Source organism: Populus trichocarpa, chromosome 14 (assembly GCF_000002775.5).
Source record: "Populus trichocarpa isolate Nisqually-1 chromosome 14, P.trichocarpa_v4.1, whole genome shotgun sequence".
Lineage (NCBI taxonomy): Eukaryota > Viridiplantae > Streptophyta > Magnoliopsida > Malpighiales > Salicaceae > Populus > Populus trichocarpa.
This window is the reverse complement of record NC_037298.2, coordinates 5,694,333-5,749,154: the sequence shown is the minus strand read 5'-3', so window position 1 is coordinate 5,749,154 and position 54,822 is coordinate 5,694,333. Positions and strand designations below refer to the sequence as shown.

General features: G+C 33.7%; 5 protein-coding genes across 7 annotated transcripts; 3 read left to right on the top strand and 2 right to left on the bottom strand.

Annotated features, from left to right (window-relative positions):
* Positions 1-5,203: 5,203 nt before the first annotated feature.
* Positions 5,204-9,505, top strand: LOC7494104 (putative UDP-rhamnose:rhamnosyltransferase 1). Of its 2 annotated transcripts, none has more exons than XM_052446828.1 (2): positions 5,204-6,614; positions 9,057-9,505. In XM_052446828.1, the coding sequence occupies exons 1-2, from the start codon at positions 5,434-5,436 to the stop codon at positions 9,403-9,405; spliced, it is 1,530 nt and encodes a 509-aa protein (XP_052302788.1). In that variant the 5' UTR covers positions 5,204-5,433; the 3' UTR covers positions 9,406-9,505. The 2 variants fall into 2 exon arrangements, with proteins under 2 accessions (XP_052302788.1, XP_052302789.1); XM_052446829.1 differs by having other exon boundaries at positions 5,206-6,908; positions 9,350-9,449.
* A 2,562-nt stretch (positions 9,506-12,067) lies between these two features.
* Positions 12,068-17,895, bottom strand: LOC7494103 (mechanosensitive ion channel protein 1, mitochondrial). 2 transcript variants are annotated; one of them, XM_002320116.4, is made up of 7 exons: positions 17,683-17,895; positions 16,507-17,415; positions 16,130-16,398; positions 14,886-14,986; positions 14,240-14,347; positions 13,487-13,708; positions 12,068-12,734 (listed from the first exon to the last, which is right to left on the bottom strand). In XM_002320116.4, the coding sequence occupies exons 2-7, from the start codon at positions 17,298-17,300 to the stop codon at positions 12,630-12,632; spliced, it is 1,599 nt and encodes a 532-aa protein (XP_002320152.2). In that variant the 5' UTR covers positions 17,301-17,415; positions 17,683-17,895; the 3' UTR covers positions 12,068-12,629. The 2 variants fall into 2 exon arrangements, with proteins under 2 accessions (XP_002320152.2, XP_052302786.1); XM_052446826.1 differs by lacking the exon at positions 17,683-17,895 and adding an exon at positions 17,521-17,633.
* Positions 17,896-19,779: 1,884 nt separating this feature from the next.
* LOC7494102 (probable receptor-like protein kinase At5g24010) lies at positions 19,780-21,620 on the top strand. Its single transcript, XM_024585265.2, has one exon. The coding sequence runs from the start codon at positions 19,903-19,905 to the stop codon at positions 21,328-21,330; it is 1,428 nt and encodes a 475-aa protein (XP_024441033.1). The 5' UTR covers positions 19,780-19,902; the 3' UTR covers positions 21,331-21,620.
* A 4,642-nt stretch (positions 21,621-26,262) lies between these two features.
* On the top strand, positions 26,263-31,579 carry LOC7496989 (ferric reduction oxidase 2). The gene is made up of 8 exons (XM_002320778.4): positions 26,263-26,512; positions 26,667-26,769; positions 26,859-27,053; positions 27,168-27,402; positions 29,622-29,949; positions 30,052-30,295; positions 30,428-31,134; positions 31,230-31,579. Exons 1-8 carry the CDS (start codon positions 26,356-26,358, stop codon positions 31,367-31,369), a joined length of 2,109 nt encoding a protein of 702 aa, XP_002320814.1. The 5' UTR covers positions 26,263-26,355; the 3' UTR covers positions 31,370-31,579.
* A 494-nt stretch (positions 31,580-32,073) lies between these two features.
* Positions 32,074-43,146, bottom strand: LOC7496988 (uncharacterized). The gene is made up of 23 exons (XM_024585149.2): positions 42,780-43,146; positions 42,555-42,662; positions 41,890-42,038; positions 41,614-41,695; positions 41,074-41,489; positions 40,319-40,751; positions 39,998-40,221; positions 38,827-39,022; positions 38,521-38,663; positions 38,272-38,446; positions 38,088-38,141; positions 37,418-37,597; positions 36,554-36,666; positions 36,189-36,371; positions 35,385-35,442; positions 34,546-34,605; positions 34,406-34,447; positions 34,194-34,321; positions 33,962-34,097; positions 33,809-33,886; positions 33,242-33,358; positions 32,591-32,653; positions 32,074-32,501 (listed from the first exon to the last, which is right to left on the bottom strand). Exons 1-23 carry the CDS (start codon positions 42,927-42,929, stop codon positions 32,415-32,417), a joined length of 3,375 nt encoding a protein of 1,124 aa, XP_024440917.1. The 5' UTR covers positions 42,930-43,146; the 3' UTR covers positions 32,074-32,414.
* Positions 43,147-54,822: the final 11,676 nt, after the last annotated feature.

Genomic DNA, 54,822 nt, shown 5'->3' with positions numbered 1-54,822 from the left:
AGCAAACCCAGAACCTGATCAGTTAAGTTACATTCCTCGAGGTTTCCGCTACTTTTTTTTTTAAAAAAAAAAGCAAGTGCAGCTTGCTATTCAAAGTCAAGACGCATCTTGGAATTTACCCAAGCATGTCTAGCCAGTGACACTTAGAGTTGATTTTTTTTGTGTTTTTTTAATTGTTATATTCTTTATATTTTAAAATAAAAAAATTGCAATAATTTTAAAAATCATTTGAGATGCCATACTTTTCAAAAAATATTGGATTTTTTTTTATGATAATAGTATGATTTTTTTAATGATAACAAGTAAATTTCCTTAAAATATTTTTCATTAATATTCAACAAAAATAAAATATCTATTTTATTATTTTTTATCTGTAAACTTTTCATAGACTAATATTCAACACTTTTAGACTCAATAGCACCTGATCTTTTTTAAAAGGCCAGGCTCGCGGGTTCAAGCTTGATTCTTTTAGTTTTTCACATTTTTTTCTCTATCCAATTGTTTTATTTTTCATATATTTTATAATGAAATTCTTCTAAAATAATATTATTAAAATGATATTTAAAGAATTATCCAGTTATGCTATAATTTTCAAATAATTTTGTATCTTTTTATTGCAATATTAATATTTATTTTACAAATAATATTAATAATATTCTATATGAGCCTAATATACATAATTATTTTTTATATATTTTTTAATATTTAACTAGAGTAAAATATCAATTTTGTTATTTTTATTATAAATTTTTATATAGTTTTCTCAATTTTTTTTTTATATAGGCACATCAAAATTACAAGGCCATTTTTTTTGTTCTTTTTTTTATTAAAATTCTTTTTTCAGGATCATAATAATTTTTAAGTTTTTCAGATTTCTCTATAAATAATAAATAATGCCTTTTATTTTTAAGATGGTTGTCTGTTAGACAAAAACTACGCAAGTCATATAATAGAGAGTTGGGACTACAGGCATATTAATCTCTCTCTCCTAAATAGAATTTAGGAGATTTTTTAGTAGTGATTCATATAAATTACAGTTAGAACCTGAACAATTGGATGATTTGTGATTTGCGACAACCCAGCTTTTAAAGAATTATTTAAAGTTGAAAAAGATTAGATTTTCAGATAATAAATTCATAAACAATTCTAAATCTGTCTAAAGGTATCCTAGAGGATCCTAAATTATTTTTTGTTTCATTGTTTTTTCTGCGTGTATGATATTCAAAAAACCCAACAATACTAACACAATGCATTATTTATGTAGGGATGGAGCTAGGAATTTTAGTTTCAGAGGACCAAGCTAGGGAAAAGTTTTAGGAGTGGTTAGAATTAAAAAATTTATATTTTTAAAACTAAAATTCTAATTTATTAAAGGAGGTGAGTGGAAGAAAAAATTCCTTGCGTTGGCCGCTTTCCCTGCCAGCCCCCCTAATGCCACCTGTGATGCATGCATAATCAAGATCCCTATCACTCCCTGCTTGACTGAAAAAATATCACATGGGAAAAACAACACTATAGTAACTAAATAGTTTTTCAGTGCTCTAATCCAATGTTCTTTCTTTCATGGCTTTTGGCAAAAATTATTTTAATTATTTATAATTGAATGATGTAAATATAAATATTTTATTTGTTGCCACCCCCTGCTGATGCCTTTTATTTTATTTTTTTTCTTTTTAATTAATTTTTTTTGTTTAATTTAGTTTGTTAAAGTTAAAGTTTTTTATATTTAGTTATCAAACTTTCATGATACGGATCCTGGATTTGACGGGTTAGCCCAGTTAATTCTGGGTAACCCGTCAATTTTTTTTTTCTATTTAGTTATCAAACTTTCACGACACGAATCCAAGATTTGACAGGTTAACCTGGTTTGAAGGGTTAACCCAGTTAATTCAGAATTTTTTTCTTCATTAGTTTTTTTCTTCATGTTGGTTTTTTTTCTATGTTTTTTTTAATTAATCTATTTAATTATCACACTTTTATGATACGACCTTACAGCCAGACCCACATCCAAGGCTATTAGATCTGGTATTGCAGTCAGACCCACTTAAACTTGGGTCATCCAAATTTAATGTTATTATTATATTATAAATATTACTCTTGGGTTAGGCGTTGTAGTCAAATCCAAAACTCTCGAATATAACTTTGCAAAAAAACCTAAAACTTTTAGAATTTAATTTTTTTTATATTTTTTATAAAAAAAAAAAACCTGCAACAACACGCAGTTCATCTAACTAGTTAGATCTATATTCGGTCACCATAGGTGGATGAAAATTATTGCAGGAGAGAAGATGTCCTCCCCTGCTTTTGTTTTTTAAAGGCAGGTGCACTGGCTTGCTCTTCAAAGTCAAGACTCATCTTGGACTTTTTTTGAAGGACATGCATGTGGATTTCTAAACCCAAGGCTTGATTCTCTGTGTTTTTTTTTTCTTTTGTTTAATTGTTGTATTTTTTATATTTTAATTTATTAAAAAAGAAGAAAATTACAATAATTTTAAAAATCATTTGAGATGCCATACTTTTCAAATAATATTGGATTTCTTTATGATGATAGTATGATTAATTATATATGAACTTAACATGTAATTTTTTTAAAAAAATATTTTTCATGAATATTTAATAAGAATAAAATATCTATTTTTTTATTTTTTATCTATAAAATTTTCATAGAATTTTATCAAATTAATTATTATTAATTATATATGAACGTAACATGTATTTTTAAAAATAATAATTCTCATGAATATTTTATGCGATATTTTCCGACAAGTCTTTTTCATTTTTCATGTAGAAGGAGGCCCCTTTTGCTTTAGCACAGGGCTAGAAGGCTGTGATCTCGACTCAGATGGCTTTTCACTCACGCGATATTCCTCATATGTCAAGGGCTGGTAAGGTTTGATGGTGGGAAGAGACCTCTCGAGAAATGCAGCTGCGATTGCCACTGTCTGTGTCGATAGCAGAAAGTATGACCTGCTAACGTTTATAAGAATCCTTCCTTCCTATGTCGGAGACAGAACCCCTTCTCTTCAGTCGCTATCCCTGGGTGGTGCTGGGGCGGAGCTAGGTAAATTTTACAGGGAGGCTAAAATTAATATAATAATATATATTATTAAAAAGCTTATTTATTTAAATTAAAAATATTAAATAATAAACAAATTTAAAATATTTTGCAGGGGCAGGGGCCCGGGCCTCTGCTTGCCACCCCCTGACTCCGTCCCTGCCTGGGTGGTACGCAGAAGTCACGGGTCCGTCCCGCCTCTCGTACACATACAGAAAAGAAAGAGACGGTTTGGAACCGGTCCAGACCCAAAGAGAAATAATAAAATATTTATTTTATTATTTTTTATATTATTTTATTGAATTAATTATTATTTTATATGTACATACAATTTCTCAAAATTTATCGAGTCATGCTTTTTTTATATTTAAACTTGCTTTTTTTATATTTAAACTTGCCCTTAAACATGGAGGAGGGTTCGTCTTTTTGATGGAAATGATTTGAATCTTTAATTATATTGAAAAAAAATATCAGAATTCTCAAAATTTATAGGGTTTTAATTTAGTTTGATTTTTTGGGTTATGAAGGTTTAAAGTATGTTTTCAATGTGTTCTTAATAAAGAAATATGTTGAAATTTTGGGTTTAGGGGTCCGTAATATTCGAACCTTGATTTTTTTTATGGTGAAAATTTGTTCTGACTAGTTTCGTTCGTTCGTCAAAGTATATGACGTGTCATCTATTTTATATATGAAAGAAATTATCAAGTGAACGACTCTATTTGATTTTAAAAGAAAACCAGGTGCGCTGAGATTCTTCTAGTAGGCTAGACTAAAAGAGTGCTTGGCTTTTTCTAAAAAGTCATGCTTGCGGGTTCGAGCTTGATTCTTTTAGCTTTTCATTTTTTTTTATCTAGTTGTTTTATTTTTCATATATTTTATAATGAAATTCTTCTAAAATAAAATTATTAAAATGATATTTAAATAATTATCCATTTATGCTATAATTTTCAAATAAGTTTATAGCCTTTTATTGCAATATTAATATTTATTTTATGAATATTCTATATGAGCCTGATGTACATAATTGGTTTTTTTTAATATTTTTTAAATATTTAACTAGAGTAAAATATCAATTTGTTATTTTTATTATAAATTTTTATATAGTTTTCTCAAATTAATTTCTTTTATTTGTTATATAGGCACATCAAAATTATAAGGCCATGTTTTTTTTTATTTTTTATTAAAACTCTTTTTTCAAGATCATAATAATTTATATGGTTTTTCAGATTTCTCTATAAATAGTAAGCTGTGTTTTTTTATTTTTAAGGTGGTTGTCTGTTAGACAAAAAAAATTACATAAGTCACATAATAGAAAACTAGCACTTTAAGCATAACAATTTCTCTCTCCTAAATAAAAATTTAGGAGATTTATCAGTGGTGATTGCGTGGATTACCGTTAGAGGCTGGACAATTGAATAACTTGTGGTTTGCGACAACCCAATTTTTAAAAAACTATTCAAAGCCGAAAAGATCAAATTTTTATATAATAAATCCTTAAACAACTCTAAATTTATCTAATGAGATCTTAAAAATTTTCAAATTAATTTTTATTTTATTATTTTTACTTATATATATATATATATATATATATATATATATATATATATATATATATATATATATATAGAAACCAACACAATGCATTATGCATGCAGTGGCAGAGCTATGAATTTTAGTTTGGAAGGGCGAAGTTAGAGAAAAATTTTAGGAGGGGTCAGAAATAAAAATTTTCTATTTTTAAAGCTAAAATTCTAATTTATTAGAAGAGGTGACTGAAAACAAAATCCTTGCAATGGCCGCTTTCCCGGCCAGCGCCCCTAATTCCATCTGTGACATAATCAAGATCCCTACCACTCCCTACTTGACTGAAAACTTATCTCATGGGAAAAGGAACACTATAGTAACTACATATTTTTTCAGTGGTGTAACCAAATGTTCTTTCTCTCATGGCTTTTGGCTATATTTATTTTATGTTTCTTTTATAATTGAATGATGTAAATATAAATATTTTATTTATTTTTCTGTAAAAAAAAAAAGTAACCATTAATTGAAGTACTGTACAGTCAAAAAGAAGAAAAATCGGACATGAAGTTCACGTTCGAGACTTGGTTGGCCCCCTGGCTCGTTAAATATCGGAAGTGCTTTCCATTCGAAACTTAAAAATCATTGAAGTCCCTGAAAGATTCACTCGTTAATCTACAGACAAGCTGGTAAAGTTTTGCTTTTCTCATTGAAATCTGCTTACTGTCCGTCCTAATTGGCTCTTATATTCAGTCCATATATACTGATCTTAAACCTCCTTTCTCAATACTCTAAAATTTATACAGGTTTGCCTTTCCTAGCCTGGGAAATCTTCTTTTTCTCCATACCTTGAATTAATGGCAGAGAAACTTCACATAGTGATGCTTCCATGGATTGCCTTTGGCCATATGATACCTTTCTTTCAACTTTCCATAGATTTAGCCAAAGCTGGAATCAAAGTCTCCTTTGTTTCAACCCCAAGAAACATCAAAAGACTACCTAAAATTCCTCCAAGTCTAGCAGACTTGGTGAAATTTGTTGAGTTTCCACTACCAAGCTTAGACAATGATATCTTGCCAGAAGATGGAGAGGCCACGGTTGACATTCCTGCCGAGAAAATCGAGTACCTGAAGATTGCATATGATCTCCTGCAGCACCCCTTGAAGCAGTTCATCGCCGATCAACTTCCAGACTGGATAATCATTGACATGATTCCTTATTGGATGGTAGAGATTGCTAGAGATAAAAAAGTTCCACTTATTCATTTCTCTGTTTTCTCTGCTGTTGCATATGTGTTTCTTGGGCACCCAGAGTGCTTATTAGTTGGCGATGGTCAAAAAAGACTTAGGCCGTCATGGACGAGTATGACATCGAAACCAGAGTGGGTTGACTTTCCCTCCTCGGTAGCTTATCGAAACCATGAGGCTGTTGGAGTTTTTGAATGGATTTATAAAGGAAATGCTTCTGGGATCACGGATGGTGAAAGGGTCTCCAAGATACTCCATGGATGCCAAGCTTTGGCGGTACGCAGCTGTGCCGAGTTTGAAGGAGACTACTTGAATCTATTTGAAAGGGTGATAGGAAAACCCGTGATCCCAGTAGGTTTGTTGCCACAGGAGAAGCCAGAAAGAAAGGAATTCACTGATGGGAGGTGGGGTGAAATCTTTAAATGGCTTGATGACCAAAAGCCGAAGTCCGTTGTGTTTGTAGGCTTTGGTAGCGAGTATAAGCTAACCAGAGATCAAGTATATGAGATTGCTCATGGGCTAGAGTTGTCTGGATTGCCATTTCTGTGGGCATTACGAAAACCCGGTTGGGCCAACGATGATCTTGATGCTCTGCCTTCAGGATTCGGTGAAAGGACATCTGATAGAGGGATTGTTTGCATGGGATGGGCGCCACAGATGGAAATCTTGGGTCATCCATCAATTGGGGGATCATTATTTCACTCTGGGTGGGGTTCTATTATTGAAAGTTTGCAGTTTGGTCACACCCTTATTCTCCTACCATTCATCATCGACCAACCTTTGAATGCAAGGTATTTGGTTGAGAAGGGTTTAGGTGTTGAAGTACAGAGAGGGGAAGATGGGTCATTTACCCGGGATGGTGTAGCCAAGGCTCTGAATCTCGCTATGATATCCGCGGAAGGAAAAGGCTTGAGGGAGAAAGCAAGTGAAGCTGCTGCGATTTTCGGAAACCAGAAGTTGCATCAGGATTACTATATTGGTAAGTTTGTCGATTTTCTCAAAAAGAAGAAATGAAATGTTTGTAGGACATGGTCACAACTCGCAAGGCAGATTTGATCATCGCCCATGCTGGAGATTTTATTTAGGTGCTTGCATGTTCTCAAGTATTCAAATATGGAATAAAACAGTTTTTTTTTTTTTTTTTTGTCAAGAAACCTCTTCAAAATAGCTATTTGAATGGACATCATGCAGCATTTAGCTGCCTTTATAATGAATTCATGAGCACCTGCGCACTGTATTAATTTGCAAACCATGGTGTCCGATGAGAAACAGAGAGAAAATACGTGAAATAAAGACTTCATTTCTAGCTGAGCTAGATTAGACCGTCAGCGGTTCAGCCTGGAATGGGATTGTAGCCCTCAACGAAAAATCCGATTCCAATATCCTTAGTAATATATCTTCTTGGTATTTCAGAGTTCCATAAATCCATATATTTGTAATTAGGTCTCTGCTATGCCCTTCAATTCTACCCATGCTGAAATGGCTAAAGATCTTCACGCAGTCATCTTTCCGCGGACTGCCGGTCCGTTTCACTGGTTGAAACTTGAAATATAAAACATTCCTAGAATATAAAAACCAATTATTAGCTGCCGTGTCTGATCCGTCAACAACTGTTCATCAACAATTTAAAAATGTTATCTTTCCAAATAAACGACAAAGTAAATTATTAATACTCGATGGTCAAATGGGAATTTGGAATACAATCGCCAGCGTTGGAAATGGAGACCCTTGATGATGAGTAATGATATGCAATGGCGACAAAACAAATTAAATATCACAAGCTTCTGGTATTGGTTTAATTAAACAATCCTGGTACATACCATATAGGCCCGCGATATGCTGTGTATGGTTTTTGTTTTTTAATATAAAAAATATCTAAGCGTATTTTCTGACATAAAAAAAATTATAATCATTATTTAAAATTCAAAATTCTAATAATTTTAATGTAAATAAACTAAAAAAACATAAAAATAATACAATTCTTCCACATTATCACTAAAAACTTTCCGTGAGTACTATTAAATCCGGCTCTATTGATAATTTTTCAAATTTTTTTACCCGAACCCTCACTTAACTTGGATTTTAAATTAAATAGTGTTAGGAGCTTGATCTAATTTGATTTGATTGACAAATCAGAAGTAAAATGAAAGATTAGAATAAAACATGGTTTGTTATGTTTTGAAGACACATGCTATTTTTTTTAAAAAAATATTAAGACAACGATATATTAAATTGATTTAAGTTGACTCGTCAAATCCATAGCACGAGGCATAGACTCAACTAAATTTAACAAGTTCATTTAAAAAAATATATTTTTTATATAATCGTATGGCAATAAAGATAAACAATTGCAGCAAAGTAACCAAAGAAAATATAAAAAAAAATGGTTATAGAACAAAGTCAAGATTAAATGAGATTTTTAAAAAATAATATCTAAAAAACTCTCATTTAATCTAAGAATTAATAGTGTGTGTATTAACCGAGTAATCTAGTGTTTAGTACTAGATATGATCTTGTCTGTTCTTTTGGGACTTGTTTGGAAAAATCTATTAAAATGAGGATTTTGTAGTCACGTCACTGTATTGTTGTCGTCACTAATACCGTTCCCTTCTCTCCCATCATTGTGATTTACCTGTGTTTATTAATTAATTAATCAAGATTTTAAGATTATTATTAAGTTAAGAAGAAATTAAAAGGGGTGGAGAAAACATTGTTTGCGTAGTGAGATTTATCCATAAGGAATTTGTGGCGCAAACTCATTCCATTTTCAAGGATCATCAGGAGAAGACATGAGCAGAGGGATTTGGAGCAATCAATTCTCAAGCCTTCCGTCCCATGTGCCTTTAAATTTTCATGGCCCAAGACCACAAAATCTCAGCCATAGACACCGATCCCCATTTATTTCATTTGGATGAACCGTTGGCTTTACATCTGTACTGGATTTCATGCACCTACACAATGCAATTTTCATGCATAATAAAAAAAGATCCCCGTCACTCTTTTTTTTTTTTTTTTTTTACAGATGATAAAATAGAGAGAGAAAGAGAGGAGAGCTTGGAGAGATGACGCGGGGCGCTGTGAAACCTGAAAGCGGACGAGGAGAAACAAAATTTATAAAGAATAATTGGGGGATCATTATTTCACTCTGGGTGGGGTTCTATTATTGAAAGCTTGCAGTTTGGTCGTACCCTTATTATCTTACCATTCATCATCGACCAACCTTTGAATGTAAGGTATTTGGTTGAGAAGGGTTCAGGTGTGGAAATAAAGAGAGGGGAAGATGGGTCATTTACCCGGGATGGTGTAGCCAAGGCTCTGAAACTCGCTATGGTATCCGCGGAAGGAAAGAGTTTGAGGGAGAAAGCAGGTGAAGCTGCTGCGATTTTCGGAAACCAGAAGTTGCATCAGGATTACTATATTGGTCAGTTTGTTGATTTTCTCAAAAAGAAGAGATGGATGTTTGAAGGACATGGCCACAGCTCGCAAGGCAGATTTGATCATCACCCATGCTGGAGATTTTATTTAGGTGCTTTCATATTCTCAAGTATTGAAATATGGAATAAAAACCTTCATTTTTGGTAATGAAACCTCTTCAAAATAGCTTTTGGAACGGACATTATGCTGCATTTAGTTGTTTTTATAATGAATCCATGGGCTCCTGCGCTCTGTATTAATTTGTAAACCACTATACAAAACTTAATTGGTGTACGATGAGAAACAAAGAAATGATTTGAAGTAAGACTCTAACTGAGCTAGATGAGTCCTTCAGCGGATCAGCCTAGAATGAGATAGCAGCCCTCATCGAAAAATCAGATTCCAATATTCTTAGCAATATCTTCTTGGTATTTCAGTGTTCCATAAATCCATATATTTGTAATTAGGTCTCTGCTATGTCCATGAATTCTATCCAAACAGAAATGGCCAAAGATCATCATGTAGTCGTGCTTCCACGGACTGCGCCTTGGCCAAATGATGCCATTTTTTTCAGCTTATTATATAGCCTTGGCCACATGATGCCATTTTTTCAGCTCCCTGTAGACTTAGCCAAAGCTCTCCTTTATGTCAACTCCAAGAAACATCCGAAGACACCCTAAATATCCTCCAAGTCTGGAGATTTTGATCAGCTTAGTGGTGTTTCCAATGCCATCTTTAGACAATGAACTCTTGTCCAGTAGTGATGAAACTGCTTAGACATTCCGTTTGAGAAAATTCGGAACTTGAACGTTGCCTATGATCTCCTGAAACACACCTTCGGGCAATTAATAGCTGATCAAGCACCTGATTGGATACTTATCAATTGCATTCCCCATTGGGCCATTGACATCGCCGTGAATTCCACATTCCCTGCATGTTTCTCTGCTTTTGTACTTACTTTTTAGGTGAAATCGCAAGAAAGAGAAATCACCGATGGTTCATGGATTGAAATTTTTAGGTTGCTCGGTGAACAGAAGGCCAAATCAGGGGTGTTTGAGAAGAAAACTGTAGATGTGAGTGGAGACTTTCTTTGTTTTTCTGTTTTTATTTATGAAGAACGTGAGCACACAATGCTTCATAGATTTTACAGCAATAAATCTCTTAATATATTTACAGTGATGGTAGGAGGGTATTTAAAGAGTACTGAAGATGACATTTACAAGGATTCTAAGAGCTAATGAATAGGGATTATCTTCTATACAGATTGATAGCAGTTATCTTGTTCTGCATGGACAAGGGTATGGAGTGGCATCCGGATTTATCATCATAAAATCCTTTTAGTTTCAGGAGAATCACAGCAGTTTCTTTATCTTGTTAGAATACCATTCTGACTTGACTTGAATTTGTTGTCATTGAAGCATCTTTATCCCTAATTTTTCTCCAGCAAAAGGTGCCAATTTTGTAGGCATTCACTGGCAGCATCGTAGGAGAGTTCTGCCTTATTACTCCAGTAGCTTTTTCAATCTTATCTCTCCATTGAATTCTCACAATGCTTGCTGTCAGATTGTGTTGTGCTAACAGTTTGTAGGGTTTGGTAGGGAGTGGGTAGGGAGTGCAAGCTGAGTAAAGACAAGTCTTTGAGATTGCTCATGGGATAGTGCTATTTGAATTGCCATTTTTATGGGCCCTTAGAAAACCCAGTTGTGCTGTTCATGATCTTGATGCTATGCCAGTAGGTTTTCATGACAAGATATCAAAGCAGGGGCTTGTGTTCCCCAGTTTGAAATTTTAGCACATTCATCCAGGAGCGGAACTAGAAATTTAAGATTGGTGGGGCGAAAAAGAATATACTTGATTTTTGGGGTGCCGAACATGTAAAATTAAAGGGTATAATTAAAAACTATAAATATTTTAGGACTGAAATACGCAGTTCCGCCCCTGCATTCATCCATTGGAGGGCCATTGTTTCACTCTGCATGGGCTTCTGTGATTGAAACTTAGCAATTCGGACAGTCTCTTTCTCTTACCTTTCATCATTGATCAGCCTTTGAATGCAACGGCTTTGGTGGAGAAGGGTCTGGCTGTGGAAATAGAGAGGAGTGAAGATGGATCATTTAGCAGGGACAGACCAAGACAGGCCTTGGTGTCGAAGGAGGAAGAGAAACCGAGAGTTCGAACTAAAGAAGCTGATGCAATATTTGGAGATCACAAGCTGCATCAGGACTCCTACAATGGCATCAAGTGATTTTGGTTCGAAGAAGTTTGTTGGCTGCTTGAGTGATTTGCCATCAATATCATACGACTTTCAAATAATACAGTTAACAGACTGGAATGGATGCAATGGTTTCTAATGAAATTTAATTTACCCCCACTATTTTAATCTTGCCCAATAGATTTCAGTTTTATGACCCTTTTCGAGAACTGAAAGTTCATCTCCTTAACAACAATGATTTACATTGTAGCTGAAGTGGATCCAATGATGATTTTCTGATTGTTTTGTTGCTTGAATTGTAAATAAGCACGAGATTTCTTAATTTACTAGATAGAGTAGGTGCCCGCGTTACTCTGCAAGTTAGATGAGAAGTCGATTCAATTGTAAGGAAAAAAAAGAGAGAATACATGGACGGTGTTAAATTTTGAGTTGACAATATAAAAATCTGAATTACACATCAAAAGCTTTATCAATGTGTTCATAAAAACTAATAGAAAACTATATGCATTAAAAAAATACAAAAAAGAGTTGTCGATGGCAAATAAAAATTCAAATAAGTGATAGATCTATTTAAAAATGCAATGTAATTATCAATTTTTAATTCAATAATATCCCATATTAGTTACCAATCCAAATCCAATTCAATTTATTGGGCGTGTTACACATGCTACAGTATAGAAATGCATAATTAATGTCTTTGTTAAGCACTAATATGTTGTATTCAGAGCATGCTACACCATCTGCATGCGTTATTTCGGTTCAAGAAGGCTGTATTTGAATTCGACGCTCTTTACGACTGCTGTAATAGTCTATCGCTACACAAAGCTAGAATAATCCTCATGAAGCATGTTTTGACTTTTTGGTTTTTTCTTTACAAAAAAGAAAGAAAGAAAGAAAGAAATGATACCTTTTCAGCTGAACAAATGGATTCAAAACTTTCAACTACTGTTGGTCAAGAAAGTTGAAAACCTGTTCTTCAGTCGACTGGAGTTTGCATCTTGTCAGCCGTTACACCACAACAGTTTTTTTTTTTTCTTTTCAGATGCACCAAAACAACTCGAACACAAGAATCAACATTATGATACAGGTTTCTGCACAGTATGATATTCAAGTTGAGTGCGTGTAGAGAAGGGTCCAAGCTTCACCATGCGGAATCTCGTTTACCAGCATTGTCACTGTATCACTGACTGGTAGTAGTGATGCCTAATCTAGCACCATGCTCCTTTATTATCCTGACTGACTGCAGAAGAATGTCTTGCTCCGTGGAGTATAATTCATTTTTGCTCTGCACTCAGAGCAGTACAACATCTATTAGTAAAAACAGTGATGACAACAACAATAAAGCCTTAGTCCATACCACATGATTATAAACATATACTAGCATAACAGAAAAGGATGGTAAAAAATGTGCTGACATGTGATGGACTCTTTGAGAGGACGACGCATCCAAGTATTGAGATTCAAAACAGAGCTTCATGAGAAGAAAACCAGATCAATGACTACAATCTTCTTTTATTCAACGGTGAGCATCAAGAGATGAATAAGCAGTTCATTTGGTCCTTGCAAACAAACAAAAAAAGGGAATGGCTTCTCTGCAATTGCCTTGGTTATATTTGTATGGCAATATTTTGGAAATGTCATCAACAATATGAACCCTCAAGCTCGCGTGTTTGGACATGTTATAAATACAATTCTGCCCTACAAAGCTTAACTGAATTTGATGCCAGAATCCTTATGTGATATCATTGAAGGTTATAAAGGACTAGGGTCGCATTTATTAGCCAACAGAGCAGTGACAGCTATTAAAAAAAAATGTCTTTATTCCTTGGTCAACATGTCTTTTAAACTAGAGAGACAAGCACAGAAGACAGTTCCAATTAACAGCAAACTAGATAAATGATGTTCAAATTTCAAAGAATCAGAGCCAGGTACAGATGAAAATCAGCAAGTGAACACAGCTCATTTGCAAGCATAATGGTCGATTTTCTGTCCTGCATCAAAAGTAGAAAGAATCGATGGGGGAAGATTCGAGCTTACCATTTGTTTGAGATTGCACCCAAGAGTCAATTCTGCAAATGAACTTTCTATTCTAGACAAGTAACAGTAAGGAGCCTCCTTTCCCAAGAAAATGTTTGCGTTAGATTTTAGCATGTTCTTGATGTCATTTGATATCTGGGGTATCTTCTCCACATCATCAACTGTCACAGGAATTTTGGAGACCATCGCACGCCATTGGGCACGAGACTTGTTCACAATTACCTATAACTTTATATGTCAGTCCTCAAAGATTATTCAGGCAACAGTATTAGTATAAACATGGCAAAGAAGGTGCTCCTGAATAAGCATTCAAGATGCCAGCTCGTTATTAGATACCACTATAATGTGTGTGCACATGTGCAATGCACTGTGGAAGACACATATATGTGGGAGAAAGATAGAGATGATACGCTTCTTTAGATAATGTAAGGTATCTGAGTGGATGCATATCAAAAAATAAAAAAAAAACACACACACCCACAGTTTCAGTCAGAGAACCGAATCAATGATGGATATTCATATGGCCACTTAAATCAATCAAAAATTAAGGATGAGCCATCAACCACTGAAAACTTCAACATCCAAATCAAAGCATAAGAAAAAGGAAATATAAGGCTTGAATATGATGACATCAGCAACTAGGTGTGTGATGTAAATATCCTTGGCAGAAACAGAGATAGAGTCCATGATCACACAGCTTTAGACCATGGTTTCCCAAAAAATACAATATGACTTGTAAGGAAAATGGCCTACCTGACTAGAAAACAATGCATTTGGAACTAAGACGGGGAATTTCTCAGCATTCAATAATGAAGTGGTGGTAAGTCCCATTTCGACCACTTGACCTTCTACAGCTCCAGCCTGCAATCAAAGAATTTCAGTGACTCTTTAAAGAGAAAAGGGACAAGACAAATGGGCTTGCCTAAAATTGCTGAGATTATTACAAATGCATAGGAAGAATAGCCTCTCTTCCATTTTTCACAAGTATTGACGAATAAAGAATCAGAATGGATAGATACCCTTTTTCTGGTAACAAAATATATATCTGCACGTAAAAATAAAAATGATAGAGATAATTGGTAGGGATACTATCTACACAACTATCATGCTCATTCCTAACATGCTCTACCACAAGTAATGAGGGGCTGGATGAAAGGTGCTTGGCAGTATAATTCATTACAAGATCAACAGCGGGAAAGTAACAACAAATAAAAACATAAATTAAGTTATGGATGTCTGGTGAAACAATGCTCTTGGACATTGTGAAAAGAAACTTCAGAGAACTTTTCACAGAAAGCCATAATTTTGATCTTTACTCATGGACTATTTCTTTATAAAGACTTTTCACTATCCAAAGACAAAAACTTCAATCAACAAAGGACCAATGACATGTTCTCACCTTTATTGTATCTCCAAGTGAAAAGGGCTTTGAAAATTGCATAGACAACCCGCTGAGCACATTCCCAAGGACGTCTTTGGCAGCAAAAGCAGTAGCAACTCCTACATAATTTTATAATAATAAGAGAATCAGGTTTTTTTATATGATTACAAAAACACAAAACTACGATACAACATAGGATTGACCCTAAGAGAAAAGTGAATGGGTGGTCTAGATTGAGATATCATCAATAAGATGCATTTAGTTTTGGGTAAAATGTATGAGGGACCCATGTACTATTGGTCAAAGCACAAAGAGTTCCTGAACAAACTATTCGGCTCAAACAGTCCTAGAACAAAACTGGAGGTAAAAATTAGTTCTTCTGCTAAATGACATTAGGTTTCCATCCAATTTGGGTTAAGTAAAATCACGTGTCACCATAGTCCACTTTATAGAAGGATCCGATTTCAGTTGAATAATTTGTTCAGGGATTATTTGCGCTTCGACCAATAGTATAAGGGAGCTTGACACTTTTTACCTTAAAAAAATTGGATGAAAACCTAACGTCATTTACCAGAAAGACTAATTTTTACCCCTAATTTTGTTTAGAGATTCTTTGTTCTTTGACCAATGGTACAGGGGCACTCTACATTTTACCCTTTAGTTTTCAATGAGAAATGTAAAACTATCAAGCAATAACTAGCATTCACGTGAAAAAAGAAGTGGTAAAAAGATGTTAAGGTGAACAAATAACATGACTTGAGTCTTTTTAGCCACCAGTGTAAAAAAAAAAAAAAAACTAACTAAAATAGCAGACCAAAGTCCCAACAACATAACTAAAGAGTATCCCTCCATTCATATGGAGGGCTTCTGAATAGAACAAACAGTGTTACAAATACATGAAGTTTTGGTAGGACAGTCTCCATAAGGTGTAAAGAAAAAATGGCAAAAACAATTCCGTATTGCTCGCCAAAACTAAGTGACAAGGGAAGTCAACAGATAGAGAGGGAATAGAGAAGTAACTTTGATTTAAGAACTTGTAGAGTTAACGTGTGCATTCAAGAAATCCATTAAGCGTTTCAAAAAAAAAATGTTAGAATGTTAAGATTGCACTACAATCACAAATAAATAGGAATTTGGAAGCATAAATCGAGCAGGAATAAAAAATCAGAAGATTAGTTAAATATCAGAATTTTCCATGCCAAATATTCCTATCATCACAATTACTGCATGTGTAAAAGCACAAGCCATTTACTAACACTGACCTCCAATGCCACCCACAGTCAGTATAGACTGCACTGCAACCCCACAAGCCTCAGCTAAAGCCATCACTCCAATAACAAAAAGACCAACAGAAGAAACTCTATCAAGAGTTAACAGCTTTTCCCGATCAACTGTTGCCGAAGCTATCACACGATTAAACACATTTGTCTTCCACCGATGCAGAAACCATACAAAAGAAAGAATAACAGCACCCCTCCATGCTTGTGCTATATACTGAGAAGCAATTGTAGTAGGTGCCACCATCACAGCACTGCAAATCAGAGTCCAAATATATTAGTCACCTAATGAAAAATATATATAAAAAATATGAACATTCACATATCATAAAGTGGAAAGGATTATAGTTGGAACTACTAACATTTGTGAAAATGCCATAAAGGTGATTACATATCTTAAAGGATCTTCCAAAGCACCCCAAATGCTCTTCTCATATGAAATTTGTTCACCAGATGTGCCTCCAGATAGTAAAGCAACAGGAGTTTGCAAAGAATACTTGTGAAATCGCCTCAAAAGTCTAGGCATAACCACCCAAGCCACAACAGTACCAGTCAAAGTCCAACCAACTGGAACAACCACATTTTTAAGATATGGATGCGAATCAAGCAACTGCTGAACATAAGGGGTCAGTTCAGCGGAGATCTCTTTAGCCTTTTGCTCAGAATAAGTTACTGCATGCACTGCACTTTGCCAAGCTTCTTTAACCTTATCAATCCAGTCACTTCCAATACCACCACTGTTACTAACGTCCACATCACTTCCACTGGAAGAAGCTGAAACTTCACTAGCCCCAGATTTATCAACTTTGCCACCAGAAGACCAAGAGAATGATCTACAGCTCAACCCGGGGTTCATTGAAAAGAAAGGAACAGCACTTCGAAGCAACACATTTGACGGAGTTGACAAAAATCCTCTCATGGGTTTATTCTTATAACATTGGCTATTGACACAAGCATCAGATCTCATAGCTATAATATTTGACAGATTTCCAGCCAATTTTGATTCATCTTTGTAATAATCTCGATTTATGATAGCAGATGCTGATCTTAGACTACTTCCATTAACATTATAAAATCGAAGCGATTGACGTTGTGAAGTGGGGTTGATGGAATTACAGAAAGACTTTTTTAGCATAGAAAACCTAAGTCCAGCCATGATAGCAACTTACAGCATGAGATGAATTCAACTAAACCATTTCATCAAAAAAATAAAATGTAACAAAAAATTTAGTACCAATTTGCAACCAAGAACTTGTCAAAAGGCTCTCAACCTGCAAAACACAGAGAAAAATAAAAAGATAGGAATCAGACAAACTTACTTGAAGAGATTAAAAGTAGTATAGATAAATTTGGGTCTAAAAACTAAAATAAACCACCTTAAACAGCACTTTTAAGTTTTAACTATCAAATAATAAAATGTAAAGTTTATAAAAAGAAGAAGAGGAAGAGGAAGAAGATTAAAAACAGAAGCATCCTTAAACCCTAAACCTGTGCTGCAATCAAAATTTTACAGGCGAGCAAAATGAGAATCAGCTTACCAAAATGAGAATTAGCCAGATCTATATTTTGGCTACACAAGGTTTTGTAACTTTTAGAGTAAAATCCTCGCTATTGATAATTAAAAAAAAAAAGGTTTAGTGGTGTGTTCTGCTATGAATTATTGGGACTGTGGTATATAAACTTGTAGTATTAACTAGATTAGTGTCCAGCTTCACCGCTGGTCATTAAATGTTTTTAACGTAGAAAAACATTTACAGATAATGATAAACTAGCTAATTCCGAGTTAACTAGATTAGATAACTCGAGGTAAGAAAACAAAAAAAAAAAAACACAAAACTGAAGGGCTCAATAATATAATGTTAAAGGATAAGTATAAAAAAAAAATTGTAATGTCCAAGAAAAAAACATGTGAACTCGAATCAATCTGACTATCCATCTCATATGATATAATATCAAGACAAAAATATTAGATTTTTAATTAAAAAACTTAGTAAAAAAAACTGAATTTAAATAAAAATACAGCAAAAAAAAACATGAGTTAAAGTTACTTGGATTAACTTGCACTCGAAATAACTTAAAAAAAAAAGCAAAAAAATCACAAAACCTAAAGACAATAATTCAATATCAAGAAATAAAATTTAAAAAATTAATAATTTCATAAAAAAAACAATAAAAAAATCAAATCAAATTAAGCTAACTCACCCTCTCAAATAATCTTACAAAAAAAAAAACAAATAACAAAGTCTTAGAAGTATTCATCCTTCTATCTTTCTTGGAGTTATTTGCATCCTCGAAGATCTTGTAATCTAACATTTTAGTCCGTTTCTCCATTTAAATTAAATACAGAGACTAGCTTCTATTTGGAAAGAAGAGAGAGAGGGTGGAGGGGGTGAAACCATAGTTTTGAAACCCGACTTGGCAGGGCGACCCGGGATCCGGGGTGGGAACCGGACCGGGTTTAAGAAAAAATAGAGAAAGAGAAAACTTGGGGTGATCCGGTTGACCTAGCAAGACCCGGTCAAAAACCCGGTTGCAACCCGTTGATTTTTTTTTTACTAAAATGACTTCATATTGATTTAAAAAAACGGAATTGACCTGGACAACCCGGTGACCCGGTCAAAACCAGGAACTCGGGCCTTGGACCTAGCTAGCTATCGGACCGAGTTCAAAAACTATGGATGAAACTACGAGAAGAGAAGATGATGGCTTCTTGTCCGCCATTTTCTCTCTCACTCCCGAGCTCAAGAGTGAACACTAACTCTCTTGTGATCGATCCAATTGCATGTATATATTTTTTTCAATTTCATTTAATAGATACCTGACTGCAATCACTTTTGTATGCGTTGTGGATTCGTTTGAAAACGCGGTTGAAATCAAATTTCTTTAAATTATAAAAAATTTTATTAATTTTTTTTATATTTATAGATCGTTTTGATATGCTGATCTCAAAAATAATTTTTTAAAAATAAAAAAAATATTATTTTAATATATTTTTAAGTGAAAAACACTTTAAACCGCAACCACTATTACAATCCTAAACATGGAAGCCTTATACTTTGCTTTGGTTTACCGCACTAGAAAGTAAATTAATTTGTTGTTTAGGACTATAAATCTGTAATGCCAATCACATAATATTCCATGTTTTTAATGTTAAATTTTACGATTCCGGGTTTGAATCTTTCCATCATTTGTAAAATAGACTTGACTGGAATAATTTTTGTGAAATCATAGGTTAAAACCAGATTTACTTAGACTTGTTTTGGATTTTTTTTATATATATAAAAATTTTGTTATTTCAAGAGTTTTTTTTTTAAAATAAAACATGAATTGATAAGAGTAAATTCCCAACCAGTAACCCAACTTAAAAAAAAATATCATTATAAAAAAAAAAAGATGGTATGAAAATACCCAGATGATTAAAACTAAAAATAGATTTATTGGGATATTGGCAGAAAAGAGGAAAAAAACAAAAAAAAGGAAAGGAAAGGAAAAGGCAGCCAAATTCCAATAGCTGGTTCAAGTTAAACCAGCCTGGTTGGGTCCCAACACTGTAAGAGCGACGCGCTGGCTCTACCTCAATACCAGGTTAGCACGTAAAGTGGGGCCATAACCAAAACGCGGACACCAAATGACGCGTTGACAATGTCCCGAAAACCCAATTCAACTCGTCCCTAACTCACGATCACAAAAATAGAAACAAAAGCTCTTTAATTTCCTCTTCACTGTCCGAAATCTCTATTCTTCAATTTCTCTCTCAAATGGAGGAGACTAACTCACACAGAATCCATACTTTCTCTCTCTTGATTCTCACCCTCTCTCTTTTCTCCACCCTCTCTCTTTCCAGCTTCTCTCCCACAGACAACCACCTCATTTCTTGTGGCTCCACCGTCGACACCACCGTCGACAACCGCCGTTTTATCTCCGATTCCAATCCGAACTCGCCACTTCTCTCCTCAGCAAAAACGATTCCGCTCACCAACCAAAGCCCATCTCCTTATTCTATCCAAATCTACAACTCCGCAAGAATTTTCAAAAAACCTTCAAAATATGCTTTTGAGATTAAGGAACCAGGGACTCATATGGTAAGGCTTCATTTTCACGCTTTTGTTTCTTCCAATTTGGACTTAAGCGATGCTCAATTTCACGTTTTGGTTAATGGATATGTTGCTTTGAGCAATTTCAGTGTAGGGAAAGTTAGGGACTTCGTAGTTAAGGAGTATTTTATATGGGCTGATTCTGATAAGATTGTGATTAATTTTGTGCCTGCAAAGAAGGGTAATTATGGTTTTGTTAATGCAATTGAAGTGATATCTGCACCTAAAGATTTGATTGCTGATGTGGGATTTCTTGTTAATGGTAATAAAGATGAGAAATTTGTGGGATTAACCAAGCAGGCACTCGAAACTGTGCATAGGATCAATGTTGGAGGTCCAAAGGTGACACCTTTTAATGATACTGTATGGAGAACATGGATTCCTGATTATGAGTTTTTGAAATCAAGCAATGATTTGTCGAAACGGATGTACTTTGGTGGTCGTATTCATTACCAAATTGGAGGGGCTAGCAGGGAAGTAGGTCCTGATTTTGTGTACAAGACTGCTCGAGTGATTACTAACACTAATGGCTCAGTACTTAATGTTAATATGACATGGGAGTTTCCAGTGGATGAGGGTTATAAGTATCTTGTTAGGATGCATTTCTGTGATATTGCTAGCATATCGCTTGGTTTGATACATTTTAATGTCTATGTTAATGGGTACCTGGCATATGAAGATTTAGATCTTTCGTCTATTACATATACGCTGGCTTCTCCGTTTTATGTGGATTTTGTTGTTGATGATGATAGCTCTGGGGTTTTGCGTGTTAGTGTTGGACCTACCAACAAGACCATGGCATATGGAGTTGATGGTATTTTGAATGGGGTGGAGATCATGAAGATGAATAATTCAATGGGGAGTCTTGGTGGAAAGATTTGTGCAGGCATGGTTTTGAAAAGTTGGCCTAGAGGAAACATTGGTGTTCTGGTTCCATTTGTTGCTGGTTTGTGTTTGTTGCTGAGTCTAGCTCTGGTTATGCATAGGAGAACAGTGGGAATGAGGAACCCTGTTTCCTGGTCCAAATTGCCTACAGAGGTCCCAGGAGTTGACTTAAATCATGGTAATCTACATTTTTCTGGTAAGGCGTGATTTCTGTTCTATAGCACAGGTTGTTGTATGATATAACTGGTGATGCAGATGCTATAGAATGATGGTGTATTCTCACCTTCTGCTATTTAAGGTCATGGTAAGTTCTTATTTGAAGTATCTAAAGCTTAATGTACCTGGCCAGTATTGTAATGCTAATTTGTAAGCAAGCTGTTTTTGTAGCATATAATATACTGTGCAACTTCTATATTTTGTAATGCAGGATGCAATATCTTCAATTATCTCTTGTACTTTGCGATCCTTAAATAAGATTCCAGCTATTTTTACTGAAAGCATACCCATTCAACAGTTTGCTCGAACTTTCAACCTTAAGTTGTACTGTTTGCAAGCTTGAACCGAGCCCGGCTTTATTCAATTGATTTTGAAAAGGCTGTTTCCGCTTTGGCATGCTGATACGACGAGAGGAAGTAAATGAAATATTCATGTTAGGAATGTTCATCTTCCTTCTTACATCTATAGGTATAAAAGCTCTACTAATAAAATATTATATTTTCATCTCATTAATGATGATGGATAAAAATAACTCTCTAATCTTTTACTTTATTATAATGACAGAGTTCATAGATTATAAATATTTCTGAACCATCTAGATAATTAAAAGGTTCACAATTTGTTTTCTTCAAGCATTTGTACTTATATTAAAATAAAAACAAACATTTTTATTTATAAAATTTAAAAGTATTTTTTTAATTTATTATAATTTTTTATTTAAAATCACTCACTTTATCACATAAAAATCCTTAATCCCACCAAAATGAATCATTTGAAATGTGTTAGGATTTCCACCGACAATTAGCTATTTTCTAAGCTCTGGAAAAGAGAATGATGATATAAACAAATAAAAAAAACCATCCATATCTATTAATTATGAAAAATGAATTTTTTTTATGAATAAACCAATTAAAATATGGATGATTCACTCAAAGATTCAAGGGTAAATACTTATTCAAAATACTTTAATTGTTAAACTAGTTTTTTTTTTTTAGAAAAATAAATATTTTTTTAATAATTTTTTCTATTCAATACTTTTATTAAGATTTTTTTAATGGTCTTTGAAGGTTTTACTTTCGTTATACCTCGTCATCATCCAACCAAAAAGGCATAATAATTCAAGAAAGCAAACTGGGGTACAAAACTAAGAGCTTGTGCCATTAATTACCATAAGAAAGTAGTTAGTCTTTAATTTATGGCCTGATCATAACCAACGACGTCCCAAGCCTTCCTTAATTTTGGTCTGAAATTAACTTCATCTTAGGAATCTTTTTGGAGCTGGTCTGGTTGCTAGATTTTCTTCCGTTTTGATATTTCTGATTTCTAGATAATGTTTCCATATTATCGCTCAAGTCATCAACATTTACTTAATTTTTTTCGTGGTTTTATTTCTTGTTTGGATTTTTCTAACATATATCCCAGGGGCACAAGTTAATTAATATAAATGAATTATCTTACCTTCATAATTAGTGGTGTCGTTTTTATAATGGTATAAAATTCTAGAGCATAATTTAATTTAATATTATCGAGTAGGAAAATTAAACCCTCGTTTTGAAGTGTGGTCCAAATAGAGATCAGTTTAAATTTATTTATTTATTTATTTAAAATTAATTTTTTAATATTTTTAAATTGTTTTGATATGTTGATAAAAAATTAAAATTTTAAAAATAAAATAAAAATATTGTTTTTATACTTTTAAGAATAAAAAACTATTTATTTATATTTCCTGTAACAAGTTTGATGTCATTAGGGAGGGAGGCATGCGTCAGCCATACTATTTCCACGCATTACAGAAGGCACACGAGAGCCACGAGTCTAGCACACAGCAACGAGTGCAAAGATTGCTCTATGCACGAGGCCAGTCATTCAAGATCAGATCCAGCTGCTTCGAAATATATGCAGATCACAGTAGCACCCCTCAAATAATTCCCAAGAGTTTCGAGAGGATGAAAATTCTTGGCTGATCATCCATTTATAAGATTTCAATGCGAACCATCCTATTTTTTACTTTATATTTTCTGAATTTACTTTCTAAAAATTTGGCATTTGTCCCCATCTATCTCTTGCAGCTGCAATTGCAATTGAAATGACCAAATAAAGACAATCTGTTTCAAGCACGATGCGTGAGAGGCCAGTCTTTTTTTTTTTTTTTAGTTTAACGTGGGTGTCCGGGCCAGCTTGCGCGCATCCAGGGGCGGAGCTAGAATTATTTGTTAGGGGGGGCCATAATTAATATAATAAAATATAATATTTATTTTATTTTATTGCACATGAGTTGTAAAAAAAACCTGTATAATTTAGTTTTATTCAAATAACTTACTATAAACATATAATGATCTTTGTATAAGATAAAAGGTTCGAAGAAATACCAAATTGAGTCAAAGCAACGAAGTTAATTTCATCTTCATAATATATTCATCACTTTAATGTTGTTGGTTTTTATATCTATCAAATATAAATATACAAAGTATATAAGAAACATTAGCTAAAACGAAGTATTATTTATGTTATATAAACTTTGAAATAAAGCAAAAAATAATAAAGAACTATTCTCACTAATCAATGCGGGTTCTTTGTAAACTGAGGCGCGTTGGAGTTGCTTAACCATAACTTTAACATTACACATTGGAGTTGGTTCACTAGGCTGTGAGTTATCAATATTTTTTTTGAAAAAAAAATCAAATTCTTCTTATTTTGTTCATGGTTCAACCTAAAATCAAAACATATATCGTGAGAAAAAATTGATAATTTTGGTGATTCTGCTAAAAACAAAACATAAAAAAATCAAAGTATAATCAAAACAAACCAATAAAATATATCTAATTAATTCAAAAAAAAAGCACTATAATAAGAATTCAAAAAACAATTGGTAAAATTAGAAGATCTGAGAAAAAAATAAAGCAAAAATGGTAGAATTATATAAAAAAACCTCATCAAATTATTAACAAACATTTCAAAACAAAACAAAAATAGATTTTAAATTTAAGTTACCTTGTTTTGTTTGATGAAAAATAAATTAATTGATGGCTCTGCTTCAATCTTTCCGTTGAAAAATTCTACTTATAATTTATATTTATATTTTTGTTTTTGACCGGCTGCAGAATTTATTGTGCAAAGTAATGATTTTATATTTACAGGATTTATATTAGGGCTACGTAAATTAATTTTAAAAAAATTAAATTGAAAAATCACACTTAATTACAATAAAAAAACTCACCTTTATAGAATAAAAAACCCCCTCCACACTTAATTACCTAATAATATATATATATATATATACACACACATTACAGGGGCGGAATATTTTAGGGGGGGCCCGGGCCCCTGCTTGCCCCCCTTCCTTCCGCCCCTGCGCGCACCTCGATTAATCACACGGGCCCTGAAGTTAACGACCATGTAAGCCTCCAGTGACCATCATATGAGCAACCACAGGGCTCGAACCTGAGACCATAGAGGGAGCAAACCACTTGGTCTCAAGTTCTTACCACTGGGTCACCACCTAAATGGTTAGAGGCCAGTATCTTGGCAAGATTAAAGATGGTTTAATTAAAAACTAAGGTTTTTTTTAAAAAGTATTTTTTATTTAAAGATATATCAAGATAATATTTATTTAAATTTTTAAAATTTATTTTTGACATCAGCATCAAAACAAAAATCACTAAAAAAAACAATTTAAAGTTTTATAAAAACACTACTTGAAATAACAGTAATCACAAATGTTAAATTTCAAATTGGAAAAGCATATATTTCACGAAAACATGAAGACAAATTTATGGTTTCGGTAAATAAAAATAAAAAAAAATAACTATGACACTTAGTTCTATACAATTAAATGAATTGTACTGAAAAATATTATGATCATAAATGGCATTCAATACAATGATTTTGTAAGTTATATCAGTATGATTTTTCTTGTTGCATGGAATATATAAATATTTCTCTTTTTTTTTTTTGAATTATAGTATAAGATATAATTAATTAATGTTACTTCTTAAAAAAATAAATAGGTGTAATTCGGAGACTTACTATACATCTTGTAAAAACATTACATTTCTTACATCCATGCATCTTTCTACAATATTTATATTTAATTATATCAAGATCGATCAAAACTTAAAATGCTTCTACCAATACAATCAATTAAAAATAAATATACTGCCTCTTAAAAAAAATGGTCGCACTAGAAATTAAAGCATCAGCTAAATGGATCTTTACCTTTGGAGGCAATAAATAATTTTACCGAACAAAACCATACCAGCCTACAAGCAAAAAATTAAGCAGTCATTTAATTAAGAAAAGATATGGTTCATGAATATCTATCGTAAGATTTGTTGCAAACACAATAATTAAAATATATATATATATATATATATATATATAAGCAACTGGGAGAGTCATATATTCCCTTAATTCCCTGGGGATATAATTAAAAATACTAAGTAAGTTTTCACTAAATATATATATAGCTCGATCGTCGAGAAGTTTTTGCTGAGCTTATTATCATTCCCATCATCAATCGTGTAGTGTGGCATGAGACTTGCCATTGTAGTGAAAGTAAACGCATCAACTTGTGCCATACAGAAAGCCTGGATGGAATGAAAATGGAGGGAGAGAAATTAAAAAAAAGGTCTAGCTAGCACTCAAAATTAACATTTTTCTTTTCTTTTTTCGATAATTAAAGGTCAGCACAATCGTTGACTCCTGAACAATGACACATGCCAAGTGTCGGGCATGCCCCACGGCCCCGCCGATTGTCAACCACGTAGGATAATGAACCCTGGAAACTTTGTTCTGCTTGCAGGAGGGAGGAGACGTGAGACATGCTTCATTTTCATGTACTGCCAAAGCCTACATTATCTATATGCATAAAAAACCATTATATCAATTCTTCACTATAAATAGGGCTAATTCCATACATTCTCTGTGTCTACAAGCTCTTAATTAACTCAAGTCTTTCTCTCTTTTCCTTCCCCGTGTCTGATATTCAGTGAGAGAAAGAGAGCATAGATTCAAGAAATGAATATGATCTGGGCAGGTATTAGGCTACTACTGATGATAGTGTTGCTGGGATATGCTATGGTGTGGATTATGAGGCCCACCAAAACATTCAAGGAAATATGGCTCCCTAATATCCGAAAGAAGCTTAATTCGTCTACTTATTTTGGAACGCAAGGTTTGCATTGATTAATCTTTCCTGTACACTCAACAAAACATTAATTCTATAGCGTTAATTATTGTATTTCTTTCACACTCGGCAAATTAAAAAAAGTTCTTGAAATATATATATCAAGTATATATATATATGTTTGATGCATATTTTGTTACAGGCACGGGATTTTTGGTTTTCTCGTTTCCCATCCTCTTTGTTGCTGTTGTGGGCTGTGTTTATCTCCATTTCAGGAAGAGGTCTAAGGACAGAAAGCTAGAAAGGTAATTATTAACGAGAGTTTCAAGCACCCATTAATTTTATTTTATTCGTATTAATTTATTAGTAGTTTTGATTTCTACTAATTTTACAGCAATGGCAAAAAGAATCGTCTGGTCACGTTGAAAAAGCCGATGCTGGTAAAAGGCCCTCTAGGCATTGTTTCTGGCACAGAGCTAGCCTTCTTGATCATGTTCGTGGCCCTATTAATTTGGTCATTCTCAGTTTATTTACTTAATGGCTTTGCTACGATCACCCCACAATCAGCAGCAAAAAAGGGATTGAAAGAGTAAGAACTTTTTTTTTAAATCACAAATTACCACGATATAAATACTAAGGATGACCTTCTCATTGACTTGAACGAAAGATAAATTAAAAATATTGGCGGTGAACTTTTTGGCAGATGGCAAGCTAAATTGGCCAGTGCATCTCTGAGTCTAGGGCTTCTGGGAAATATATGCCTTGCGCTTCTTTTCTTACCGGTGGCTCGAGGATCATCACTGCTGCCATTGTTCGGTCTTCCTTCTGAGGCTAGCATCAAGTACCACATATGGCTAGGTCACACGGTTCTGGTCTTCTTCACTGCTCATGGACTTGGTTACATCACATTATGGGCTGTCAAAAATCAAATTTCAGCGGTAAGAAGATTATTTTATCTTTTTAATTAATTACACTCACAAATGTAATATTAAATATTCATCTCATTAATTTTCCTTTTATTTTTTCTAACAAGAATGGCAAATAATATCTAACCAAAAGCGCCAAATAATCTATACATACATGAGTTAAATATAAGTTCGGTAACATTATTTGTTTTTTTCAAATTGGTTTTCTTGGTGCCAGGCTGCCTTGCACATGTATTATATAGTTTTCTTTAATCAGAAAAGTTATTATATAGTTTGTATTCAAAAATTTACTTTATAGTTTTTCTTTTCTGATCTCTAATAGATTATCTGTATTATTAATTTATAAATAAATAAGTTTGAATAGTTATTATATCCAAATCAGAATAATCTTTTATAAAAAAAATTTAGAATAATTTTATATAAAGTTTGATAAGTTATAGAATTATATATCTTTGTCCATCGCACCAGTACTAAATATTATAAGTACCCCCCTACATTTTTTTTAATGAATGTCTAGATAACTAAAGCTGAAATTAATAAAACTAGTTTGAAATTATGATTAAAATAAATATAATGATGTATTAAATAATTAAAAAATTAAAGATGATGATAATTAAACATTCTAATATTTCTAATAATTCTGATTTTCATATAAATATTCAGTAAGTATATGTAATTGAAAGCTCTTGTGAAAGCTCAAGAAAAAATAGAATTTGATGAATTATTGTATATCAAAAGCTAATATTTATATTTTATAAGTGTTACAACATTGCAATGTATTTGCTAAACAATTTCTATCATTATTACAGTATTTTTAAATCCTTTTGTTTCAAGTTGTCCTATGTTTAGCTTGGATTATGACTCTACTAATTTTAATGAATAATAGTAGCATTGATATTATATTAATTATTTATGAATCATTTTATTTTAAAGAGTTTAATTATATGTGACGTGATTTGAAATTATATGGTGGTGGGATCGAGATCATATTCATGTCCTTTTTGCTAATGAAATCCCACACTATTTTACGAGGAAACAATTTCCCAGTGAAGGTAGAATATTCCGAGAGTTTGTGTCTTAATGTCAACCAAAAAAAGGAAAACTCAATCGTGAGTATCCACCATCCACGTGAATAGGAAACTTTCAAAACTATAACACCTCTTGCATTTCTTGAAGAAAAACAAAACGTAAAAAGGAAAATCGAAAAGGCAAATCTCACGAGTTTGGACGCTCAAAGTAAGCAATACAGTTACGAAAGAAAGCAGCAGCAGCACGATGCAGCAGCAGCAGCACGATGACGAGCACTAGCACTAGCACTAAGCACTAGCACTAGGGCTCATTCTCAACAATATGCCTTTGATTAACAGATTACATAATATTGTTCTTGTTCTTCTTGCTTCTTTTTGGAGATCAGACCCCACAAGTCAATTTCTACGGTGGTCTGCTCTGCTTGCCGTAGGAAAGTAGTTTCTTTGTTTTGTTTTGTTTTTTATGTTTTTGGCATTTTCTATATTAGGGATATTGCTTTCTGATCACCTGTTTTATCATGCATAAAGTGGTCACTTCATTCATAAATTGGATGGTGAGGATCATCTTATGGGTTGACTTTAGGGCAGGGAATCTACTGGGTAGGGCCCAGACTGGAATGTGCCTCTGAAATTTGATTGTCCTAGTGTTTCTTTCCCTTCCGTTTGGAAGTGAACTGGGCCTAAGATTTCCATCATGATCTTGGGTTTAGCAGGCATCCACTGAAATTCAGTGATAACTCTGCTAAAACTGGCCCCACCAAAAACTTTATTCGCAGACCAAGTGAGAGTCCTTTCACGCTGTACTTGAAAAAATCCGTATGTTGCGGAAAGGGCTTTACGTAAGTGGCTCAAAAACTCACCATCGAGTGGACGGTATTTTCCGGGAAAAGAAAACTCTTCTTTCACAGTTCGTTTTGTCTTAGTTGCCAAACAACACTAGCTGTGTTGACCAATTTGTGATAAATTAACTGTGACACAGCACGTACGTTTATATGATTTATCTACCATTGATTAATACGATACTCTAAGGAGTATTCTAATCCTAGTTAACCTGTTGTTTCAGCCCTAGGGTAATATGTGCTTCCATCTTCTTTCTTTTGAGAAAATAATTACACTGTCTGTTTGATGTTCTGCCATTCGAAACAAGAAACTTGTTGTTTTTGTTAAATTTATGGCCTTTATAATGTTTTACATGTAATGCAGATGCTAGAATGGGCTAGAGATGATGTATCCAATGTGGCTGGAGAGCTATCTTTGTTGTCTGGACTTGTCATGTGGGCAACAACCTACCCTGGCATCAGGCGGAAAATGTTCGAGCTCTTCTTTTACACCCATTACCTCTACATCCTCTTCATGGTTTTCTTTATATTCCATGTTGGTATCTCTTTTGCCTGCCTTATGCTACCTGGATTTTACCTCTTCTTGGTTGATCGTTTCTTGAGATTCTTACAATCACGACAAAGAGTTCGCCTAGTTTCAGCCCGGATTCTGCCGTGTGATACTGTAGAACTCAACTTCTCTAAGAATCCAAGTGAGATTAATTACCAGAATTTATACTTCTTTGTTTTAGTTAATCGGGTCGAGCTCTTCTTCTTCTTCTTCTTTTAACTCGTTTTCTGATTTATATTGCTAGGGTTGAGTTATAATCCCACGAGCATTTTGTTTATCAATGTGCCTAGCATTTCTGGCCTGCAGTGGCATCCTTTTACCATCACTTCTAATAGCAACCTGGAGCCTGAAAAGTTGAGTGTTGTCATTAAGAGTGATGGAAGTTGGACCCGGAAGCTACACCAGATGCTTTCTTCACCTTCTTCAATTGATCGTCTTGAGGTCTCAGTTGAAGGACCATATGGACCTGCTTCAACACATTTTATAAGGTTTGGGCCATAAAATAAACATTATCTTGTGGATTCTATATATGTTTCAGCAACCTTCGATTTAGCTCTTGGCCAATATATCTTTTGACTTTTGTGTCTGAAATTTAGTATTAACTAAACCTTTCTATTTAGGCATGACCAACTAGTGATGGTAAGTGGAGGCAGTGGCATTGCCCCTTTCATTTCTATAATCCGAGAACTCATCTTTGCGAGCACAACATACAAATGCAAGACACCTGAAGTACTCCTAGTTTGCGCATTCAAGAAATCTTCAGAACTCACCATGCTAGACCTCCTGCTTCCAATATCTGGCAGCCCATCAGATATTTCCAAGCTGCAGTTAAAAATTGAGGCTTTTGTAACAAGAGAGAAAGGGCCGACAACGGATAGCTCGAAGACCCCTCGAGCCATATGGTTCAATCCCCACGCAACTGATGCACCTATATCTGCCATTTTAGGCCCCAAAAGCTGGCTCTGGCTCGGCGCTATCATATCATCTTCTTTCATCATTTTCCTCATTATAATTGGCCTTATTACTGGCTACTACATCTACCCAATCGATCAAAACACCGAGGGGGGTTTCCCATTGGCCTTTAGATCTTTTCTCAACATGTTAGTTATTTGCATATGCATAGCCATGACAGCAAGTGCAGCTGTTCTTTGGAACAAGAAACAAAATGCGAGGGATGTTAAGCAGATTCAGAACGTGGAAGGGCCAACACCAGCCGGATCACCTCAGTCATGGGTGTACAGAGCTGACAGAGAATTGGAAAGTGTCCCTCATCAGTCTCTTTTCCAGGCTATTAATGTGCACTATGGTGAAAGGCCTGACCTAAAGAGTATGCTAGCTCTAATCAGGATTATAATGATTTTGTGCCTGTTTTATGACTACAATTTTCTCATTAAGCTTTAACCAACCCTTCTTTTGATGCAGAAATCCTGTTTGAATGCAAAGGATCAAGTGTGGGGGTTCTTGCCAGTGGTCCAAAGATGATGAGACATGGGATTGCAAACATCTGTTCATCTGGTTTAGCAGATAATCTGCACTTCGAATCCATTAGCTTTACCTGGTGATTTTGCTCACCCTTGCCGAAGGTGTCTGTTCTACTTTACAATCGCTTTCCGCTTCCTTTTTTCTTTTCTTTTTTACAGCCGGTGTTCTTCTCCCTGTATTATCAAGATGTGTAATATTATCCTTTTCTCTTTTTTTTCCTGAACAAATCATATGTAATATCTGATGTAGATTTTCTGATCGAAAAGAATAAAATCGATGTGTTAGTAGCCGATGATCTTCAATTATCTAGCGTGCGGAGTTCCATCTCATTGCCTAAAAAATACATGTGGAGATGTTTAGGAAAGTAATGTCTTCGGTAATGGTAGGAGGATTCTACTACTTTCTTTTTAGGGCATGTGGATGGGGCACAGGTTGGTGCAAAAACCATTCCATTAATAATATTTTTAACTAATTTTGAGGAGTGCAAATTTGCTCCTCAAACATTAAAACCACTAAAAAACATTAAAACCACTAAAAACTTATCTAATCGTTAATTTTAAAATCTCAAAAAATTAATCAAGATATATATAAATTGAGTCAGACACACACCGACAGTTATCAAAAAAATAAAAAATTAGCCTGGTCGTAAATTGCTATTATTCTTTTCCCTCTTCCTAAAAGGCCTCTCGGGGGGGGGGGGGGGGGGATCCAGTCACGATAGGTGCAAGTGGCAGGCAAAACCATAGCTCAGACCACATTAGTTAGAACATGGAAAACCTAGCAGTAACCAAATGCAGCGGGAAAAGCATTCATTTTATTTAGATGTTATACAGCAGTAAAAATGATTATACACAGGTGAAAAAATGAAGAGGAACTAACTCCCTTAGTAGTTCTAACCTCTCATATCTACAATAAAGATTTTGTGATTTCAACGAGATGCGTGATCAATAATACGATGAAACGGCCATCCTTAACATCATGTGCACATATTCTCATCTCTTGGTCAAATAACTATACAAGTGCTCATCTACTGCAACATGGTATGACTGGAAAGTGAGGCTCAATAACCTATCAGCCATGCTTCTTTTTTTTATGAGACACCTGGTTAGAGACCCACACCCGTCCTCATTTCTCTTGCGAGTCTGCGACAGATGAAAGTCTCTCTTCTAAGCCTTCAAGCAGATCATGGTATTCGGAAAATGCAGGGTGCGACTGGAGAACAAATCAACAAGGCAGGGTGAGACTCCATAAAAACAACATTATTGTTTTCATTAATCAGCAATGCTCTAAAAGATAGTTACCTGAAGGGTGACGCTATATGCTTTCCACAACCTCATATCACGCTGGAAAAGATCAAAAAGAACCTATTGAAAAGCATCACACAATGAATTAGCTTGGACGGCAAGCCACGTGCCAAACTTGGCATCAGACCGCATGGGTATCTGTGCACCTGCTTATTTAATGAAATTACAAGTGGCAGCTATGCCTCTCTACATGTGCAGTTATTGGTGGTGGGGAGGGAGGGAGGTTGAGGAAAGGGCAATCAAGTTACAAGAACAAGGCCTAGATGAAACAATCTTAACAGATATCATGAGCATGTGCATAAAGAGCAAATAATTGGCAGCAGCTTAACCCGGTCAATCGAACGGAAAAATGCCCTGCTAGTGCAGTAATGCGTCTCATCAGTTCCCTAATTAATTATAAGTACCACATCACAAGAAAGGAAGTTCAAAACTTCTAACGCACAACTAGGATTACAAAGATATTGTACCCCAGAAAGAGAAGTTATAAGCTTCAAGCATAAACCACACAAATCAGACCTCAAAGAAGTTTGCAGAGTTAAAGGATTCGCCTAAAGATGGAAGGAAAGACAAACAATACAGAGCAAGCTGGCATACTTATGAGACTACAATAAATGCCAAAGTACTATACATAAATAAAGCTGATTATACCTCAGTCCGTCTTAGGAGTGTGGCAAGAACAACTATCCATTCCTTGAACTTGACGGAACACATATGAGCCAATAGAAACTCCGCATCCAACCGGCTTTGCAATGTACCCATTTGAAGCTGGAAACATACAATATAGGTTCTGAGGATTAAATAAAACGCAAAGAAAATTTTCAAGTAATAATGATCAAAATATTGACTATGGCTTGGTATTGCTTCAGGCAATATAGAAAATATGATAATGATATCACTACTGGAGTAAGATATGTGATGTCTCCTTAGTACATGTACAAGAATTTTGATTTCAAATATTTTGTTACAAGCTAAGAATATTGTGATTAAAACAAAGAATACCACTGGTATACCACAAAATGGCTCTAAAAAGTTATTTAAACTTACACATAAAATGAGCAACAAGGCAAGAGGTTATATAGGAGTCCCAGTATGCCATTTCTAATTTTTTCCCCCAGAAAGAAGAGATGAAAGAAAGAGAAAGTCATGCTATGCAGTCTATATGCAGCTTGTCTAAAAGAAAGAAAGTTGAGCAGTGAAGAATTTTAAATTGTTCACCTTCTGCCCAATTAGTTCCAGTCCTGATGCAAAATTCTCTAAGCGAGCACTACCGTATCTTTCTCGTTGAAGGTATTCCTGCAATTAATTCACCATCTCAAATACTGTACAAAAAGCAGATCATCCTTCAAGAAAACTGTAGGTTTTGCTTACCACTAAATCAAACTGGGTGCCTTTTACAAAAGCCACAAGCTTCGAAAGCTCTTTCCCTGACATCAAATAACTAGCATGGCTTTCTAAAATGTTCTTCACAGAAGCAACATGAGCACTTTGCTCTTTGAAGGAAGTACTGCTCCAAAGAAAAGGCACCTGATTAATTAGTAACTTTTGGAAACTATTGCAAGGGTCTGAGAAATGCAAACGAGAACAAGGTGAATATATCAACCTCTTGTCCAATGATGGCTTCTTGTAACTGGAACGGAAAAGAAAATAACCCAAAAATCTGGGAGATAGTCTATCTGAATCAGGTGGTGTCTGGTCATATTCCTTTCCAGACCTGAGCAGGAAGCGCACCTGATAATGACAGCAAAACAAAAGGAAATAAATGTACTAGTTTAGGTAACATATGTTGAAGAATAATCATGCCCAGAGTAATACCAGTTCTCCAGCAAGCTCATATAAAGATTCATCGAGTGTTGCCTGCATAAGGTTGGAAAACCTTGTCAAAGATGTAACATAGAGAAAACCAAAAAGAAAGAGGAAAAAGCAGCTACTGTAAACTACTAGCATTTGCCTACCTGCAATAACCGTAAAGCACAGTATTGGCTGACTGCGGGACCTTCAAGTTTCGCAATCACCTGTAACATTTGCAAAAAGAAATGACTTAATCAAACACAATTTTGACTACAATGCATTTGTTACTAATTTGCATGCATAAAAAGCAGAATGCAGCTCTTGAATCTCATTCATAAATTATGGCCTCTTGAGAATGGATAAGCTTCTTTTTTTCCTTTTTAATATCATGGTGACTCTCGTGAAAAGATTAGAATACCTGTCTTCCCAACCATCACAATCCCTCAGTAAATAAACACATGATATTTTAAGAATACAACCATTCAGTTAAAACAATTTAAAGCATTGAGCATTACCACTGAGTAATGCTAGGGATACTAACACTTTTTACAAACACACATGGCATCCATGATACAGGAAAGGATTTAAATCACAGTGGTGTGACTTTAAGCATTTAATGATATACTTGCTATTACAGAATTAATCAAATTAATATAACACGGTTAGAACCTACCATCAACCACCACATTATTTAGTAAAAAGAATATGTTTGCAAAAGTTCTAGTATCTCTAGTATTATTCATCACCATAAAAAAAACCATATCTAATCAAAAAATACAACTGTATGTGTTGTTTAAAAGTGACAGCATAGAACTATACTTAAGTTTACAGTCAGTTGATCAGAATTTGTCTTTCTTGGCTAAAACTTGAAATGAGAAGAGGAAAGAAAATTAAATAAAAAATTCTTATATTCAAGAGCTATGCATAAAAAAAATTAAATAATACTAGCAAAAAAAGGACTTAACAACAATAAATGTTCAAAAGAGAAAACAGCAATTCTTACAAGTATATAGCAAGCTGCAGTGCGGTACCATCTCTGTTGGAAGCATTCTTCAAACAACCTTAAACATACAAACAATGAAAAAAGTACTAATATAAAAAAGTACCAGTATTGTCTACCCCAAAGCAAAATAGGGTAAAATAAGAGAGAGAAACCCATCATTTTAACTTTCAAACTCATGAATGAAACTAAAAAAGCTATCAAGATTGCAATTTCTCCCAGGCTGATGGGGTAAAATGGAAGGAATCCTTATTTCTACACTTACCATGCACTAACATCAAAAGTCAAAACATTTAGCTCCCCTATTTTCATAACTTTATAATGTGTAGAAATAATAATGTGTGATAGTAACCCAATGAATAGCCTGATTGGTAGCGGAAGGGCTAAACCTTTCCCTGAATGAGAACGTTGCTCTTCCCTAATCATATCAAATAATCAACAAAGAATAATGTGTAGCAAATGAAGAATAAAAGGATGCGGTAAACATGAAGGCATGATGGTGTTAGAACAATATTAGGAAATAAATTATCTTCTCTTGCCAAGGCCAAACTATGCGCTAAAAAGGGCAGAGACCTTGCATGCAAATACCTAACCATGTCTATCTAGTACCTACAAAACTGTCCAAAATCTAGAAGAAAGCAACAACAGAAAAAAAGGACTTCAAAGCCACACTTCAAATACTGGTGAATGTGTAAATACCAGCCTTCTTCAATGCACAATGTTCCTGTCTAAATATCTTTGAGAATTACCATACAAAAGTAAGGTAAAACTCAAAAAAGGTATCTCTTTAAGGAGCAGAAGTATTACTCTGTTGATCTTCCAGCAGCAGAAAATAAATCTGCCCAGTGTCGACCATCAGTTTTTCTTGCAACACTCACAACTACATCAAAATACTCGGAGAAATTTCTGATCAAATCACAAGTCTTCTCCAAAAGAGAGCGGTTGCCAGCATGTAGAGGGACTGATATCTGGTTCTTGTTTGCATTTTGCCTGCAAGGAAGTAATTTAAATTAGAAAGTCAATAACAGAGTTCATACTGATTGTTTAAATCAAAACATATAGACATATTGCATATTTCAGTAATATCTGCCTTCCAGATAACAATTCTAAGTATTGATCTTCTAATTATCATACATGACATGATTCAATCTCTCTTCACGAAATACACATACCTTGAAATCTCTGCATCAAATACAGTAAAAAGAAGCCACTCCAGGCAATGGGAAAAGTGAGGCTTTTCTGCAGATAATTGTGCTAACCGTAAAGCCTCCTCTTTTTTGTCCCTCTGGCAGACAGAGAAACAGAAGGAATTAGTAAAGTAAGCCTTAAAGCTAGCAAGGAACATGAGCATTCAGCTTCAGCAACTGATTTGTTTCAAAACAGGACCAGCATTTTTTTAGATTGGAAAAAGCATTTTATTTGCTCACATTATCAGTGAGCAGTGAATCTGTGATATCTAAAACTTTTCACATGAAAAAAATACACTTTCATCCTCAGGGCCAATTTATTTCTATCTCCAAAGTGAAAGTAACACTGCAGAAGTAAAGTACTGACAGCCAAAACCAGAGAAGTATCCAGATGCTGGCTTGACAATTGCCCACCTCACAGCCTAACTGCTTAGTTGATTGACAAAAGCTCGTCATATAAATTGATGATTCATACACAGAAATTATGTTTCACATGAACCGAAGCAAACTTCTTATTTCTAGGGGGTAATGTAATGATTACCCCCCAAATTGGTGTTTTTGGAGGGTAAAATTTAACCTCAAAGCAATATTTTCTGTGTCTCCTTTTTGTCTCAAAATACACACCAAATAATTTTTTATCTCTCTCACCAACCATTACTGATAATTTAACTATGTTCTCTCTCTTTCTAACACGCTAAACATCCTGCAAAACTAACTTTTACGTCCTTAAAAATTACTCTTTTAATAATTCACCCCCTTTTTTTAACCTAGTACTAAACACCACCCAAGTAAAAATCATAAGGTAAAGAAAAGAGAAGTAGCAATAAAAGAGTAAAAATGTAGTGATACCTGAAGAAGGTGTCTGAGTAAGCAATGCAATATAGTTTGAGCTTGAGAAGATGGCTCAAAACATGGAAATTCAGTGCAAGCTGAAAAGGACATTCTCTGGGAGACACAAACAACAACCCCGGCATTTGGAAGAAGCCCTAAAGGATACGCTTCACGATCAAATTCCAGCTCTGGATCCAACTAAAAAATATATCATAAAATGTCAATTTAGGCCTATTCAGGATACAGCAATCAAGAACCAGAGTCGAATCACTGAAAACCAAAAGGACTGTTAATATATATACATACACACAAACACAACTGATATAGATGGATGGAATACAAAATAAGCTAAATCAAATACATGTAGCATCAAATAATGAAAGACAGAAAAGGATATAGATTCCTTATAAATAAAGACAAATAACCATAATGATAATATTGCAGTCAAACCAGAATTTGAAGAAAGCCAAGTCCATTATACTGACTAACTCAATCAAAGCTAATCTACAGTGATTAAAATTTAACTTGAGGATTACACCAGCAAGTTCCTTTTTCTATCTATTCAACTTAGAAATTTTGCAACAAAAAAGAAATGAATTTGCATCTAGTAAACAAAATTCACAGGTCCCGTTCCATTTGCCAAATACCACAGTATAGAGAGCCTTGATGTTACTGATTACATACATACCTGCGAAAAGTCTTCCTGCATAAAAGGATCAGCACCTGCAGATGGATACCAAACCTGTAAAAGAAAGCTTCCAATAAGATCTACAGGTGAGTACAGTAGACAAACACTAGAGGTGGCCAATAATAGAAGCTAATTATAGCTAGTAGTACATGAAAATAGATTATAGAGTTTAGCACTAAATTACTTGCATGCCTCGATGGCCATAATCCAGCCAAGAGACTTCCTCAATTAGACTTGTCTTCTCCTCTGATTGACCACATGTAACCCAAAATAATTCAACAGAGTCGGTGAGCTCTCTCTCACGTCCATCATCCAAATCCAAAAGCGAAAGTTCCCCATTTGTTCTCAATATCAAACATCTAGTAAAGCAGGCAGCCATTCAGAGACAATTGGTACACAAAAAAATTTCATCAATATTTGCAAAGATGAATACCTTGCAGGCTCTCTGTCCATCAAATCTGAAGATGAAATATGATTGTTTGAGGCCAACTCTCTTTGAAGCTGTTCAGGGATGAAACGCATAGCTGCGGGATGGCTCTTTGCAGTCATGATAGAAAGTTCTCGTACTGTAGAAAGCTGTTTGTCATTTTATCACTTAAATGTATGAAGGATAAGGTTTCATTAAGAAACTCTCATTCAGAGAGCAAAATTAAACTTCAAGAGCACACGGATATCAAAATATTCATATATATAACAATTACGATGTCTAATAAAAAGAAGCTGGAAAATATTCATTTACCTGCAAATCTGGAGTGCTAGAAGGAGTCAGTTCACCTAACAGTCTCACATGGAATATGTGGACATCAAATGGGCGATAGGTGACAAGTATATGGTCTTGATAGACATCCATCACCATTGGTTTAGCAAGCAATGGCTTTCGACAAAGCAAGGAGCTCTGGTCAAGATGGTATCTTGGATAAAAAAGTAATTCATACCTGCAGAAAAAACCAATTATTTGAATAATAAACTATAATACTGCAGGGCCAAATAAGATAAAAAATTGTAAATATACCCAAGACACAAACCAAGAATGAGAAGTGCCATAGAGAAATGGACTAAGAAAAGAGCAAGGCCAGTACCAAGCATCGCCTAGGAACTTTGTTGGACAAATAGGAAAAAACATTTTGAAGGCTTTCTCCAGTGGCATCTCAATTGTGGAATCCAGGGGCTTTGTTATGGCAAACCTCACAGCAACTTCGACTTCTCAACAACTATTCTTCAGTTTGACTTTACTCTATATATCTTTTTTCAGTGTAGTATCAAGTCCGAGTCCTTATATGACAAGGAAGAATCTGGTGTCCATGAACATCTATATAATCTCTATATTTTTTTCTGTGTAGTATCAAGTCCAAGTCCCTATATGACAAGGACGAATCTAGAGTCCATAAACACCTAATAATCTAGTAGTTTCCTAAGGTTTTTTGTAATGGACTTGCAGATAGTTATTATTTCCAAAGGCAATGTCTCAAGCACTGTGTCTATATACCTACCACATAAATCCTAATTCTTCTGATATCAAAGAAACGAAACGAAAATCAGAATTTCCAGATTCACCAGCTTCCCTGCCCCAGATCAGTATTTGCAATCCCCAGATTTTGTTCTTTTCTTGTTTAAATCAGCCCCAATTCTCACCCAAAGAATCAGAAGGGTTCAGCTATCTACCTAATCATAATTCAGGGGCTAATTATAAAACATAAAAACTGTTAGAATTGAACAATTCATGAATCAATAGATACGCAGTGGGCACCATCTGATGCAAATTAGTCAAATAACTGAAAAATTTCCTACATCAAATTGTTCCCACTGCAGATCTATAGATACATGAAATACAGATTTTGTTTCTACAAAAAAATACCAACTTATAAGTTAGAATAACCAAGCATATATGTAAACAGACATTGATAACTCACGTGTTAGAAGAATCAATGTAGTTGCAAACAACAACAATCTTCCCCAGCCATAACAACCCTTTGCACTGAATCTTTTGTTCCTGAGTAATATCTCCAAACACTCGCCACTTTTTCAACCGTATATCATATAAGATCAATCCATGGAGGCCAGCAACAGCTAAGTGCATTCCATCCTTGCTAGCTGCAACATGTTGAACTGGCCAGTTTTGGGAGATATAGGAAACCTGAGCCAAAGCAAGTGCATATCAGCCTCAATAAAGTACAGAGACAACTAACTGGTGATAACAATCAACAGCTAAGTTTGCTATCTGAACACATAACTGGAAGGTTTAGATGTAAAAATTTGAGTTCATCAGTATCTTCGGACTGAACAACAAGCAACCGATCTTCGCCATAAATAACTTGACAAACATATGTCATTCCTGAAACTCCTCTGGAAAGGCAGCATTTTCCAAATGAAAATGCAATAACTCTTTCCAGAGATCCTTCTTCAATCACATAAAGCCTGTAACCATATTCATCCCACTGCATCAATGAGGTGCCATTCATCAATGGTTCATATTTACGATCTTGGTTTGGCTTAACCTTTGGAGAAGATACAGAACTTAAACCAATTTGACGAATTGTTGACATCAAACGACAGCCAGATACAGACCAGACTGTAAGACCTCTTAGCTTCCACCCAACAGCAAAAGCAGAATAATCAGGTGTCCATGCGATACAACTGACAGGACCAGTATCATCCACTGAATAGCTGCAAAATAATTAAACCATGACAGAGAAGCTTTCAAACTTCGTGATCTAAAAGTCAAAACAAAAGAGGCACGTGACATAGCTTCAAGTCACAAACCAGAAGCAGCTGATCATGTAAAAGTGAGGAGGTTAGTCTGAAAACCCTTGGATAAGGTAAATAAGTTTTTAAGGAACATCCTCATTTTATATCGTTTACATGTGGAAGCAAATGATCATTTCAGAGATCCAGAAATTTTGAGTTCAGTGTCTACAGAACAAACATCTGACCTATTGAATTACCTTACCCCTACAGTGACTCAAATGATAGGATGCAAAAAACTTACCCCCAGTCACACAAAGACACAGTACGAATGAGAGATGCAGATTCTGCTAGGTCATATAACTTAACAACCCCTCTTCTGGTACCAACAGCAAGGATTTGTTGATCTGAAGCTACTGAAATGCATACAGCGTCACCAGAACCCAACTTTTTTTCAGCTTTGATATATTCAACTTGCTTTAAACCTTTCTTGCTTATAGAGCATGATACTAGTTGTCCATCAGAATACAAGACAAACAGCAACCTCGTCAGCAAGCAAAGCTCCAGCTGCACAATAGCGGTCTTCCTGGTGATATTATGATTAGATTCCGAATCTGTTGGAGCCCTTCCAGAAGCAACACCGTTACCTAAAGAATGAGGTGAAACAGAGGCATCGCTGCTGTCACGTGAACAGGGATCAAGTTCGAAAGCTCCATAGAACTGTTATGAGATTAAGATAGAATCAAAAAAGAATTCACTCAACAGCCTCTGTTAATGGACTTGTAACATTAAATAAAACAAGCATCGCGAGTAATAATAATCAATGCCTATTCTATCTGATTACCTCCCCCTTCCAGGAGATACTGTATAAAGATCCATCGGAAAGTCCTAGTAGCAAATGTTTGTTATCACTTACAAAATTGCTCCTGGACAAAAAAAAACAATATCAGAGGAAAACTATCAAGACCGAGTAAAAGCTTGTGAGAAAAAAGAGAGAGAGAGAGGGAAGACCATATGAAAATAAACAAGAGCTATATAAATTTTCTTTAAAAAAATCTCAAAAACACTAGCATTATATACAACGGTACCGAAATAAAAATGGGCAGGCAAGGTTGCTTACACTGTCAAGTCCTTATCTGCAAAAGGCACTTGCTCACTAAGAAGAAGAGATACATTAGCAAGAAACAAACCAGAAGGTTGCTTCCCTCCTATTTGTATTCTTTTATCAGAGTACTGAACCTTGAATATATGTAGAAAGAAAGATGATGTCTGCAAACAATAAAAAACATATATATGAGCAACACTATCAGAATTCACTTTCCATAAATTCAATGCAGGCTTTATTTTCAGACCAGGAGTCGAGAAAAAAAAATTATTTAAGAACCGCTCTATGTGCCATTTTGTCTATATCATTATCCCAGTAAAAAATAAAATAAAATAAAACAAGAAAGAAGATTGTTCCCCATAAAACTAAGTAGTAGTACAATAATTTGGTCGATAGCACCAGGTTCTGGTTTCAATTGTGCATCCAGTGAAGCTAACTAGCTAAACTCACCCTTGACACCTGCCGATCTTCCAATTTCAATAGAATCTTAACAAATGTGGATACGTGAACCACGTTATTTCTAAAATGTGATTCGACCAGAACCATGTACATGCATTTGCAAATCGTGTAATAGGTGTAAATGTATGTGAATATATTACACGAGAATAATCAAAATTTGCCATAAATAATGCAATAGTATACATAAAAGAAATCAAGATGTAAAAAAAAAAAATACTGACAAGAATGGCGATCAATTTGGTATCAGGTCTCCACACCGCTAGTAAATTCTCGCCTTCTCTCTCCAACGACTCTGCATTCCTCTTGTACTTGCCTAACCTCACTTTATGCTGCAGATAATCACAAAAACGAACAAAAATTCACAAATCTAAAACCCTAGTTTTCCACAATCAAAGAAAAACAAGCACATGAATGTGATCATAAACTCCGTGTAAATGTGAAAATACCTGAGAGGAGCTCCAGAGCTCAAGGTGAGAAGGAGAGACAACGAGGAAGAGACGATTGATGACTTTGAAATAAATGATATGCTTCTGTGAAGAAGGACAGAGTCCTTGTTCTAGAGGTATAACCTGCGGCCATCCATATGCCATATACATCTTTGATTCGGTCTTGATGCGTTGGTTTAGATATCAATCTAGTAGTGATATATGGAATTTGATGGAGAGGTTATTAGGGTTTGAGAGACTGAGGGAGATCTGTTGCATTTGCAGGGAGAGTGATGCAGCAGCGTAGCAAATTTTTTTTTTTCTCTCAATTCCATTCAGTTAGATCTCGCAGATCCATTTCAGTTATTAAGTGTTGGTTTTGTTTTTTCGGGTCTTTACCATATTTGAGTCTTGATGGAAAAACGACGTTGCACCAAACTAAAGGCATTGAAGAGGAATTTTACACGGTGCGTTTAATTTTATTTTATTTTTATATTAGGATAGTGGTTGGTTTTTAAGACTTTTTTATAAAAATATATTAAGAGAATATTTTTTGATTTTTAAAAAATTATTTTTACTATTATAAAAAAATACAAAAAAATTTAAAAAAATTAATTGAAAACAAAACAAATTTAAAATCTATGAAAAGCAAGGCCATGGAGACAAACAGTCTTTTAGTCTTTGTCACTCTTTGTCCATATGTTAAGAAACAAAAACCTTAAATTAAATTGTTTATGATTTTTTATCGTTTTAATAAGTTGATATTAAAAATAATATTTTTTTAAAAATATTACTTTAATGTATTTTTAAGAAAAAAATATTTTAAAAAACAACCGTTACTACAATTTAATAAATGAAAGTTTTATTTCATCTTCTAAAACACCTACTAGAAAATCTGGACATTAAAATATTTTTATATTTTTTATTTTTAATATTACCACATCAAGACTGTTAAGAAATAATATAAAAATATTAATTTAATATTTTTTTCAAACTTCAAATATTTTTGAAAGACAGCCAAATACAATTATAAATGCGATACCAAACATACCCGTTTTACTGATGTTGTTGTTGTTTGTTATATTGGGTAGGGGTGATCATTTTCGGTTTGGTTCGGTTTTTCAGGATAAAAACCGGTTCAAACCGGTTTGGTTTGGTTTTTTTTTGTTTGGCTTGGTTTTTCCCGGTTTGGCTTGGTTTTTTCGGTTTGGCTCGGTTTTTTTTGTTTCAAGCTTATAAAATCGAACCGAACCAGTCGGTTTTTTCAAAATTTTAATCGGTTTTTTTTCACTGCTTGGTTGTTTTTTTTTTAGTTTTTTCAATTTAATTGTTTTTTCAGTTTTTTTTATCACCACTAATATTAGATCTTCACATTCAAGAGGGGTTGAAAGAAAGAAATTTTTTGCAATGTATTGGTTTTAGTGATAAAGGTGTCCTACTTTGCTTGATATACGATCGTGAAAAAACTTGCGTAGTTGTATGAACATTGACCAAATAACGTCGCCCATTAAGATAATAAACAGATTTCTAAATCAAAGACTTGTATGTCATGCATCTTTTTTGTCGGTCAATGTTTGTTCAATTTTTTTATCTATTTCAAAAAAGTTTACAAGTGTTTTTTGGGTGATTTTTGAAATTAACAAAGATGGTATAATAATTTTTCTATTTTTATAGTTACGAAACTAAATTATATAGTGCTTGATGTAAACATGAAAAATAAAAAAATTTATTATAAATCAAAACTTTCAAATACTCAAAATATCATAATTATAAAAAAACATTTTAAAACTTTTAATTTTTATTCATTCATATTTTTTCTTGCCAAGAAAAACTTTTAAAATCCTTTATATAAAAATAATTAAAAAACCCTAGTCCTCCACCAATGTTTTTTTCTTATACAAAAAAATATGGATAGCATGGCAAAGTAACATTTTTTTAATTTAATGGATGATTATCTCCATAACCAAGATTAGCGTCAAATTCTTTACCAAAACTAGGCTAGACCATATAATTTTCAGGTTAACACATGTAGATCCACACTCCCTAATCTTCATCTTATTTTTTCTTTTTTTGTATATATATTTTTTTCTTTCATACATCTACCAACTTAAGAATTGATGTCTTTTTTGTTCTCATACGAGGCTGTTTTTTAAAGAACATGCAAGAAACAAAAGGTCAAAGCCCATCATTAATTAATCCACCACCCCAATAATAAAAAGTTTGATTTTTGGGTGAAGTTTTTTTCATAACCCCATCAATTATATATATCTTACTTGATAAGCTAAATAATTATATTTATGATACCATACATAAGTAAAAGAATTAGTGTGGCGATATTGTTAATTTAGCAAATAGACCTCACGATTTAAAAATATAAATGAAGCAATTAAGATTTAATTGACTTAGTCTTGCATTAATATTCTAATTTTTTCATAGTAAAAAGTAAGATGGAGTCTTAAATATTTCAACATCGTGATTTTTATGTGCATTTTTCCATGGATGTGATTCAAGTGGGGTAGATAATTTGCAGTATTTAATTAAATCATGGGCTTTATGTTTAGGGAAACTAAGTGTTATAGTTTGGTGCGAAGTAGACGTTTAAATGTAAACGAATAAAAATAAATTATAATGACAATATCATGGAAAGAGGTTATGAAGAAATTAGAACTTTGGCCGATATATTTTTTAGAAGGAAATTCTGAAAGATAATTTTCAAGTAACAAATTTAACAGGCAAAGGAGTTTTATTACCAAGCTAGAATGCTATATATTTAAAAAAATTAATTTTTTTTGTTTAAATTTTTTTTTATATATTTTTAAATTATTTTGATGTGCTAATAATAAAAATATTTTTTAAAAAATAAAAAAATATATTATTTTGATATATTTCTCAACAAAAAATATTTTTAAAAACAACCGATATCACATTTTTAGATACCCCTTTAATATCATGCGGCCTCAAAACAATTTAATATTTTTCTAGTCATGCAATAATCTTAAGCACAACATAGATAAAAAAAATATATATTTCGTAGAATCATAAATATTTTTGTAATTAAAACTTACACAATTCCAGGTTCATCCTAGCCTGATAGAGAATCGAATGGAAATATTGTAATTTCATAATTATTAATGTAGACTGTTGTTTAACGTAATCTCATAATATATATATATACACACACGCGCGCGCATACATATAATAATACATACTTAATATTGTTACACATGCTTGCATTGTAATTTACTGCTAGGTGACATTGATGAAACTCCCTTTTATTATCAAAAGGGGAAAAAGACAAATAATAAAAGGTAAACCACTGATTAAAAATTCGACATTAATTTTTTTTTTTTTTTGAAATAGGAGAGCGGTAAATGAAAGTGTTTAGGGATATTTGAAAATATGATAATAATTAATTTTTAAGTGTTTTTTACTTATAAATATATCAAAATATTTTTTTAATTTTTTAAAAATGATTTCTGATATAAACATACTAAAATTATTAAAAAATATATAAAAATAAATTTAAATAAAAATAAATTCAAATTTTGTTAACGCAACCCCAAACATACTCTCTCTGAATACACATATTAGCCCAACAAAGATTTATAAGATGGACCAAGAGATAAAATACAAACTAAATTTGAGACCACCAAGGCCCATAGGAAATCCACACATTTGGCTGTCTGGCTAGCAAACGTGCTTCACAACTTCAAGTCCTCTTCAGATTGTATCTCCTAAAAAATAATTATTTTATTTGATTAAAAAATACATGTGCTCCAATCGCCTCGAGTCGTCATTTTTCAACAACCCATAAATAACAATGGCCTCAAATACTCCGACAGAGTGCTTAACCCATAAAATATACTAGGTAAAATTATAAAAACTGTTCTGAAAGCTTATTAAAATCTAAAATACTTGTTTGTTTTTGTGGTGGAAATGTGTTTTTGAAGAAAAAATAATTTTTTTGTGTTTTTAAATTGTTTTGGTGTGTTGATATCGAAAATAAATTTTTTAAAAAGTAAAAAATATTACTTTAATGTATTTTCAAATAAAAAAATACTTTAAAAAACAGTCACTACCACAATTTAATAGAAACTCTAAAAATAGAAGATACAAAATAAAACTTTTGAATTTTTAAGTTTTATAAATTATAAAAACATTTTAACCGCACGTAATATTAAATACTTTTTTATAATCCACTGGAGGCTTACATGGTTGTTAACTTTAAAACCCGTGAAATTAGTCGAGGTACACGCAAGCTAACATGAACACCCACATTAAAAAAAAAATTTCTTATAATTATAACAACTAAAACCGCGTCACTTAGAACATGTTTGGGAACGCGGTGCAAACCGCGTTCCCAAAAATTTTTTTTTTTTTTTGCTAAAACATGTTTGGATCGTTTTGATGTGCTGATGTCAAAAATGATTTTTAAAAAATAAAAAAAATATCATTGGCATGAATTTCAGTACAAAAAATTATTTGAAAATCAACCACTACCATACTGCCAAGCACCCTCTTAATCTTAAACGGGCAAAAAATGTGAAAAGTTTCAAGCATGGGCAATATTGGTTGGGGATAGAATCGGGCAAGGGAAAAAAAATCTAGAGTTATTTTTTTCTGGAAACTATTTTTTTTTTTTTGAAGAAAAAGTCCAGGCAAATAATTATCCAGCCAGAAACAACTTTTTTCTTCACCCCATTTACTATCCCTAGGCCTCCGAGGAAGATCAAATTAATATCCAACAGCTAAGACAAATTGCCCACCCGCTTACATCGACCGCTGACATGCATATTGCCCCTCCTTTTTCAAGCAGTAGCCATCCATTGTAGATTTTTCCTTGATCTTATATCGCCGCACCTCCGGCTTGAAAAATGTTGTCGGGTCAATATACGATTTCATATATAAACAAGAAAGCAGAGGGTGGCCAATTTTTTATACAAATTATTTAATTGGTCAAGTTTTAAGATTGCTTTTCAATATTTATAAGTTCGAGTTCTCTCAAAATCATTAAAATTTTATATAATTATTAATTTTAGAATTTATGATATTAATAAAATAGATACAAATTAGTTGAAATACTCGTGCTAATAATTAAAAAAAAAAACAGAGGGCATTTTCTCAATTTAATGAAAAGGACAGGCTGAAAGCTTGTTTCCACAGTTTCTAATCAATTGTCTACTGCAACTGTACGCCTAGGATCATGGGATTCTCTGTGCATACGAGCACATCCCATTATCTTAGTGCCAATTCCTAATTAAACAATGGCTCCGGAGTCCGCGCGTTTCATGGCCCTGCAACCTGCGGTGCGGATTTTTTTGGTAGAGCAGTCGGCAGTGTGCGGTGTGGAAATTAATGCCGCCCCAAGTCACGACAGTTTGACATGGACAGAGGGAATGTGTAGAAATATCGAGACCCAAACAGAGAGGAGAGAGTTTGCTGCAAAGGGATCGTTCATGTCATAGCAATGCCCAAAATGTTAGATTGCATTAAAGAGTATTTATTTGTTTCCCTCTCCTACTCAACCATTTGGTCCTCTCCACTCGTGGACTGTATAAATGCTAAATTTGCTAATCTTTTTCTTTTTTTAAAAAAAATAATTACATTAATTACTCACTTACATCACATCATATTACATGGGAACATATTAAATAAGTTGATTCTGTTTCTACACATGAAACTTTTCCGGTTCAAAAAGAAACATGTTTGCACGAGACATGCACACGTACGACTCCCCGAAATCATGCTTGAGCAGAGCCTTCAACGTTCTAAACCCAATATCCTCACGACGTACAGGCGATGGTTTCGTGCCTGGGGACTAGCTAGGGCGTTGGGGGCGTTTTACAATGAGCACGAAATTTATTTTAAGAAAAATAATAAATATAATTAATGCTATTGATAAGATGATGATATTGATTGTTGTGATAATGAAAATGAAGATAATAATTGTAACATTGCTGGAAGATGATGGCAGCGGTTACGACAATATTGATAAAGATGAAGATTGGATGGCTGAGAAGAAAAATAGTGCTATGAATTGATTACTATCCCTAAACTATTTTAGATAATTTTATGGGTTGGGAATATCTTTTAACAAGTAAATTAAGTTTATAGATTGGATATATTAACCAAATCTTTGTAAATTATTTATACAAAACAAATCATTGTCACGTGTGATAAATAGCTAGGGGTGTTCACGGTCCGGTTCGGTCCGGTTTTAACTCAAAAATTTAACCGAACCGAAAAATAGCATTCCTTGTTAATATAAACCGGACCGGACCGGACCGAGAACTGGTTCAAACCGAACCGGTTTTGTTCGGTTCGGATCGGTTTTCTAACATTAAAAATCAGAAAACCGAAACCAAAGAGCAAGACAACTATGAAATAAACCAAAGAGCAGTAGTGATTATAGAAGAAGTGACCATAAAATAAACCAGAGTGATGAAATAAAATAAGATTTAATGTTAATATGTGAGAGAGAAAAGCATAAAGGAGAGGGAAGGAGGGATGGGTGGGGCGACTTGAAATGGAGGAAATGGGAAAGGGAAGGGGGAAAGGGAAAAGCCGATTAAGAGCTGTTTGAATGAAGTATGGGAATTTGAGAGGTGAAAGAGTGGGATCCAGAGCTGTGAAAGACAAGAAAGGAACCTGGAGCTCATTAGCAAGATATGAGAGTACATGAAGCGGGGGGGAAAGGAAGGGGGCGGCTGGAAAGAGAGAAAAGGTAAAGGGAGGGGGGGCTAGAAAGGTAGGGTTAGGGTATTTAGGTTTAGAATTTTCTTTTTATACCCCTCTTTTAGATTCAATTAAACCGGTTCGGTTTGGTCCGGTTCAATCGGTTTAAGCTTTTTTAAACCAGAACCGAACTGGACCGGGTGATTTTTTTTATTTTTTAATCGGTTTATTCGGTTTTTTTATCGGTTCGGTTTTTTCGGTTATTTTTTTTTCGGTTTTTTCAGTTTAATCGGTTGGTTGGTTTTTTTGAACACCCCTAGTGATAAAGAGAAAAAAAGTCTTGCTCGACCATTTAATTCTCGAAAACCCATGATGTCAAGTAATGTGTCTAAACCCAGCTTAGTGGGTTCTATTTTAGAAAAGAGTCCATAAGAGCTCTTATGGGTTCAAGTATATTTTTTTTGATTAATAATTTTTAATATGTGTGACTCATTAGATTTATAATATATCGGTCCAAATATAAATTATAATTATGAATAAATAGAATTAAATAAATCAAACAATTTAACTTATTATCAGTTTTAATTAATTTATATTTAAAGATCAAGTGCATCGTTTAACAACGTGTTATGATCCATCAAATATTAGAAAAATTATAAGTGGTTTGACTTAATTTTTTAATGACCGGTTTCTCTGTGTAGTTATTATCCCTTCATCTGTCTTTACAATTTGTCGCTGTTGGAAATACTTTTACTTAGACTATAACTTCAAAAATTATTTGGTTATAGAAAATATTTATGGAGTTCATCTTACATTGTAGTAAAAACTTGGGTTTAAAACAAGCATGAATTTTAATTTTTTTATTGAATATATTTTCTTCAAACCACAAAAACTAATTCAATTCCTAAGCATTTAATTTCATTTTATTTTTACCAAAACAATTTATTTCATTCTAATTTTATATCAAATTTAGTTTTAATTCTTTTAATTTCTTTTTCTATTGCTTTTTCTATTGATTATTTTCTTCAATTTCATCCCTCAATATTTGTTTGATTAAGAATTTTGCTTTTTTATTTTTCAAGGCCTACCTTTAATGGGGCCACCTCGGTCTCATAACCCAGGTAATATATCCGAAGATTAGTCCAGGTTGACTTTTGTCTTTTTTAAAGTATTTTTTTTATATTTTTTTGCCGGTTTTTTTTTTTTTGCTTTTTTATTTATAGGGTTATCTCAATTTCATGTTTTATAATATTTTAATTTAGATATTTTAGCATAAAGTGTGTATTTGTTCATAATATTATAACCATTAATCCTTTAAATAAGATTTGAATAGGATCACCAACTTCTTAAAATATGGAGTGCGGTTTTTTGTTTTTCAAAATTCAATTAAAATTTGTCAAAAACATTCAAAATCCTGGAAAAGTATTGGCTAGAACCAAGTGGTGAATTAATAAAATTGAATGGACGCAGAATAGAAGCATGTCCACATCAATATATATATAAAGAAGAAGGAGGAGGAGGAGGAGGAACGAAGATGTGAAATGCAGTTTAAGAAGGAGCCACGAAAAGCCACGTTAGGAAGGAAAATAAAACAAATCAGGAGTCAAGATCGAAGCCCACACTTGAGAGAAGATAAGATTATAATTGAGCTGCTGGCCTGAGGCCTGTGGGTGTGCATGCACTAGAGACAGTTGGATAGGAGACAGAGATCAGACATCTTGGTTTTGCATTAGGTCCCATGTCAGTAAATTTCAAAGACACACAGGAAAATCCAACTATCCTTCACATCAAATCATTGTATAAAAATTTAACTTTCAGCTTTATACATGGCCTGCACTTAACTTAAATAATGTGAAAATCCAACCAGATTCTGTTAGGTCTAACATGAGTACAATTTTGTGCATGCCCTATTTATGAGCATTGCCCGGGAAGTCTCTGCGTATGGAAGCTCTTTTTTTTCTGATTTGCTTTGGGATTCCATTTTCTCTTAGCTTGGGATCTTGTAGCATCTGATCATATACCAAAACCGTGGAGAGGGAAATTTGTTCACTCGCAAACTCCCTTGTCCTTTTACTTCTCTGTGTTTTGATCTTGAGATAATTCTTTTTTCTCCTTTGAGAACTCCATTGATGATTATAATTTGGTGAATTTCGGATTCATTGGAAGCTAATCCATGAATCAGTGAACCACGAGCCATCACGCGGGCATGATCCAAACACATTGATGTCCTTTGCATCTATAAAGATGTTGAGTCGAATCCTGGTTGTGCGTCCTAGCACAGGCCCTAGAGCTTACCCTTTCTCCATTCGAGCTAACTTCACACATGATTCGTTTTTTGAGCCAACCCCACCATGCTAAGAGTCAAATTTTTGTTCTGTCATTAGGAATAATACTAATAATTTCGCTGTTTTCTGTTTTCAGAAATAAAAGGTGTTGCCTTTTTTTTTTACAAAGATAGTACCGACACGCTGCCATAAATTTTTTGTTTGTTTGTTGAATTTAACTCTCCTTGTAAAGCAAGATCTAGATCCCTGAGTTCTTTCACCCTCATACTTTTCGTGATTCATGGATGTGAACGGTTTGAAATTTGAATAGATAGTGTGTGTGTGTGTAGTTTGCCATTTCCCTTCATCAAAACTACGCACCTATATATATATATATATATGAAGTTTCAACTCTTTGTTTATTTACTCGCTAGGTCTTAGTAGATTTTGGCGTGCCCTACAGGTTTGATGACAATTTAACTACTTGCCATGAATCAACAGCTAAATACTTGGACAGCGATGTTCGAGCATCTGGGACATGAGTGTCTTGTCCTAGCCAGGCACATGTAGGTTAGAGACCTGGCAATTGCAAACAGCTGCAAGTGTTAGATAGGATTTCATGGTCATGGTGCGCACTTTCATCAGCTGAATGTTCAGAAAAACTAGAGTCTCCTGATCCAACCATGAGGGCTTGTTGGTTGGCCAGGGTTCGCACCACCGACGATATTTGTCCTGCCTCTTTCCCTCTCGATCCCACTGGCCTGCCACTCTCGAGTATTAAAGGACCCCCGGATTCTTCTTGCCTTGCCCCCTTATCATGCTTGGACTTTTGAAATAGGCTTTGCCCCACCTCGTCTATTTCAATTTGGTCCCTCACTGCCATCACTTGGACTTGGCACTTTCTTTCAACAGTACCACCTTTTTCTTTTCCTTCTATTCTTTTTATTTATGGGAAATTAAATGACTTACTTTAGAAAAAAAGAGATTTTAAAAGGGTGATAAGAAATGTTTTTTAAAAAATTATCAATAGTTAACCCTATTTGTAATTTCCTCCTTCAATCTGTCCATAGTCGAGCAACATTGAATATGAATCATGATAATAAAGTCGATTACACACTGGATTGAATAAAATACTAACTATACTTTTCAATAAAAAAAAATAAAAAAAAATTAAATTAATTTTTTTCCTGTTTTTTTATTGTTTTGATATGCCAATATCAAAAATAAATTTTAAAAAATATAAAAATATTATTTTGATATATTTTTAATAAATAACACTTAAAAAACAACTCCTATAATACAATATCAAACGGAGATTAGAAGGCTACTTTACAAAGTCTTGGAAATAAAAACTAAAACTTGGACCTTTATCGATGGACGGGAATATTAATAATTCAGTTCTTATGATGATAGGTTTTGGTAGGGGAATGGAGTTTCGCAGTTGTCCTCTTCTTCCTCGATGATTCCTTGTATGAGAACATATATAATTGTCCACTAAAAGTATATTTTTAATTTTTCAGACGAGGGTTTAGTGAATAGAAAATGGTCAATCTTCTCCCTCAATCCTCCAACATTTCAAGCACTGAAAGAAGATTATTTTTGAATTTGCTTCGAAATTATGCCAAGCAACTTTACATACAAGCCATCTTACACTCAAAAAAGTGTTCGATGATAAACCCTTTTGCCACGGCTTTTCTAGCTCATATATATACTATAAGCAAGCCTCCTTGAAATGAAAGTTTTTTAATGTTAGAGAATAATATAAATTATATTCTGGGACCTTACCTAACAGCTTAAACTTTTAAGTTGAGATGGTTCTTTGATATGAGATATCAGAGTCTTGATGACCAAGCAATCACGGGTTCGAATCTCACCATCTCCCCATTTATTTGATAAAAATTAAGCACAAGGTAATGTAGGCGCGCATGTGCAAGTTTCAAACCCAAAAGGCTTTCACTTGAGGGGGTGTGTTAGAGAATAATATAAATTATATTATGTGACCTTACCTAACAGCTTAACTTTTTGGGTTGAGATGGTTCTTTGATACTTAAGATCCTATTTGTTTTTACATTTTAAAAATATTTTTGAAAAAAATTAAATTTTTTTTATTTTAAATTAATATTTTTTTAGTGTTTTCAGATTATTTTAATGTATTGATATAAAAAATAATTTTTAAAAATTATTATTTTAATATATTTTCAAATAAAAAACAATCACAAATACGCTCTTAAATAATATATAAATAAAACCATAAATAAGCAAATATTTAAGCGGCTAGGGGAGCCAAGTCAACAATGATTAGATGCGGGATGGAGAGATCCGCAATAATATTGTAATTAATGCCATTAATGGACCTCGAGGGAGCATATCGTTGATTGATTGCTTTGTTCTCTTAAGACGTACAGCCAAAGCAGACCACACATGAAAGTGCTCGAATCATTTAGCATTATGACAGAGAAAATAAAAATATGTGCATTAAATAGCTATTTAATGCAAGCAGCCATTAATGATCGTTAACATTCAGCTAGTGGTGGTAATAAATGATTTTAAAATTAAAATAATATATTTTTTATTTTTTAAAATTTATTTTTAAATATATTAACAGAATCTAAAAGCATAAAAGAAAATATTTAAAAGAAAAAAAATCAAAATTTTTGAGAAAAACAAACTGCCACTTAATGCACAGCAGACTCTCCCTCGAATGAGTGTAAAAAGTTTGCCTCGCCATTTGCTAAACTTGAACCTTTTCATGATGGGCTAATCCATGTACTAATAATGGCTCTGATTACTAACTTCTAATGCACTTTATCTTTTTAATTTACCGTCAACAAATACATTAGTCGGGATTAAATTTTTTTAAATAGTTAAAGAAAGTCATGACTGCACAAATTGTTTTTCCCCAGTGTAGTTAGCCTGGCCAAACATATTAGTCTTTTAATACTTAGCTAGAGTTTTTTATTAAATTATGTATGAGTTAATTGGGTATGAATCAATCAATTTAATGAATTCAAAAGGTAACTTCAATGATTAATAAAAGCATTACTTAACTTTAAAAAAAATTGCAGGATAACTTTTAAAAAAATATTAAGAGAAAAAAATAGTAATTAAAAGAATAAAAATAAAAT

Coding starts and splice junctions, on each gene's coding strand:
- LOC7494104 (XM_052446828.1), top strand. CDS start 5,434: ATGGCAGAGAAACTTCACATAGTGATGCTTCCATGGATTGCCTTTGGC. Junction 6,615..9,056: donor GACCAACCTTTGAATGCAAG/GTATTTGGTTGA, acceptor TTTGAATGTAAG/GTATTTGGTTGAGAAGGGTT.
- LOC7494103 (XM_002320116.4), bottom strand. CDS start 17,300: ATGGCTGGACTTAGGTTTTCTATGCTAAAAAAGTCTTTCTGTAATTCC. Junction 16,399..16,506: donor TTTATGGCATTTTCACAAAT/GTTAGTAGTTCC, acceptor TCTGATTTGCAG/TGCTGTGATGGTGGCACCTA. Junction 12,735..13,486: donor GGTGCAATCTCAAACAAATG/GTAAGCTCGAAT, acceptor CTCTGAGTGCAG/AGCAAAAATGAATTATACTC.
- LOC7494102 (XM_024585265.2), top strand. CDS start 19,903: ATGGAGGAGACTAACTCACACAGAATCCATACTTTCTCTCTCTTGATT.
- LOC7496989 (XM_002320778.4), top strand. CDS start 26,356: ATGAATATGATCTGGGCAGGTATTAGGCTACTACTGATGATAGTGTTG. Junction 29,950..30,051: donor CAACTTCTCTAAGAATCCAA/GTGAGATTAATT, acceptor TTATATTGCTAG/GGTTGAGTTATAATCCCACG. Junction 30,296..30,427: donor GCTTCAACACATTTTATAAG/GTTTGGGCCATA, acceptor CTTTCTATTTAG/GCATGACCAACTAGTGATGG.
- LOC7496988 (XM_024585149.2), bottom strand. CDS start 42,929: ATGTATATGGCATATGGATGGCCGCAGGTTATACCTCTAGAACAAGGA. Junction 38,447..38,520: donor ATGGACAGAGAGCCTGCAAG/GTATTCATCTTT, acceptor CTGCTTTACTAG/ATGTTTGATATTGAGAACAA. Junction 34,606..35,384: donor CTGCAGCTTGCTATATACTT/GTAAGAATTGCT, acceptor CAAATGTTACAG/GTGATTGCGAAACTTGAAGG.